General features: G+C 35.5%; 1 protein-coding gene and 1 non-coding gene across 2 annotated transcripts; one reads left to right on the forward strand and one right to left on the reverse strand.

Annotated features, from left to right (window-relative positions):
- Positions 1-32088: 32088 nt before the first annotated feature.
- On the reverse strand, positions 32089-32195 carry LOC121207314 (small nucleolar RNA R71). Its single transcript, XR_005902405.1, has one exon. It is a non-coding gene; the product is annotated as a small nucleolar RNA R71 (small nucleolar RNA).
- An 18693-nt stretch (positions 32196-50888) lies between these two features.
- LOC107952477 (ferric reduction oxidase 2) lies at positions 50889-54936 on the forward strand. Its single transcript, XM_016887728.1, has 9 exons — positions 50889-50894; positions 51245-51392; positions 51492-51594; positions 52074-52253; positions 52348-52582; positions 52647-52974; positions 53545-53791; positions 53863-54536; positions 54635-54936. The coding sequence occupies exons 1-9, from the start codon at positions 50889-50891 to the stop codon at positions 54772-54774; spliced, it is 2061 nt and encodes a 686-aa protein (XP_016743217.1). The 3' UTR covers positions 54775-54936.
- Positions 54937-72089: the final 17153 nt, after the last annotated feature.

Genomic DNA, 72089 nt, shown 5'->3' on the forward strand with positions numbered 1-72089 from the left:
GTGTGGTCAATTAAAATTAAATGAAATTTTCATAAAAAGGTGCAGACTTCACACGGCCAGAGTACACGCCCATGTGGGTAGACCGTGTCCTTCACACGGCAAAGACACACCCCCGTGTGTTTATTACTGACCATACTGACTTGCAAAATTTAGGGTGCAGGGGACACAAGACCATTCAACAGGCCCGTGTGGCAAACCGTGTGTCATACTTGGTCTAGACACATGCCTATGTGTGTACCCGTGTGGACCATTTAAAGGTTATTTTCCAAGCCAATTGTCACCCTTAATCATTCATACATTCAAACATTTTTCATAGCATGCAACATGACATATTTAGGCACTCAAATATTCAACACCATGGCACTCTCACAACATCATAATGTCATCCTATTGCATATTCATTTTGTTACGCCATTTAGAAGCATTCCACACCAATTTTATGCATTATCAATGTAACACCCCTAACCCGTATCCAACACCGGGATAGGGCTCGAGGCATTACCGGAACTTTACACTTTCAGTATACTAACTCAGGTTACAAAATTTCAATTGAATTTAAAACTTTTCAATCATGAACATCTCGTCCTTTGTATAGGCCTTCGAGACCTATAACATATCAGAAGGCAATGCGGGACAAATACGGGCACGTTCGATTAACCTTGGGCTCCTCAGAATATTTTCCTTAACATAAAGGGACACATGTCCGTGTAGGTGGGCCGTGTGGACTCACACGCCGGTGTATCTTGGGGCACGCCCATGCCCTTCAACTGTAGGCAACACAGACTTATTAACACGGCCACGGAACACGCCGTGCTGCCTGCCCGTGGACGAAACTGTCATTTTAACACGGCCATGGTGCATGCCCGATTGGCCTACCCGTGTACAACTTTGAGCTAAAATTTTAGGTGCAAGGGACACACGGCCATAGCAAACACCCATGGGAGGGAACCGTGTGTCACACACGGCCTAGACACACACCCGTGTGTCCAACCATTTGGACATTATTAGGCTATTTTCCAAGCCTTTAGTCACCCTTTTCTACAACTTGTGCCTAGTGGTTACCAAGTTTGAGAGAAAATATAATTTTACGCTTGTAAATAATCTTAATGAAAATAGTTGTATGGAAACCTCATATCATTGGTTTCATACATAAATGGTTATTTCCTCTTTAGTGCCATGGGTTCCCATGTCACATTAATCAATCCAAAATTGGCTCATTCATGTGACTCATTTCCAATTGATAGTAACCCATCATTTGTAATTAAAACCATGCATAAAATCGTAGGTCATAGCATACTTAAGTTAAGCCAATTTTCATGGCCATATACAAAGAGATAAACATATTTTTACATGCCTTTACTTGGCAAATCAAATGACACATATAACAAAATACTCAAAAATACTATACATGCCATTGAACAAAATAAACGGAGTCTTTATACCAAAGCTTGTTTAGTTGATAGTGTGTTGACTCTCCAATTGTCTTCCAATCCTTATGAGTCCTTGAGCTCTATGAGACAGGGAAAAAGAGAGGGGTAAGCATTTTCATGCTTAGTAAGCTCGAATAACCGGAGAGTAAACTTACCGAGTAATTAGCATACATCCATATCTAAATCATGAAATCATCAATTATGAAACGATTCCCTATCACATGCACTCAATCAATGAGTTAGTTACATAACAAAGCATCACGTAATTTATGTAGATGAGCTCATCATTGATCATCTTATTGACATACATCATATTAATCCCGTTGAGTTTCTAGGAAATCTCGATGGAATACCCTTTATCCATCAATTCTTACGAATGATCATTTCACATATATGCACCCCCGCAAACCTCGCACCTAATGGCAGGATTACCAGTCTAGGCTAAATCCCCGTATAATAACTTGTGAGGTGACGTCGGGATTACCAGTCCAGGCTAAATCCCTTATTGTGACAAACACCCTTTCTGAGTTCATATCTAAATTACCAGTCTAGGCTAAATTCAGACCTAAATTGGATTACCCGTCCGGGCTAAATCCATAATGCACACATATTCTTTGGGAGGCTTGATCATTCAAGGAACACCCCTAGGCTAGATCTTTTTCATAATTGAGATCACGGATTACCCGTCCGGGCTAAATCCTACTGCAACACACGCAGGATCTTAGTTCACATGTCAAAGAGGGTTTGTTCATCGAATTCCCTTTTTCAACCTCAACCGAGACATTTTTACATGTTATCATCAAATATGCATTTCTACGATATTCATGCCAAAAATAAATAAAATCATCATGCATTCATAAATTATACAATTATACATATTAGGGGTTTACTTTAACTTATTCAAACTTACCTGGTATTCGTTTTAGAGTTATGTTTCAGTTATTTCGAAACCTTGCGTTTACCTCAATCGACCTTCAAAATTTGTTCCTCGGGGTCTATATCAACAAAATTTACTCATTAATACACTAGATTATGCATTTCAAGTTTAATATCTACCCCCGGTCCAAATAACCGTTTTGCCCCCAACCTTTCACATTTTTACGATTTAGTCCCTAGGCTCGTATAATGAAACAACATGCACTCTTTATCTTACCCAAGCCTAGCCGAACAGTTTTCCTTCTTATGGTAGCCCACATTATCCATTATTTTCTCATTTCTACCCTACATTTACATCTTTTGCAAAATGGTCCCTATAAGGGTTTTTTTCATGAAAATCAACTAGGAAAAGATGTTTAATACACATTCATCTTTCATATCCCTCCATAATCCATCAAAATACAAGCAACTCATGCATGGTAAATTTGTAAACATGAACCCTAGCATGAAATATGGGTAGAAATGGAGAGAGCAAGCTACCGGGATTTCAAAAATACGAAGAGCATGAAAAACGAGGCTTGGGAGCACTTACTATTGAGCTTGGAAAGCTTGAAACCCTAGCTATGGATAACCCCAAATTTGTGGCTGGATGAAGGAGAAAATGGCTGATTTTGGCTTGATTTTTCCCATTTTAATTCATTAAAATGACAAATAACCAAAATGCCCTTATGCCCTTTCTTTAAAATTTTATCCATGCAAGCCTATTTTTGTCCAAAAAATTAGAATTTGGGAAAATTTCTCTCCAAGACCTTTTAATTCAAAATCTAAGGTAATTTCATACAAATTGCTTCTAGAATCCAAGTTTTGTAATTTTCAATTTATTCCCTAATTTCCAATTGGACACCTTATACTTAGAATTTCTTCATGAAGCTTTAACACATCCATATACTCATATTCTAGGCCTCATAATAATCATAAAATAAATATTTTGATGTCAGATTTGTGGTTCCAAAACCACTATTCCTACTAGGCCCTATTTCGGGATGTTACATTTCTCCCCCCTTAGGGACTTTTGTCCTCGAAAGTCTTACCAGAAAACAGATTTGGATATTGACTTCTTATAGTTTCTTCCGGCTCCCATGTAGCCTCTTTTATACCATGTCGATGCCATAGAACTTTTACAAGAGCCACATCTTTATTTCTCAACTGTTTAACTTCGCGAGCTAATATCTTGAGCGGTTCCTCTCCATAGGTCATGTCCGGTTGAATTTCAATCTCAGTAGGTGAAATTACATGAAAGGGGTTTGATCGGTATCTCCTTAACTTGGATACATGGAACACGTCATGAATCTTTTCCAGTTCGGGTGGCAACGCCAAACAATAGGCTAACGGTTCAACTCTTTCGGTGATCTCGTATTGTCCGATAAATCATGGACTCAATTTACCTTTCCGACCAAATCTCAATACCTTTTTCCATGGGGATACTTTCAAAAATACTCTATCTCCAACTTGAAATTCAATTTCATTTCTTTTCAGATCAGCATAAGACTTTTGCCTATCTGATCTCGCTTTTAAACAATCCCGTATCACTTTAACTTTTTCTTCAGTTTCTTTAATCAAATCAACTCCATGAATCCAATTTTCCTTGAGTTCTGTCCAGTACAATGGAGTTCGGTACTTCCTACCATATAAGGCCTCATAAGGTGCCATCTTCAAACTTGTTTGGAAACTATTGTTGTAGGCAAATTCTATCAATGGCAGGTATTTTTCCCAAGTACCCTGAAATTCAAGGATGCAACAACGCAACATGTCCTCGAGAATCAGAATCATTCGCTTAGACTGACCATCGGTCTGAGGATGAAAAGCTATACTAAAACTTAATTTCATACCTAAAGCTTCTTGTAACTTCTTCCAGAATCTCGAAGTGAACCTCGGGTCTCTGTCTGAAATAATCGATAGTGGTACTCCGTGCAATCTTATTATCTCAGAAATATACAAATCAGCCAATCTATCAAGAGAATAATCCGTCCTTACCAGAATGAAATAAGCTGACTTTTTCAATTTATCCATTATAGCCAATATGGCATCTTTCTTTTTCGGAGTCATAGGTAGTCTTGTCATGAAGTCCATGATAACTCTGTCCCACTTCCATTCGGGGACCATTACAGGCTGTAACAAACCTGAAGGCACTTGATGTTCAGCTATAACTTGCTGACATACTAGGCATTTCGATTCAAATTCAGAAACATCTATTTTCATGCCGTTCCACCAGTACATCTTCTTTAAATCGTTGTACATCTTGGTACTTCCCGGGTGAACAGAAAAAAGACTGTTATGTGCTTCTTGCAAAATCTTCCAAATAAGTTCTTTGTCTTTGGGTACACAAACCCTATCTCTAAACATTAAACATCCATCAGGACTAATTCGAAAATCTGACTCAACACTAGACTTACATTGAGCCCTTTTTTATCATCATTAAGTTGAGCATCATGAATTTCCTGTAGAAATGTCGGCCTAGCCTCCAGCTCAGCCAAAACTGAACCATCATCAAGCAATGTCAAACGAGTATCCATGGCTCTCAAAGCATACAGAGATTTTCTACTCAATGCATCGGCGACCACATTCACCTTTCCCAGCTAATAGTCGATAATCAGATCATAATCCTTAATTAATTCTAACCATCTCCGCTGTCTCAAATTTAATTCTTTCGGAGTCATCAAATATTTCAAACTCTTGTGGTCCGTGAATATACGGCAAGTCTCACCATACAAATAATGCCTCCAAATCTTTAAGGCGAAAACAATAGCAGCTAGTTCTAGGTCATTTGTTGGATAATTCTTCTCGTGGAGCTTCAATTGCCGTGAAACATAGGCTATCTGTAATATCCTGATTTTGGGCCTAGTCAGAATAGTGGTTTCGTGACCACAAAATCCGAGATAGAAATAATTATTTTATGATTATTTTAAGGTCTATGATATGATCGCATGATTGTATGAAAATTTCGTGAAGAAATTTTATGCATAAAGTGCTTAAATTGAAATTAGGGACTAAATCGAATAATTTGTAAAACTTGCATTCTAGAAGTTTCTAGTATGAAATTGTTTTGAAATATTAATTAGGAGGTCTTAAATAGAAATTTTACCAATTTCTAAGTCTATGGACAAAAATTGGACATGGATGGAATTTTTGGAAAGTTTAGTAGTAAGGGCATTTTGGTCATTTAGGGGTAAAATGAATTAAAATACAAAATTAAAAGCCAATTTTGCTCATCTTCAACCCCATGGCCGAATATAGCAAGGAGAAACCATGGCTAGGGTTTTTCAAGCTTCCAAGCTCGATTAGCAAGGAAAACTAAAATTCGGGCTAAAATAGGGAAAATACCAAGTTGTGGACGAAATGGTAAAAGTAGCCATTTTCGCATACGAGGTAAGTTCATATGTAAATGTTGGTGACATGGTTATTATTTTAAATGTTTTAATGTTATTTAAATGATATGATAATTATTATGAAATATTATACTGTGATAATTGTTTGTTAATATGTCAAATTATGTGATATACTTGGAAAATGTGAAATACTACCGAGTATCGGTAACGGCATTCTGTAGAAGATGGTTGAGACACATGATTCGGAAAAAGGTCCCGTTGAACCTTAGGAATGAATTAGGATACAAGTGACATATCACCGGGATATTTGGGCATCCGAACTCGTTGAGTTGAGTCCGAGTTCACTTATGGATGCGAATGTCTGAACTCGTTGAGTTGAGTCCGAGTTCGAGAGATGTAACTAGGCATCCGAGCTCGTTGAGTTGAGTCCGAGTTCACTTATGGATGCGAACGCCCGAGCTCGTTGAGTTGAGTCCGAGTTCGCTTATGGGCGGGTTACATGGTAGCTTGGCTACATATGTGGCACTTATGTGCAAACTTTCCATGTATCCGAATTATATTCCGATGTGTTCAACGGGTAAAGTTCTACTGAAATGGAGGAATACTCAAGATGAAAGGGACGTATTGGTAAGTGTTGTGAAATGAATACTTTGAACAGGTATGTACTTAACCCTCGGGTTGAAAACTTGATATAACAACAATATGGTAAGATGATAAATGAAAATGTGATATAAATGTCTTGGTGATGATTATGCAAATGATGTTTTATGTTTGCTTATATGGTTATGTTACTTGATATTTGCATGTGAACTTACTAAGAATTTATGCTTACTCCCTCCTTTTCATTCCTTGTAGTGTTGACAAGCCAGCTCGGAAATCGGGAATGGTCGGAAGCATGCTCACACTATATCCGTATACCATCTTGGCATAATGGCTTGCATATTTTGAGTATGGCATGTATAGCATTATAATCATTTTGTATATATGGTCTTATGATATTGTTATTGAGTGGTATGGAAATGCTTGGTAATGATTAGCCATTGGAATGGCTAATCATGATCATATTTGGTGTTATGTATGCTAAATTACTAGCTAATCCATGGAAAACATGAAATAGGTAAAATTTACCATAAAATAGATTCAGACAGCAGCAGTGACGTGAGTTTGAAAAATCATTAAAAATAATAGAGATATAATTAGATGGTGAATAAAATATGGAATTGAATAATTATGAGTCTATTTTCATATGGATGGAACAAAATAGGTATATAAGTTATATTTTATGAGATGTTTAAATTTTTGTGAAACAGGGCCAGAGCGATTTCTGGATCCCCTGTTCTGACTTTGGAAATTCACCATAAATTGTTAAAATATAATTAGAAGTCATAATTTATATATACAGATTCCTTATTGAGTCTAGTTTTATTAGAAACAAATGACATAGTCATTGAATCTCTGTACAGGGAGATATCTGATTTGTAATACACAGAGGTCAGAGCAGTCGAACCCTGAAACAGGGGAGACTTTAACTAATAAACTGTACTAATTGGCTTGACCAAAAATTCTATAAAAATATTAGTAAATAGATATATGAGTCTAGTTTCAGGGAAAATTTACGAAATTGGATGTTGAGTTGCGTAACTCAAGATATGAATTTTTAATCAACTATGACGCAGATTGTTAGCTTGACTGAAAATTTTAAAAATAAATTGTTTGAGCTGTTTAAGTAATGAATTAAGTCTGTTAACACCTCGTGTTCGACTCCGGTGACGGTCTCGGGTACGGGGCGTTACACTATCATCTTGCCATCTTGCATAAGCACACAACCTAATCCATTTAAGGATGCATCACTGTAGACCACAAATTCTTTTCCCGGTTCAGGTAGCACTAAAACAGGAGCTTCGGTCAGCAATGTCTTTAACTTTTCAAAACTTTATTGACACTTCTCTATCCATTCAAACTTAATGTCTTTCTGTAGCACCTTCGTCATCGGAGTCGCTATCATGGAAAATCCTTTTACAAACCTTCGATAATAACCGGCCAAGCCCAAAAAGCTTCTAACCTCGGTTACATTCTTAGGCGATTTCCATTCAACAATTGCAGAAATCTTACTTGGATCAACTCAGATGCCTTCACCCTAAACTATATGACCCAAAAATCCAACTTCCTGGAGCCAAAACTCACTCTTGCTAAACTTAGCATACAATTGTTTTTCCCGCAAGGTCTGCAACACAACTCTCAAGTGCTTCACATGCTCTGTCTCATCTTTAGAGTAGATCAAAATGTCATCAATAAACACAACGACAAACTTATCCAAATATGGCCGAAAGATTCTATTCATTAGATCCATAAATACAACCGGTGCATTCGTCAACCCAAACAGTACGACAAGAAATTCATAATGGCCATACCTCGTTCTGAAAGCTATCTTGGGTACATCCGAGTCTTTAATTTGCAGCTGATAATAGCCAGACCTCAAGTCTATCTTGGAGAATACAGTGGCTCCTCTCAACTGGTCAAACAAATCATCGATCCTTGGTAAAGGATACTTATTCTTGATAGTCACCTTGTTCAGTTGCCGATAATCGATACATAACCTCATCAAACCATCTTTCTTCTTTACAAACAACACAAGGGCATCCCAAGGTGAAAAACTTGGCCTAGCGAATCTTTTATCCGTCAGCTCTTGCAACAGTGCTTTTAACTCCTTCAACTCAGTAGGTGCCATTCTGTACGGGGCAATGGAAATGGGAGTCGTCCCTGGCATCAATTCAATACCAAACTCTATCTCCCTTTCAGGAGGTAATCCAGTAACTCCTTCGGAAACACATCTGGGTACTCACATACTATCGGCACGGACTCAATCTTCAGCTCTGTTTCCTTAGTGTTCAGTACAAATGCAAGTTAGGCTTCATATCCTTTCCTCATATATCTTTGGGCAACCATTGTCGTGATTACAACCGGCGACAAACCCAATTCTCCTGATTCAACCCATAGAATCTTACCATCTGGACATTTCAACTTAATATACTTACTACCACAATTCACAATTACATCATGAAGGGCTAACTAATCCATACCAAGTATTACATCAAATTCATCAAATGGTAACAACATAAGGTTAGCCGGAAAACAATGACCTTGAATCGTCAAAGGACAATTCTTACAGACTTTATCAACTAGGACTGATCTGCCTAGTGGGTTTGACACTCTAATGATGAATTCTGTAGGTTCAACGGAAATGTTCATACTAGACGCCAATCTCATACAGATATATGAATGCGTTGACCACGGGTCAATTAAAGCAACAACACTTGTATTAAAAAGAGAGAAAGTACCCGTAATAACATCAGGAGTAGAGGCTTCCTCTCGAGCACGTATCGTATATGTTCTTGCCAGGGCTCGAACCTCTAATTTTACAACATCTTTCATCACAACTCGACTGCCACTAGCACTCCCAGGGTATCTCAGAGGTCTACCTCGTGGAATGGGAGCATTCGACTTTAGAGCTAATTCTTCATCTTTTTCAGCTCATTCCGGGCAGTCTCTGAGAAAATGATGAAGAGAACCACATCTGAACATGAACCGCTTTTCATTCGGCACTCTTCGAAGTGAAATTTGTTGCAACTCTTACACTTCAGTTTTTGATCATCTACACTCCCCACACTAGTCAACATCGGGGAGAAAGACCTTTGACCTCGTCACTTAGAGCTTCTTGATCTACCCGAATATCCCACTGAAGAAGTGGAGCGTTCATGCTGGCTCCTGGATTTCTTTGTAGAGAACGAGAGTGTTTTACCGCTAGGCCTCTTACTCACAACTCGAGCCTCTCTTTTAGATTTTCTTTCATTATTAAGTTCCTAGGACTTCATGGCTCGATCGGTCAATGCGGAAAACTCCCGTATTTCTAAGATCCCAATCAACAACTTGATGTCCTCATTCAGACCTTCCTCGAAGCGTTTACACATTTTCGATTCAGTTTGGACCCATTCAGTTGCGTACTCTCTCGTATTCCGCTACAGTCTTGTTACCTTATTTGAGTTCTAGGAACTCCTTTTGCTTCGAGTCCAAAAACCATTGGCTAATGTATTTCTTCCTAAACTCTACTCGGAAGAAATCCCAAGTAATATTTTCTTTCAGCACTATCGAGGATACGGTCTTCCACCAATTGTATGCAGTGTCTTTCAAGAGGGGCACAGCACACTTCAAACATTCCTCGGGTGTGCATGACAAATCATCTAACACCCGCGTAGTGTTTTTGAGCTAAAACTCAGTCCTTTCAGCGTCATCATCAACTTTCGCTCTGAATTTCTCAACCCCATACTTTCTAAGCTTACCTACCGGGGCTTTATCGGTTCTCACCGGTGCCGTACCTCGTGGCATATCCTCATCAGTTTGGTTAGGGGGCAGGGGTGGTCTTGGTACATTAGGGCGATTTCTTAGTTAATCCCCAAACCATTCATCCATCATATCAAAGAAGGCAGCTCGAGCCTCTTCTCGGCCTTCTAACATCAACCTTTTACTACAACTAGATACAGCTCGCTGTACGGAAGCTAGACCATGGATCTCGGCTCCCTCGGACTCACCTTGTGCTCGATTGGAAGACATTTACTATATTCAAAACAATTTAAACAATTAGGAGATGTCACACTATCAACATTCAAATAATGGCATGTATAGCGAACTTCAACATCCTCTACGGTAGTCCTAGAACCGACTAACATGTAGCTCTGATACCAATAACTGTAACACCCCTAACCCATATCCAACACCGGGACAAGGCTCAAGGCATTACCAGAACTTTACACTTTCAGTACACTAACTTGGGTTACAAAATTTCATTTGAATTTAAAAATTATCAATCATGAACATCTCGTCCCTTGTATAGGCCTTCGAGACCTATAACATATCGGAAGGCAACGCGGGACAAATACGGGCACGTTCGATTAACCTTGGGCTCCTCAGAATATTTTCCTTAACATAAAGGGACAGATGTCCGTGTAGGTAGGCCGTGTGGACTCAAACACCCGTGTATCTTGGGGCACGCCCATGCCCTTCAACCGTGGGAAACACTGACTTATTAACACGGCCACGGAACACGCTGTGCTGCCTGCCCATGGACGAAATTGTCATTTTAAAACGGCCATGGCGCACGCCCGTGTGGCCTACCCGTGTACAACTTTGAGCTAAAATTTTAGGTGCAGGGGACACACGGCCATAGCACACACCCATGGGAGGGAACCGTATGTCACACACGACCTAGACACACGCCTATGTGTCCAACCATGTAGACTTTATTAGGCTATTTTCCAAGCCTTTAGTCACCCTTTTCTACTATTTGTGCCTAGTGGTTACCAAGTTTGAGAGAAAATATAGTTTTACGCTTGTAAATAATCTTAATGAAAATAGTTGTATGGAAACCTCATATCATTGGTTTCCTACATAAATGGTTATTTCCTCTTTAGTGCCATGGGTTCCCATGTCACATTAATCCATCCAAAATTGGCTCATTCATGTGACTCATTTCCAATTGATAGCAACCCATCATTTGTAATTAAAACCATGCATAAAATCGTAGGTCATAGCATACTTAAGTTAAGCCAATTTTCATGGCCATATACAAAGAGATAAACATATTTTTACATGCCTTTACTTGGCAAATCAAATGACACATATAACAAAATACTCAAAAATACTATACATGCCATTGAACAAAATAAACGGAGTCTTTATACCAAAGCTTGTTTAGTTGATAGTGTGTTGACTCTCCAATTTTCTTCCAATCCTTATGAGTCATTGAGCTCTGTGAGACAGGGAAAAAGAGAGGGGTAAGCATTTTCATGCTTAGTAAGATCGAATAACCGGAGAGTAAACTTGTCGAGTAATTAGCATACATCCATATCTAAATCATGAAATCATCAATTATGAAATGATTCCCTATCACATGCACTCAATCAATGAGTTAGTTACATAACAAAGCATCACGTAATTTATGTAGATGAGCTCATCATTGATCATCTTATTGACATACATCATATTAATCCCGTTGAGTTTCTAGGAAATCTCGATGGAATACCCATTATCTGTCAAATCTTACAAATGATCATTTCACATATATACACCCCCGCGAACCTCGTACCTCATGGCAGGATTACCAGTCCAGGCTAAATCCCCTATTTCATAACTCGTAAGGTGACGTTAGGATTACCAGTCCAGCTAAATCCCTTATTACAACAAACACCCTTTCTGAGTTTCGATCTGAATTACCAGTCCAGGCTAAATTTAGACCCAAATTGGATTACCCGTTTGGGCTAAATCCATAATGCACACATATTCTTTGGGAGGCTTGATCATTCAAGGAACACCCCCGGGCTAGATCTTTTTCATACTTGAGATCACGGATTACCCGTCTGGGCTAAATCCTACTGCAACACACGCAGGATCTTAGTTCACATGTCAAAGAGGGTTTGTCTATCGAATTCCCTTTTTCAACCTCAACCGAGACATTTTTACATGTTATCATCAAATATGCATTTCTACGATATTCATGCCAATAATAAATAAAATCATCATGCATTCATAAATTATACAATTATACATATTAGGGGTTTACTTTAAGTTATCCAAACTTACCTGGTATTCGTTTTAGAGTTATGTTTCGGTTATTTCGAAACCTTGCGTTTACCTCGATCGACCTTCAGAATTTGTTCCTCGGGGTCTATATCAACAAAATTTACTCATTAATACACTAGATTATGCATTTCAAGTTTAATATCTACCCCCATTCCAAATGACCGTTTTGCCCCTAACCTTTCACATTTTTACGATTTAGTCTCTAGGCTCGTATAATGAAACAACATGCACTCTTTATCTTACCCAAGCCTAGCCGAACAGTTTTCCTTCTTATGGTAGCCCACATTATCCATTATTTTCTCATTTCTACCCTACATTTACATCTTTTGCAAAATGGTCCCTATAAGGGTTTTTTTCATGAAAATCAACTAGGAAAAGATGTTTAATACATATTCATCTTTCATATCCCTCCATAATCCATCAAAATACAAGCAACTCATGCATGGGTAAATTTTTAAACATGAACCCTAGCATGAAATATGGGTAGAAATGGAGAGAGCAAGCTACTGGATTTCAAAAATACGAAGAGCATGAAAAACAGGGCTTAGAAGCACTTATTATTGAGCTTGGAAAGCTTGAAACCCTAGCTATGGATAACCCCAAATTTTTGGCTGGATGAAGGAGAAAATGACTAATTTTGGCTTGATTTTTCCCATTTTAATTCATTAAAATGACAAATGACCAAAATGCCCTTATGCCCTTTCTTTAAAATTTCATCAATGCAAGCCCATTTTTGTCCAAAAATTTAGAATTTGGGCAAATTGCTCTCCAAGACCTTCTAATTCATAATCTAAGGCAATTTCATACAAATTGCTTCTAGAATCCAAGTCTTGTAATTTTGAATTTAGTCCCTAATTTCCAATTAGACACCTTATACTTAGAATTTCTTCATGAAACTTTAACACATGCATATACTCATATTCTAGGCCTCATAATATTTGAGGTCCAAAACCACTATTCCGACTAGGCTATTTCAGGATGTTACAATCAAACTTGTTACCATAACTTCAAATAATGCATCATGACTATAGTCATTTTAAGCCATTAAGTCATCCCTTATCTTTTAGCATCTAATCCATACTTTATCATACATTCACCAAGCAATAACATATCACATCATCAAGGCAATAACACATGCATGCATGGGTAATTAGATTACAACCCAATGATCAAATATAAGCCATATCACATGGCCATTATAAAATGAATCATCAACATCATAGGCCTTCACAATTTAGCCAAATAGCATGACACATATCACAAAATAACCAAGTCCCCTACACATGCCATACTTAAAATAACAATTTAACTATACCCAATAATCTTTTGGTAGTTGATCGAATACTCCGATAGCTTCCAATCCCCGAGCTAGCTTGGCAGAACTACAAAGAATGGAAAGAAAAAGGGGGTAAGCATTAAAGCTTAGTAAGTCCACATGCAAATAATATGCAATGGTAATAAGCAGTCAACATGCAAAGACATAGTAACATATATATAAAGATTATTCATCACTTAAACCTTTTAACTTACTTATCATATGTACACATATACTTTCTCATCATAAATCATTCTTTACCAAGGCATTAATCATAGGTTTAGCATACATACCTGTACTCATCGTAGTATATCATATAACCATACCCCTTCAACATGCCTTCCTCGGGACTTTCATCACATCCATTGCATTACCCGTTGAACACTCGAAATACTATTAGATACGTGAAAAACTTGCACATAAGTGCCACATATACATATGTAGCCAAAGCTACCTCATAACATGTAACGCTCGCAATGGAGCTACTCACAGGCTTGCTCATAAAAGCTATCAGTCAAGGTGTAGCTACATGAGCTGCTCTGTAGCTACATGAGCTGCTCACACAAGCTGTTAGGTATCCGACCAACTCAAGGATTAATCCTAGCCACCATTAGAACACACAAAACCATTGCCCGGAACCCAATTACATGTATCACATCCAAAATGAACTCGAACCAACTCAACGAGCTTGATGCTCGCATCCATAATGAACTCGGACTAACTCAACGAACTCGGATGTCTCATACATATCACGAACCGAGACCAACTCAACGAGTTTAGATTTCTAAATTCCTAGTGACATGTCACTTGTATCCTAGACTATTCCTAAGGTTCAAACGGGATTTTCCTCACTTGCACAATGCATACTTTGTCGTACTTGCTCGTGGTGTCGTATGTAATGGCTATAATATCATTTATGCTTTCATAACAACCAATAAGTATATTACTCATAATAACAAGAAAACATTTATAACATAATATCAAAACATTAAAAACATGCTACAACACCACTTTATTTACATATGCACTTACCTTTGTACAAAATGATGGTAATCGAGCCTAATCGTCGTATACTTTATTCTTTCCTCGATCAAGACCTAGTTTACGTTTTTCTTGATCTATAACCAAATTTAACTTGTTTATTAATCACATTATTTAAATCAATCCATAATTCATACTTTGGTAAAATTACCTTTTTACCCCTAACTTTTCACTTATTTATGATTTAGTCCCTAGGCTCGTAAAATGAAATGCATGCATTTTCTTTGTTACCCAAGCCTAACCGAACCTATACCATGCTCATATCAGCCCACATTTTCCTTTATTTCACATTATTACTACCCACTTTTACACTTTTACAAACAAGTCCCTTTTTAAGTGTTTTCACTAAAAATCACCTAGTAAAAGATGTTTATCATGCATCAAACATTCATATTCCTCCATTAATCATCAAAATACATGCATGTTACACATGGGCCAAATTTCATGCATGAACCTAGCTCAAAATATAGCTAGAAATGGGTAGATCATGCTTCAAAGACTTCAAAAATACAAAGAACATTAAAAACGAGGCTAGGGAGTACTTACAATCAAGCTTGTAAATGTTGAACAGAACTCTAGCTATGGCTATTGAGAAATTCAGCTAGCAATTGGGGAAGATGGACACATTTTTCTTTGATTTTCCCTTTTTATTCTTTTAATTACCAAATGACCAAAATGCCCCTAGGGTCTTTTTTTCAAATTTTTCCTATGCATGTCCATTTTTGTCCAAAATTATGAAAATTGGTCAAATTGCTAATTAGGACCCTCTAATTCATAATCTAAAGCAATTTCATGCTTAAAGCTTCTAGAATGCAAGTTTTTCATTTTATTCAATTTGGTCCCTAAAATTTAATTAGACATTTTATGCATAGATTTTCTTCATGAAACTTTCACATAAGCATTCATTCATATTATAGGCCTCATAAAAATCATAAAATAATTATTTCTATCTCAGACTTGTTGTCTCGAAACCACTATTCTGACTATTCCCTAATTTGGGATGTCACATCCTTATTCGGGGTGTTTGTTGTCTTCTATCTTACTTGGTTGTGCACTTGTTGACTGCCTTTGGATGTACCAACGTCTAGAGTAGAAATCTTGCACAAAAAATGTGAAAAACGGTATCCACAAGTATATGGGTTAGCCTATAATATAGTTACAACGGAGTAGGTAAGTACTTCAAAGATTGTACCCAAGAGAGGCGGGCACTAAACTAATTCAAATTTAAACATAAAAATATCTAATTAATACTTTAATCAAATTATAGTACGAATGATAAAAACAAGAGTTTTAATAAACTATGTTAAAAACATAAAAATAAATTAAACAAATGAATGGCAAGAAATCAAATAAGGAAATATGTATCAAGTTTGGGCATGGGTGATTAGCTTATTTTGGTGATCATAATCAGCTGTCATCTTAGGCTTTCTTGTTCAATAAACTAATCAATACCCCAGTAGGATCTTCCGATATGTCTGTTGAAATATTGAGTCAACATGAACTACTTATCTTCTGACCTCACAGTCCAGACCAGTTTAGGGTTAAGGTGTTCATGGATAGGCCATACCAAATTTAGGTTAATTCCCACCTTGATTAGTTCGTAGGTTGTCAGGACTAAGGTTTAGGTTCTTCCTTTACTAAATAGTTGATCTATTAAGAAATCCCTATAAAACAATTAATTATTCATACCTCCACTAGTTAATCCCCCATAGGAGGATTAGTTCCTCATGGATCTAGTAATAATATAAAATTGAATAAAAGAATGAACATAAAGAACAGTTTCAAGAGTAAAGTTTAAAAGAAGCCTGATTGTATTGAATTTAAGTGCAGAATCCTCACAGAGTTTGAGAATAATTTCAAAATCTGATTTCTTCCCAATGGAAAATAACAAGAACGAAAATCTAAAACCTAAGAAAAGAGAAAATCTAAAGTCTAGATCTAAAGAGAAAATTATACAGAGTAAAAAAGTGTCCTTAACATGTGTTAGCTGAGCCTATTTATAGATTGGAATGGTCGTCATCCTCAAACCTTGGTCAACTAACCTTCTCGAGCTTAAAGTTGGGTTGTGTAGACTAAAACGCCCTTTGGTCGTATTAATTTCCCTTACAAATGCAATGTCGCAATACACCAGGTCCTGTGTCGCAACATTAAAGGCAGTCTACCCATCTTTAGGGTATCTTTATGGGTATTTCATGACATCCTCAGGCTGTGTCGTGACATCGAAGGCAGCCTTGGGCTTTTCTTATTCTGCTCCCTATGTTGCGACATCAAATGCTCCGTGTTGCAACCTAGCAATCAGTATCATGTTAGTACGCCTTCAAATGGTCTCCTGCACACTCACAACGTGTATTAGCTCACTTTTAGGCCTTATTTGGCCCCTAAGGTCAATAAAATACTCAAATTACACATTTATTACACTTAACTAAACTTTACTAAAATATAATTAAAACACAACTAAAATGCTTATATTCAAGCTCCTAAAGTGTGAAAACTAGTTTATTCTGCTACATCGAATTACAGTAGATCACCTATTTACCATGCTATACCTTTATGGCGCCTTTCTCATCTTTTCGTCCAAGAGTTCTTAGGACATACCTTCCTTGGAGGACTTCCATGGTCGGACTAGTCCTTGGCAGACTCCTTTATTTCCATACCTTAGTCCCGAAGTGTTAGAGTCTGCCCAAAGACCAATCATGAGATGATTATAATTGCATAATCATTTTATCGAGTTTATTAATATAAGACGTTGTTATTATTATTTCAGTTTCTTTTTCTATGTATATAAATAAACTGAATCGTAATAAAGTCCTAAGAAAATATGATTATTCTTAAAAAGGTCATTAGTCAAGTACTATTGTGGGCTTGGACAACAATAATGCATTGAGACTAATGTATAGTTGATTGATGGCAAATAACTATCATTGACATAGGGATGTCAAAATCAATACATGAGCATGTGTTAGAGAACAACATATTGGACCCGCTATGAGTATGTTTCTTGGATTATTGTGTAATAGTATGTTTCTTGGATTATTGTGTAATAGTCACAATAGTACTCATAGTTATAACTATGTATATGATCCTCAGACTTGAGATCATCATTGTCCCAACATCCTGAGTAGTATATTTTGATATAATAAAAACATACCATAATAGGTTGTACTAAAAAGACTAATGTTGGATATACCACAATCCATGTAGCGAGATATGGTTGATCTAGATAGGATTTTTCCCTCCTACATAATGGGAGCAATATCTTAGGTCTCTTGATGGTGTGAGACTAGAAATGCACGACCATGTTCGAATAAGTTGATATGAGATATCACATGTATTTGTTTATTGTAGTCTGCTTAAAAAAATAAAAAAAATATGAGATTGGACTATACAAGTGTGACTATTCCATGACTTGTGTCTAATCTAGATATTAAGGATAAAAGGATATAATACATGAAAAAGATTATCACAGAAAGGTTATGTCGAATCACAACTTCTTCTAACTTGGGTGGCAATGATGCATTGTTAGATGCCACTCATTGCTTGTAATGTTAGAAACGTTCTAGTATTACTACCAACATTACAATAACCTACAAGGTCACACCATATAGTTGGAACAAACATAATCCAAATACAGTTGGTATTGTATTTAGAATTTAATTAATTGTTAAATTAATTTAATTCGATAGTTAAATATTAAACACATTATATGTGCAAACTTGTTGTACACAAATAGAGAACATAGATATAATTAATATCTGAATTTAATTTATACAAAATATTAATTGTATATATTTTATTGAATTTATTAATATAAACAATTATATTAATTAATTTCAGTCAAAATATAAAAGACATGAAAATTAATATTCTTTTGGAAAGAATATAATTAATATATGAATTTGATTCATACGAAATATTAATTGTATATGTTTTACCGAATTTATTAATATAAACAGTTATTAATTTCGGTCAAAATGTAAAAGACATGGAATATATTTTACCTAATTTATTAATATAAACATTTATATTAATTAATTCAGTCAAAATATAAAAGACATGAAAATTAATATTCTTTCGGAAAAAAATATAATTAATATATGAATTTGATTCATACAAGATATTAATTGTATATATTTTAATGACTTTATTAATATGAAAAGTTATATTAATTAATTTCGATCAAAATATAAAAAGACATGGAAATTAATATTCTTTTGGAAAGAATATAATTCATTTTTCTAACTTATAATTCATTTTTCTAACTTTCCATTTGCCTTTTCTATTAGTATGAGAATAATCCTATATTCTTTTGGAAAGAATATAATTCATTTTTCTAACTTTCCGTTTACCTTCTTTATTAATAAGGGAATAATCCTGGTTTTCTTTTTTAATATGTGATATCAAAGAGGACAAAAGGATGATAATCTCTTAGAATCGACATTGTGGCTTAGAATCGACATCAAATCATACTTTCAATGTTTTCAATAAAGAAGGTATATTTTTAACCCCATTTCAACTTGATTCGTTCCTCGTACATGGATCATTGGTTGTGGATCGCTGAAATAAATTTTTCGCTGCGCCAAAGGGAAAATCGATGGTCCCAACATGAAGGACTTGTTGACATTTTTGTATTGTGCTGGCCTTCAGCAGGCCTCGCCACTCTGGTGTACCCACCTTATTGTTCGCAGTGGTGGGATTAAATCCAACAATCCAACCATAACCTAGACCTTTCTTGGGGACTTGCCTATCCCATAAATGAGGTCCAGTTTGACTCTCTGAACCAACAGGTTATTGTCCATGTGGCCATACGAGTCTACCATCTTACTTGCTTGTTTCCTCTCCACGGACTTCTCATCGTGATTATGTACCCACAATGACTTTCCTCAATGAGGAATAGTCTTAATAGACATATTTTCCTTTTGACAGAATCTTTATTTTAGGAGTGGAATTCCCATCCTTGTCGTGAGGCTTGCTTCTTACGTGCAACTTCATTGAGCTCTCTGGAAACACAAAAATTTACACACTTTTCCATACTTCTATTTAACTTAAATTCATGAGAATTAGGTTAAATTCTTGTCGAAAAATAATTAATTATTATAAAATAATTAAATTGTACTTAAATTATTAACATATTGAATTTTAGTTAATTTTATAATTAATTTTGATTAATTTTGGTTATTTTTGATAGAATTGCACAAAGAGCGAAAAATGGCTTGGCAGACACTACCAGAAGCACAAAACTGAGAAGCAATTTGAAGTACCAAGGAAAATTAATTTCCAGCCTAAGACGGTCCAAAATTCTATATATCAATCCATAATATAATTAATTTTAATTTATATCCAAGTTAATTTGGATTAATAAATTATTATTAATTAATTATGGAAAAGTTGTCCGATTGAATCGAACTGTAACACCCCGACCCCGAGACCGACACCGGAGTCGAACACGAGATGTTAACAGACTTTAAACCCTTTATAAAAATATTTCTCAGACACTGCCAATCTGCGTACTAGTCGCTTTAAAAATCATATCTTGAGTTTCACAACTCGAAAATCAGTTTCGTGATTTTTCCCTGAAACTAGACTCAAATGCCCATCGACATATTTTTTTCTAGAATTTTTGGTTGGGCCAATTAGTACAGTTTATTAGTCAAAGTCTCCCATGTTACAGGGATCGACTACACTGACCTTTACGCATTACGACCTGGATATCTCCCTGCACAGAGCTTCAATACTGATGCCGTTTGTTTCTATAGAAACTAGACTCAGAGAGGAATCTATCCATATATGGTATGACTCCTAATTGTCTCTGGTTAGTTTATAATAAATCTCCAAAGTCGGAACAGGGAATCCAGAAACCGTTCTGGTCCTGTCTCACGAGAACCTGAATATCTCTTAACATACTGTCCATATGATCTTTTTGTTACTTCTATATGAAAATAGACTCATCGAGCTTCGAATACATAATTTATTCATCAATTAATTCCACTCCTACTATTTTTAGTGATTTTTCAATCTCACGTCACTGCTGCTGCCAGCATCTGTTACGAAAGCAACTATACCCATTTCGTGATTTCTCCTTGATCTAACTAGTAATTCACCATACATATCACAAATTATGATCATGACTAGCCATGCCAAAGGCTAATCATTGTCAAACATCCCCCTACTACACTATTGCCATATCATGAATTTTAACACCAAAATAATCAACCATGACATATGGCATAAAAAGGTCGTAACTAAAATAATCAACCATGACATATTAACTAAAATTTCAAAAGCTAGTACAACTTCCTTACCTTAATAGTGACTTAAGATGACCGATTGCTCATGTTACCAACAAGATTCAAGATTTGAACATGGGCTAACTAAGGGACTTAGTAACTAGCTTAATACATTCAACAATTTCCAAAAGCTACCATGCATTACATACCTTATTCAAGACTAGAAGGAGCGGCCGAATGTTTTACTTCCCCTTCCCCCTTCTTCTTAGCATTTTCGGCCAAGGATGATAAAAGATGAACAATTTTTTTCTTTCTTCTTTAGATTCGGCTAGCAAGAACATGAATGATGATCCCTTTTTTTTTTCCCTTTCATCATTCTTTTTTTTTCCATTTCTTTATTACTAACTTTTTATTTTGTTATTCATCCCATGATGCACCAACAAAACATGTCTATGACATGTTTTGCCCATCACACCTTGTCCACCTTATTTGTCATGGCCGGCCACTATAAAAAGGGGGGGAAATTTGACATGCAAGTCCTCCCCTTTTTCCACATGCACTAATAGGTCCTTACGCATTGACCTATCACATTTTAAAATTTTCTCGCATAAGTCCTATTGACTAAATTCACATGCAATCGACTAAATCGAAGCTTGAAATTTTCACACATTCATAATTACATATTCTAGACAATAATTATCACATTCAAACATTTCGGTGACTCGGTTTAGCGGTCCCGAAACCACTTCCCGACTAGGGTCAATTTTGGGCTGTTACAACTCTCCCCCACTTAAGAAATTTTCGTCCCCGAAAATCTTACTGGTAAATAGGTTTGGGTATCGTTCTTTCATCGAGCTCTCGGTTTCCCAAGTAGCTTCCTCGATCCCATGTTTGAGCCATAACACCTTCACTAACGGAACCCTTTTGTTTCGCAACTCCTTCACTTCACGAGCTAGGATACGTATCGGTTCTTCTTCATAACTCATATCGGCTTGAATTTCAACCTCTAATGGGCTAATTATATGCGATGGATCAGATCGATAGCGTCGAAGCATCGAAACATGAAAGACGTCGTGAATCTTTTCAAGCTCAGGGGGCAAAATCAATCTATACGCGACCGGACCAACTCGTTCGGAGATTTCGTACGGCCCAATGAATCTCGCGCTCAACTTGCCCTTATGGCCAAACCTGAGTACCTTTTTCCAAGGCGAAACTTTAAGGAACACTTTATCTCCCACCTGATATTCAATGTCCTTTCGTTTCAAGTCCGTATACGATTTCTGACGATCTGTGGCTGCCTTCAGACTTTCACGGATTACCTTTACTTTCTGTTCGGCATCTTTAATCAAATCAACTCCGAAAATTTTACTTTCACCGAGCTCGGTCCAAAACAATGGTGTACGGCATTTACGACCGTACAAAGCCTCGTAAGGTGCCATCTTAATACTTGATTGAAAACTATTGTTGTAAGCGAATTCAATCAAAGGTACATACCGTTCCCATGAACCACTAAACTCAAGGATGCAGCATCTCAGCATATCCTCGAGTATCTGAATTATCCGCTCGGATTGACCATCGGTTTGGGGATGAAAAGCGGTGCTAAAATGCAGCTTGGTACCCAAAGCTTCTTGCAATTTCTTCCAAAATCGTGAGGTGAATCTCGGATCTCTATCCGACACGATAGAAATAGGTACTCCATGTAATCTCACAATCTGAGAAACATACAATTCGGCTAGTTTATCCAATGAAAAATCCGTACGCACGGGGATAAAGTGAGCCGACTTAGTCAGTCTATCAACAACAACCCAAATCGCATCCTTCTTACTTGTTGACAATGGTAGTCCGGACACAAAGTCCATTGTGACTCGATCCCATTTCCACTCGGGTATCATGATCGGCTGAAGTAATCCTGAAGGCACTTGATGTTCCGCTTTCACTTGTTGACATATTAAACATCTCGAAACAAAGTCGGAGATGTCCCGTTTCATACCATGCCACCAAAATCGTCGTTTCAAATCGTTGTACATTTTCGTACTCCCCGGGTGAATTGACATTCGGCTACAATGAGCTTCGTTCAGAATCATCGAAATGAGTTCTAAATTTCTTGGAACACACAACCGACTTCTGAACCTCAAACAATCGTCATCATCAATTTGAAATTCGGATTCCATATTCGGAATACATTCAGCCCGTTTTGCAACCAATTCATCGTCGACTTTCTGAGCTTCACGAATTTGATGAATCAATGATGGTTTGGCCTTTAATTCAGCTACTAACACATTGTCGGGTAGAACAGACAAGTGCACATTCATCGCTCGTAAAGCAAACAACGATTTCCGGCTTAAGGCGTCCTCAACCACATTAGCCTTTCCCGGGTGGTAATCAATGACAAGCTCATAATCTTTCAACAACTCAAGCCAACGTCTTTGTCGCAGATTTAAGTCTCTTTGAGTCATCAAATATTTGAGACTTTTGTGATCCGAAAATACATGGCACTTTTCGCCAAACAAGTAATGTCGCCATATTTTCAAAGCGAATACGATGGCGGCTAGTTCGAGATCATGGGTTGGATAATTTCTCTTGTGTGGCTTCAATTGTCTCGACGCATAGGCCACAACTCGGCCTTCTTGCATCAATACGCAACCCAACCCGAGTAGGGATGCGTCACTATAAATGACAAACTCTTTGCCTGATTCGGGTTGCACTAAAATTGGAGCTTCAGTCAAATAAGTTTTTAGTTGATCAAAACTTTTCTGACATTTCTCCATCCATTCGAACTTAACATCCTTTTGAAGTAGCTTTGTCATTGGTGTGGCTATCATCGAGAAACCTTTTACAAATCATCGGTAATAACCGGCGAGCCCCAGGAAGCTCCGAACTTCGGTAATATTTCTTGGAGGCTTCCAGTTAAGTATGGCTGAAATTTTGCTCGGGTCAACTCGAATACCCGATGCGGATACCACATGACCCAAGAAGCTAACCTCTCTTAACCAGAACTCACACTTACTGAACTTAGCATATAACTTCTTATCCCGCAAAACTTGCAACACTAATCTCAAGTGTTCAGCATGTTCGATCTCATCTCTTGAATAGACCAAGATGTCATCAATGAACACAACTACGAACCGATCCAAATATGGTCTGAAGATCTGATTCATCAAATCCATAAATACCGCAGGGGCATTAGTGAGCCCAAACGGCATCACTAAAAACTCGTAGTGACCGTACCTCGTTCTGAAAGCAGTTTTGGGTATGTCCGAATCTCGAATTCGCAACTGATAATAGCCCGATCTCAAATCTATTTTTGAGAACACTGAGGCTCCCTTCAGTTGGTCGAACAAAACATCGATGCGCGGCAACGGATATTTGTTCTTTATCGTCACTTTATTCAGTTGACGATAGTCAATGCACAACCTCATGGTTCTGTCCTTCTTTTTCACAAACAATACTGGTGCACCCCAAGGTGAGAAACTTGGTCGAGCAAAACCTCTATCCGTCAATTCTTGCAACTGAGATTTTAACTCTTTTAACTCGGTTGGTGCCATACGATACGGAGCTATCGAAATCGGCGTAGTCCCAGGTACAAGCTCAATACCAAACTCTACCTCCCGAACAGGTGGTAAACCCGGTAATTCTTCAGGAAAAACATCCGGGTATTCACAAACCACCGGCACAAATTCGGGTTTCTTTTCTAACTCTTTGTCATCAAGTACATATGCAAGGTATGCTTCGCACCCTTTTCTTACATATTTCTGGGCCAACATTGCTGATATTACAGCTGGCAACCCCCTTAAGTCCGTAGACTCAATTCGAATTATCTCGTTATTTGCGCACCTCAAATCAATAGTCTTGCTTTTGCAATTCACAACCGCATCATGCGCGGTCAACCAATCCAAACCAAGAATAACGTCAAATTCGTCAAACGGCAAAAGCATCAAATCGGCCGGAAGACAGGATTCTCGGATTTTTAGAGGGCATCTCTTACACACTTTATCAACAAGTACGCATTGACCCAAAGGGTTTGACACTCGAATTACGAACTCAGTAGACTCAACAGGTAGAGTCTTACTGGATGCTAAGGTTTCGCATACATATGAATGAGTAGAGCCAGGGTCAATCAATGCAATCACATTAGTATCAAAGAGAGTGAAGGTACCAGTGATGACGTCAGGGGAGGATGCCTCCTCTCGTGCGTGAATGGCATATGCTCTAGCAGGAGTACGGTTCTCGGCTCGAACAGCCGTATCAGAGGTCCCTCTCTGACTACCACCCCTACCTCCTAAAATTCTCGGTGGTCTACCTCTAGTTGTCACTCCACTAGGTCTTGCACCTTGAATCTTATTCTTCTCATCAAGCTCCGTGCAATCTCTAATGAAGTGGTCCTTCGAACCGCATCCGTAACAAGCCCTGTTAATAGACTTACCCCAACATTCACCTATGTGTCGTCTTCCACATTGGGGACATTCAGGTTTCTCTAGACGATTATTGCCCACACTAGCTACCGACTTATTAGTGTCCTCCCTGAACTTCTTTACGGCTGAGAACGGAGCTTTACCCGTCGATCTTTTACGATAGTCTCTAGCTTCAAATTCAGCCTTCTTCTTCTCCCTTCCAAGTTCTTCCGCCTTGCAGGCTCATTCGACTAGTGTTACGAATTCTTTTATTTCCAAAATACCCATTAGTAGCTTTAAATCTTCATTCAATCCTTCTTCGAATCTTTTGCACATAGCAACCTCATCAGCTACACACTCCCGGGCATACCTACTGAGTCTTACGAATTCATGTTCGTATTCAGATACTGTCATACGGCCTTGCTTGAGTTCCAAGAATTCCTTACGCTTTTGATCAATGAACCGTTGACTAATATATTTCTTTCGAAATTCCGTCTGAAAGAAGTCCCAAGTTACTCGTTCGTTTGGGACTATGGAAATCAGGGTCCTCCACCAATAGTAGGCTGAGTCCCGCAACAAGGATATAGCACACTTTAGACATTCATCGGGTGTGCATGACAGTTCATCAAACACCCGAATGGTGTTATCAAGCCAGAACTCGGCCCTTTCAGCATCATCAGTAACTATGGCCCTGAACTCCTCAGCCCCGCGCTTCCTAATCAAGTCTACAGGTGGCTTACTCAGCCTCACAGGATCAGTGACTGATGGCATTACGGGCTCTTGGGGTGGATTATTCAAATTCGGGAATTGTTGGACAGCCGGATTGGTTCGGGCATATTGCGCGACCCACTCATTCATCATGGTAAAGAAGGCTTGTTTAGCCCCCTCACCTTGATTATTCGCAGATGACTGAGGTTCAACAGGCGGTGTCCCTTGTGCAGGAGCAGCCGCTACACTTTCAACGTCATCCGCTAAGATTCTTTCTACACCGGGGTCCATTTACTAATCAAAACAAAAACATTTTAACCGTCAGAAGTCATCACACATTTAAACATTAACATTAAGGCATGTATAGCTAGACTCATACGCGCTATGGTAGTCCTAGAACCGACTAAACCATAGCTCTGATACCAATCAAATGTAACACCCTGAACCCGAGACCGACACCGGAGTCGAACACGAGATGTTAACAGACTTTAAACCCTTTATAAAAATATTTCTCAGACACTGCCAATCTGCGTACTAGTCGCTTTAAAAATCATATCTTGAGTTTCACAACTCAAAAATCAGTTTCGTGATTTTTCCCTGAAACTAGACTCATATGCCCATCTACATATTTTTTTCTAGAATTTTTGGTTGGGCCAATTAGTACAGTTTATTAGTCAAAGTCTCCCATGTTACAGGGATCGACTACAATGACCTTTGCGCATTACGACCTGGATATCTCCCTGCACAGAGCTTCAATACTGATGCCGTTTATTTCTATAGAAACTAGACTCAGAGAGGAATCTATCCATATATGGTATGACTCCTAATTGTCTCTGGTTAATTTATAATAAATCTCCAAAGTCGGAACAGGGAATCCAGAAACCGTTCTGGTCCTGTCTCACGAGAACCTGAATATCTCTTAACATACTGTCCATATGATCTTTTCGTTACTTCTATATGAAAATAGACTCATCGAGCTTCGAATACATAATTTATTCATCAATTAATTCCACTCCTACTATTTTTAGTGATTTTTCAATCTCACGTCACTGCTGCTGCCAGCATCTGTTACGAAAGCAACTATACCCATTTCGTGATTTCTCCTTGATCTAACTAGTAATTCACCATACATATCACAAATTATGATCATGACTAGCCATGCCAAAGGCTAATCATTGTCAAACATCCCCCTACTACACTATTGCCATATCATGAATTTTAACACCAAAATAATCAACCATGACATATGGCATAAAAAGGTCGAATTATCAAGATTTACGACCTAACGTTATGAAACCAAACCCAACCGAACATTTATGCCATTTTCGCATGGCTAAAAGTTTACATACCAAAGTTCAAACACAACATAATAGCCTATACATGCTGAAATGTTCTCCTAAACCGACTAAGAAGAAAGTACCAAAACTTGCTAGCCGGTGTGATGACTCCAATGACGGCCCGATCACGCAAAAAGAGACGAGTCCAAGAAACCTAGAATAGGTGACAAGGAAACACCGAGTGAGTATATAACTCAATAAGTCATAAGCAATGCACTACCATCCATTAATAACATTATCACAATAGGAAACAAAATGGAGCGAGGCTAGTTACTCCATCCATACCGAACCATGCCATAGTTCCTCAGACCCATCGGTTCAATCTCATACCAAATCATGCATTCACATTCCATATACTCATCAATAGGATATTTGAGGTATTTTCACACATCATTTTATTTTCGTTACAATCATACAACTAAACGGCCTTTCACCTATTCCACGATAAATCTTATGTACGTGACTTCAAGTATATTTGTCACATAGGTTCAAACTTACCAAGCTCAACTCCAAATATAGTCATAGCACCTATTAGCCATGAACTCAAGGTACTTACCCGATCCGCTGTCCGTGATCGACTCAATAATGTCGCACACTTAGTGTCCATAATGATTCAAAAGTATATATTAAGTCCGCACACTCAGTGCTATATAATCAACTCGCACACTTAGTGCTATATAATCAAACTCGCACACTTAGTGCTACATAATCAAACTCGCACACTTAGTGCTACATAATCAAACTCGCACACTTAGTGCTACATAATCAAACTCGCACACTTAGTGCTACATAGTCAAACTCGCACACTTAGTGCTATACAATTTAAACCCGCACACTTAGCGCCAATCTCATGATCATAAATGTTTATACCTGCACTCTTAGTGCCGAGGTCAACAACTCAATACATCTCACCTCTTTTCTCTTCATTCAACACTTTCATCACCACATACATACATGTATATAAATTTATCATTCCATTCAGCATGATTACATAGACATTATGTCTATTTAGATCAATACAAAATATATGCTTGATGACTTACTTTGTGTTGGGTAAGACGATTCCAACTCGGTTACTCGATGATCTTTTCTTTGCCCTTGCTTGCCTCTCCACCTTTAGCTTCTTGAGCTAAATCGATAAATTAACTAGTTTAACCATCTTGCTAAACATTCATACTTCAATTACACATGCATATGTATGTTTGTATATTCGGCAATGACAATGGTAATTTAGCAAACCTTAATTTAACTTATAATTGTTCATAACACATTTAAAGCATCCACTCCATTCCATCATTTTAAAGCACATACATTACTCAATATTATCCAAGTTCACATTCGGCATTTTCACAAATACACATGCCGATTTCATTCACTCATCTCTAATGTTAATTAAGAAATGCCGAATGTCGCCAACTAAATGGCATACACACACACCCACATGCATAAAAGTCATCCACACCTCCTATAGCTCATTCGACATTCACCTTTGCTAGTTTTTCCCATTTTTTGTCGGTTATATATACATAGTCCTAAGGTAATATCACGAATGGGCTTACATATATATGTATATATATATATAGCCGAATATGCAAAGCTTAAACTCAACATCACATAAGCTCCTAAGTGATGGCCGAATATGTATATCTATATATATTCATCAACTATACTATTACCTTTAATTTATCTAATCACACAATTTCATCTAAGTTTAGCATGAAACACAATCATCACCCTTATGAATCTTTTATAGCCGAAAACCATACTTACCCCCAAAATCGAAATTTCAACATGGTTTACAAAAATCACTTGATAACTCACTCAATATTAACTAAAATTTCAAAAGCTAGTACAACTTCCTTACCTTAATAGTGACTTAAGATGACCGATTGCTCATGTTACCAACAAGATTCAAGATTTGAACATGGGCTAACTAAGGGACTTAGTAACTAGCTTAATACATTCAACAATTTCCAAAAGCTACCATGCATTACATACCTTATTCAAGACTAGAAGGAGCGGCCGAATGTTTTACTTCCCCTTCCCCCTTCTTCTTAGCATTTTCGGCCAAGGATGATAAAAGATGAACAATTTTTTTCTTTCTTCTTTAGATTCGGCTAGCAAGAACATGAATGATGATCCCTTTTTTTTCCCTTTCATCATTCTTTTTTTTTCCATTTCTTTATTACTAACTTTTTATTTTGTTATTCATCCCATGATGCACCAACAAAACATGTCTATGACATGTTTTGCCCATCACACCTTATCCACCTTATTTGTCATGACCGGCCACTATAAAAAGGGGGGAAATTTGACATGCAAGTCCTCCCCTTTTTCCACATGCACTAATAGGTCCTTACGCATTGACCTATCACATTTTAAAATTTTCTCGCATAAGTCCTATTGACTAAATTCACATGCAATCGACTAAATCGAAGCTTGAAATTTTCACACATTCATAATTACATATTCTAGACAATAATTATCACATTCAAACATTTCGGTGACTCGGTTTAGCGGTCCCGAAACCACTTCCCGACTAGGGTCAATTTTGGGCTGTTACACGAACTGAGTAAACCGAAATGGCCAAGAAAAGGACAGCCCAAAACCGTCCAAGTGCTGACCCAATTCAGCTTATTAGCTGATTATTTAAGCTTGCAAAGAGGCCCTTGAAGGCTTGTTCAAATTGCAACTAAACCCCTCCACAATTGGTGGCTTTGTATATTTGCCTCAAGCCATATTTAGCAAAGTTGAAGCCATCAACTTTGCCACATGGGAGGCCGGCCAAGGGGTGGCTCTTTGGATGCTATTTTTAGCAAATTTCAGCTTCCACATTCAGCTATAGAAACCCCCTTGGCTGATCATTCAACACATCCCTCATTCACATCTCTTCTCTCACAATTCTTCTCTCCTCTTTAACTTTTTCTCTCATTTTCCCATTCAAAGTTCCTTTCTCTTTTGCAGATTTCTCCTCTTGAGAAAGGGATATTCTTCAGCCATTTTGGAATAGCAATTGAGTGTTCATAGCAGCCTTGATCAGCGAGGACAATAAAGAAGGAAGAACGGAGCAACCTAGTCAAGCCACGGAAAAACACCGGATTTGATTCTTATTCCTTATCTCTTTAATTTTTGTTGTTTATGTGATGAACATATCTATGAATATTTATGTTGTTGGAATGGTTAATTTAATCAGCTTAGCTTGAATCTAATTCATGTTGGGTTGATTGCATTTCGTCCTCTTAAATTATTAAAATTGTGTTTATGTTGTTATAGGCCTCGGTAAAAATGCTTGATTAAGTAAAATCATGCCTAAGTTATTCTTACATTATAATTGTGAGGTAACTTATGAATTAATTATTTAAACAGATTAAAATTTTAATTAATGGACACAGTACTAATCAGTGCATGTTTAATCATCTAAGGTAGCTGAGGGTTAAATTAGCAACGGTATCTGACAATACAATTGCCTTGCATAACTTGCAAGATTATTGTGATTAAACTGTTTCAAGGTAAGGATAATTTATTACCTCAAATAGTATTTTATGTGCTTATTAAATCGAGTTAATTGTTTGAATTGACATAAGGATATGTTTAAGAGATTATTTCAATTTAATAAGTATGTATGTGCTATAACATATTTGCCTATTAAGATTTGTTTAATCGTTTGATTAACATAGGGATATGTCCAAGAGATAAATGGATTTTTTTAGATGAGTATGTTCATAAGTTAGCAAATTACTGAGTTGCCGTGAATTTATTTGCAACAGTATAAACATTAGTTTAATAATTCTAAGTTAAGAAATGTAATTAATCTAACACAATTATATCATGTTGATTAAAATCGTATTTTGAAATCGTGCATTTGAGATTATTTATCTAGTTTACTTAGTTTAAAATCTTAGTTTTTAATCACCCTCTTCAAACAACATATTTTTCTTCACCAAAGTGTTTTAAAAAACATTCATAAATAATTCTTTTCATAGTCCCTGTGGGTACATTACTCGACATTTACTTGTCACTTTATTACTTGTTGCGATTGTGTACACTTGCACATTTCCGTCGTTCCAAGTTTTTGGCGTCGTTGCTGGGATAGTTTTAAAAAGTCATTATTTGTGAATTTGTTTGTTAGTTTTGCATTTTGGTTTAATTTTCTATTTAAATTGTAACTTAATTAATTTTTCTATGATTATTTCATTTTTTTATGAGTATTGACCATATCATTGATTTACTCCCTGCAGACCCTGAGATTGAACGAACTTTTCGACAGTGAAGAAGACAAGTAAGTCAGAGAAGGACCGAAGAAATGAACTTTGAAAAACCGAATGAAGGAAACAGAGCAAACCTTACTCAAAATCCTATCCTTATTGCTAATGATAGGGATAGAGCTTTAAGACAGTATGTCGTGCCAGTGTTTAATGATCTTAATCCTTGTATTAGGAGACTCGAAATTGAGGCACAATGGTTCGAGTTGAAGCCAGTCATGTTTCAAATGCTTCATACAGTGGGCCAATTCAGTGGCATGCCTACCGAAGATCCTCACCTACACTTAACATTCTTTATGGAGGTTAGCGATTCATTCAATTTAGCTGGAGTACCCGAAGATGCATTACGATTGAAGCTATTCCCATATTCACTAAGGGAAAGAGCTCGAGCCTGGTTGAACTCATTACCACCAAATTCAATTTCCACATGGCAAGAGTTAGTAGAAAGATTTATCATGAAGTATTCCCCACCTAGCAAGAATGCTAAGTTGAGGAATGAGATAACTGCTTTCCAACAAATGGATGATGAGTCCTTGTATGAGGCATGGGAAAGGTACAAAGAATTATTACGGAAGTGCCCTTATCATGGAATCCCACATTGCATCCAACTTGAGACATTTCATAATGGTTTTAATGCTCACACGAGGATGGTATTGGATGCTTCTGCTAACGGTGCTCTCCTTTCTAAGTCTTATAATGAGGCTTATGAAATCATTGAGAGGACTGCCAGCAACAATTACCAATGGCCAACCAATCTAGTAGCGTTAAGAAGACGAGTTGCTAAAATACATGAAGCAGATGCTCTTACTTCACTGGCATCTTAGGTATCCTCAATATCCTCAATGTTAAAATTTTTTACTACTAATGGGTGTAATAGTTTTGCAACACAGCCACCAAATCAATTTGAAAGTATAGCCTGTGTCTATTGTGGGGAAGGACATTTGTTTGAAGAATGTCTATCGAACCCAGAATCGATATATTACAAAAACAAAATCGAGGAAGGCAAGGTCTGCAATCCAATTTCTATAACCCATCGTGGCGAAATCACCCCAATTTTTCCTGGAGTAACCAAGGGGCTGGAACCAGTAACACTTACACCCAACCTAGACCAACCCAGCCGCTTAGTTTCCCCCAACAAGTTCAGAAACTAGCTCAAGCTGAATCATCCAATAGCTTAGAGAATTTATTGAAGGCATACATGGCGAAAATTGATGTCACTTTAAGGAATTTGGAAAATCAAGTAGGCCAGCTTGCTACTGAACTTAGGAACTAACCACAAGGTGCTTTACCTAGTGATACGGAGAATTCGAGGAATTTGGGGTTCAAGGTGTTACCTGACTTAACTCAATCAACTATACAAAATCGGGTCGTATAATTTTTATAAATTTCAAAACTTTTCTTTTTATAAGCAATTTGTTCCTTACATGGGCTTACGAAGACCAAATCATACGTTCGGGATGATTTAGACTTAACTGAGAGCTTAAGAAAAACTTGGAGAAATATCATGCCTTAGGGTTCCACACACCTGTGTGACTAGGGACACGCCCACGTCCTCAACCTGTGTGCAACACTGACTTTAGGGAACAACCATGACACACGCCCGTGTGGCCTACCCATGGGCAATACTGACTTATAGACAAGGCTATGGTACACGCCCATGTGACCTGACCGTGGACAATACTGATTTAAAAGTTTAAGTGCAGGGGGACGCACGGCCATAGCACACACCCATGGGGGTGAGCCGTGTGTCACACAAGGTCTAAACACACGCCCATGTGTCTTTCCCGTGTGGACAAATTAGGCTATCTTTCAATCCATTTGTTACCCATTTTGCACAACCTACACAAGATTATTTCAATATGCTAATTCCATCCCAAAAGACATCAATTCATCCATAGAAGGAACATCAATATACATTTACCAAAATGAATAATAGCCATTATCTAGGCTTAATACAAAATGAAGGGCTTTTATCTTAAGCCCATATACATAAACAATTTCTCAATAATACAACTCCCTAGTCTAGCCCTATACATGTCATAATCAAAAAAATAAATCCAACTATACCGAGTATTGCGGCTGATAGTGTGATCGATATCTCTGACTTTAAGGCATCCTCGAACAAAATGACAATACTGAAAGAAAAGAGAAAAGAAAGAGAGTAAGCATAAAGCTTAGTAAGTTGCATATAAATATATATACAACAAAAACTTCACCATTTATCAAATATGCTCATAGCTCAAAGGTAAGTATAAACTGGACTTACTCATTACCATCAACTCAAATCATATTTTCTAATTGAGCTCATTACTCAAGCATACCCAATAGGTACCTGTAACACTTACAACATGATCATAGTTTCCTCATTAAATCTCTTTCTTAACTCTTAAAGTTGAACCTTTTGGAATACCACCGGATATTCTATAAGCCTCAAACATGGGTATGTTGCCGCTGCCATGTCCCAGACATGGTCTTACGCTGGCTATCTCTATCGAGGTCGTTGCCATATCCCAGACATGGTCTTATACTAGCTCTCATGTATACGTGCTGATGCATGGCCCAAACATGCCTTACACTAGCACGATACTTAGCCAATACATGTCCTAGACACATCTTACACTGGCTATCATCATCGAGGCCGATGCATGTCCCAGACATGTCTAACACTGGCACTCATCTCTACGTCGATGCCATGTCCCAAACATGGTCTTACACTGGCTATCATAATGTGGCTGATGCATGTCCCAGACATGTCTTACACTAGCCCTCGTCTCAATGTCGATGCCATGTCCCAGACATGGTCTTATACTGGCTTTCACATAACCCAATGTTTTGGCATGAATATTCGGTTTGTTTCCTGGGGTTCTCATTGAATCTTTCAACTTTCTCATGCATACTCAGTTCAAATTCTATAAATTCATGCTATATCAAATCAATAACAATCGAATACATGCAATAACAATATAGTTGTATTATTTACATACAACTTACCTCGATTTAAAAAAGTACTTGACTAGCCGGCTTAATCGGATTACTTAGCTTTACCCCGGTCTAGGCTCGATTTTGGAAAACCTTGATCTATAATAAAAAAAATGCACTCATTAAGTCATTAAACAAAATTAGGCTATCTAAAATTTACATCTTTGGTAAAATGACCATTTTGCCCCTAGACTTTTGGAAAATGACCATTTTACCCCCATGCTCAAAATTTGATTTTTATCAAATTTCTTCGTATTTCAAGCCTAGCTAAACTCTTTTTACTACTAAAGAAACCCCAAATTCTCACTATTTCCAATACTTCTTACTTAATTTGCAACTTATGCAAAATAGTCCCTTTAGGTGTTTTTATGCTAACACCCTTCATAAAAGTTGTTTATAACACAAATAGGACTCATATTCCTCCACAAAAACTTAGAATATATCACAAATACATGCATGGAAAAATCCTAAACTCTTGACCATTTTGTAAGATATCACCCTCATTTGAAAGCTCATGCTTCAAGGGTCTCAAAAATGTGAACATCTTGAAGAAAACTCATTAAAATCACTTACTTGTGAGAGGAATAAGTTGCTGAAAAATTTAAGCTTTCAAACCCCCTTTCATGGCTGAAAATTTCAGTGGAAAGAGATGAGAAGAAAAGAAATTGACAACCTTTTTCTATTTTGCTTCTTTTTGGTCAAAATAGCTACCAAATTCTACCTACTCTTAAAATTTGTCCCCTCTATGTCTCATGGCCGGCCAACCCTCTTAAAAAGGGTGTAATTTCCTTTTAAAGGTCCCCACATTTATTTATCTAGCTATTTAACACATTTGGCCACTAAAACGCAACTTTTGCTTTTTACGCGATTTAGTCCTTTTTCGCAATCGGGCTTGAAAATATTAAAATTAACTCACCAAATTTTTCATGCACTAATATAATCGTATTATAACCTCATAAAAATAATAAAAAATAATTTTTATATCTTCATATTTGTGGTCCTGAGACCTCTGTTCCGACTAGGCCCTAAATTGGGTTGTTACAATCACGGCTACTCGTAGCCGGTCGAGAATCAGCTTGCACCGTCCCTTGCGCGGGAGCAGCGCATTGCTTTCAACATCGTCTGCTACAGCTCTATCGGGATCCATTTCTATATAAAAGCACATTCCAATGTCAAGATTCATCACACTATCGCAGTTCATAAATATGGCATGTATAGCTAAACTTACAAATACTATGGTAGTCCTAGAACCAACTAAACCATAGCTCTGATACAAATAAAATGTAACACCCCTAAATCGTAACCATCGCCGAAATAGGTTAAGAGGCATTACCGGACTTATAACTCAATTCATAACCACCACACATCAAATATCATCTCATTTCAAATAAAAGTCATTCATACACATTCAATATTCACCTAAAATCAAATATACAATGCTTAAACATGCATTCGGACAAAATTGATAACATACCAAAAGTTTTAGGACTTATAAAAATTTTCAACTTTTCAAATGTCACACGCCCGTGTGAACAGGCCTGTGCTTTACATGGTCTAGACACGTCCGTGTGTCAAAGCCATGGCAAAACAAGGCATAATGTAACACCCCAAACCCGGCCTAGACGTTATGACTGGATCCGACGTGCCACATCAAAAACGTTAAAAACATTTTTCCATTCTAAGTTCAAAAAATCGTACTTGATGTTCAAAGGATTAATTCATTAAGGGTTAAAGTGAATGGAAGCTGTGCACCAGGTAGGAAACCAGAAAACAGGAGGTGAGCCCATCGAACTGCTTAAGTACCAAGCTCTTTCAGATCCAATCCTAGACATGCAGACCGCCATTGCCACACTCCAACATCGTGTATTTCTTTAAGTTACCATTGTAATTATGTTCATTTTAAAATAAAACATATTTAATTTTGGGAAAACGTTATCACAATAGAAGCCTTGTTCAAGATCGTGTTACTTTGAAATCAATTTATGTTTTTGAAAACGAACCCTAGATCTAGCCCATTTTGATAGTTAATATAATTTAAGATCATCATGATAAGTTATAAATCCAAACCCAAAAAAAAAAATAATCATAAGCGACCTTATTACATAACAAAACCCAAATCATCAAAGTAAAGAAAATTGAAGTCCAAATCACCAGAAGAAATCCATATTGCAGAATGAGTGGCCATTCTGAATCCCTCGCGGCTCCAAGCCCACTATGGTTGGGGATTACCTGTATGGATGAAGATAGGGGATGAGTTTGGGGAAACTCAGTGTGTAAAATTAACCCAACCATAGCCCATATCAGCTCAAACCACAGAAACAGAATAAATTAGCCTTAGCCCAGAACAGTATACAGACTTAAGCCCATAGGCCCCTAGCAGATCAGATCAGATATTCCATGTATATGCAAAACCCAACCCATAACCAACCACATACACCCCCTTACCAACCTTTCACCATGTGGGGAGACTACTCGACCCACCCAACCGCTACACGCCACAGAATTATGCAGCATGGCTGCCAGAACAGATAATGTGACAGAGTCACCAGATACAGATAATCGTGGCAGAACCACCAGAACAGATATATGTGGCAGAGCCACCAGATCAGATAATTTGTGGCATAGCCACCAGGACGCTTCCTCCATAATATAACCCATGTCCCCATGCAACAAATATTCATTCATGGCATACATCATACAGATTTAAATCAACATGCTTTTCGGGCAAAATTAACCCTAGGGGCATATTGGTCATTTACACCTAGGGGTATCATGGTAATTTTCCATACATAAGGGTATTGTAGTAATTTAGCTACTTTTAGAGTTTTCATGCACATCCTATCCATTTACGTACTATGAGAATACTTACCGCGCATACTTACCAAATTGAGCCCGTTGGCCCATGAACCCGATTTTTGGCCCATTAAGCCCAAGTTATCAAAATGCACGAAATCGCACGTACTGCAGTTTATTACCTTCAGAATACCAAACATACAAACCCAACTATCTTACGAGCATTCGCACACTCGCAAATTCCCAAAATACCAACTTTCCGGCATTTCGGCTTTTTGGCTTTTACCGATCTAGTCTATGAGAGGGTGTCAGTTACACACCTGTTTTATGACGATTCGCTGACGAGATCCACGTACGAACTGCCTACAATTATAATACTACCACGTTAATCTTACTACCGAAATGAACTACATATAAACTTCTTACCATATTCGGCCAACAACACCTTAGGCCTTAGCGTTCCTACCTTTGCTGAAAATAGCGTCTCGATCCAGATCCGTTTGTTCCACTTGTCCAAGCCCTTGATCAACAGCCTCCTAATCACACTATTACCAAAATAATGCTATTATCACAACCCCTTAGGGCTACAAGTCCAAAAACAACAACCTCTCTAACCTTTTAGGGATTCCGGCTTTTCTTAAAATATGAAAGATAGACTAAGTTGGAAAGACTTACCACCGATTCTTTCAGTCAACGTTCCCCATTAGTTCCTACTTGATTCTGATGCAGTTTTGAGCCCTCAAACGATAACAAAAGTCGAGCCTTCAGTGATCTCGGTATTCGGCTATGTCCCTAAGATAGTGTGGGAGTTTCGGCTTTTTGCAAAAGTGTAGAGAAAGACAAAATATGAGGGTTTTTACTTGTAGTATTGTCGACAGAAACTTGGGGTTTAGAGGTTGAGAGAATCGGCCAAAGATGATGAGAAAAATAAGAGATTTGGCTAGGGAAAAATTGGTACAAAAGGAATCAAGTTTTCGAGATTTCGGGATTTGAGGCAATCAGCTATAGTCTTAAAATAATGGAAGGAAGGTGGTATAGAGTAGGGTAGCTAAAGGATTCGGCTATGAGAAAAAGAAGAATAAAAGAATAAGTGGATGAGAGAAGAGAAAAAGAAAAGAAGAGGAGAATGGTCAGGAAACGGAACCACTTACCACTAATGCCGAATTTATACTGACACTAACCCTAGCCGAAATTCCCATGCTAAAGTCCCTTGGCCGGCCACCTCTTGTTCCTTGATCAGCTCCTAGATTTCCTCCCTTATCTGCTCCTAAATCCTATCCCTTATCAACTCCTAAATCCTATCCCTTATCAACTCCTAAATCCTCTCCTGATAGACTTTCACTTCAGTTCCACTGCTTACCTTTTCTGAACATAAAAATAATAATTCCCTTAATATGTTGTCATTGTGACTTGAACCTCAACTCTCCCTAGCATCCACACGCCACTTTTATAGCCTTGCCAGTGGCGTCACATGCCTCCTCTCCATTCTACATCCTTAACATATATAACATGATTATATGTAACATTATCTATAATTTCACTATTTACATATATGTTCATTCAAAGCTGTCCACTTGAGTTATAGTAACTAAATTATTTATATCTTTAGCTACAAAATTCCAAATTAAGATCCTCTTAATGTTCTTGAAACTAGACTCAAATATATTTCTACCATAAAATTTCCAGAATTTATGCTTTATCCAATAAGTACATTAAAATCTTCAAATTTATCTCTATTCTGCTGTTTGACAGGTTCAACCTTTCTTTACTAAAAATTAATTATCTCTTAGTATGGGATTTAGATACTGTTCCTATTTGTTTCTCTTGAAAATATACTTATTAATTATTTAAAAATATAAAATTAAGCCCCTAATTATTTTTCTCCAATTTTTTATGATTTTCCAAAGTCAGAATAGGGGAACTCGAAATCATTCTGACCTTGTCTCACATAAATTGTTATATCTCACAATCTAAAATTCCGTTACTTATACCATTTCTTCTAGGTGAAACTAGACTCAATAATATTTAATTTTATATATTATTTAACCTATAATTCTAAATCTACAAATTTTGGTGAATTTTCAAAATTAGACTGCTGTTGCTGTCCAAAACTGTTTTAGTGCAAGATATTGATTACTAAGTTTATAACACCCTTATTCCCTTTCTCTATAATATTTCTCTTCACTTTCTCTTACTTCCCTTCACTAACATATCAGGAACATAAAACCTTATATAAGAAAACTCAACTATAACATCATTTCCATGCTTTTTCAATAATAACAGACTTAAAAATATATTGAAATCTTCATGTTCTTACCTTTTCCTATTGATTTCAATCTTTAACTTGATTTTTCTCTCTCCTCCAGCTTCTATTTCTTGAATCTAACTTGATATTCTAGCTCCTCAAAGTTTCCTTGTCATCTTTCTCTCTTGATGGCTATGGAAATTCTTTTGATTTCAAAGTGAAAATGGTGAATTTTTTTGTGAAAGGACCAAATTGTAAAGAAAATTTTTTTTCTTTCTTTTCTTCTCTTCTAATGTTGGTTGCATGGAAAAGATGGATGAGAATTCCTCATCTTTCTTTCTTTATATACTAATAAAATAATAATAAAATATATTTTTAAAATATTAATAAAATAATATTTATCTAATTAAATAATTATAAAATATCAAAATATCTCTAATATCATTATTGCCTTTTAGAATTCTCTCTCTTTCCAATTGATCATTTTTCCCTTTATGATCTTTTAAAATTTCATCCTTAAGTCATCATTTAAATTTGGTAAAATAACAATTTAGTCCCTCATAATTCTTCACCTATTCATTGGTCCTAATTCATCCATTTTCCTTAGTTTCTAGATCATTCCACCCTTAAAATATTTATACTATTAGTCCTTCAAATATTTCATATTTACACTTTAGCCCCTCAAATTTTGAGTATTTACTCTTGTGCAATAAAATTTTTCTCACTTTTACAATTTAGTCCTTTCTTGAATTAATATATCATAATATACTACCCAATATTGACATAACTCAAAACTTCCCTGTTTTTCACTTTATTTCCTTATTTTACTATATTAAGGATAATATCTTACTATAAAAAAATTTTAGGGTATTACATATCTCTCCCCCTTAAAATAAATTTTTTCCTCGAAATTTCCTTGTTTTCTTATGAACTTCATTTTTTTTATTCTATAGTTTCTTTCTGCACATCTTTACCTAGTTTATCATTTATATCCATTCTTTATCCTTTCATTTCACAATTTATTTTTAATTCAATATTTCACATTTGCCTTTCAGATCTTCCACCAATAGAATAGAAGATAATATCATATGAATCTTATTATCAAGTTTTCTATCACACACATATATCAGCTTGGAAAACCAAAGAAAGATAGAGTAATACCACTTGTGAATCAATCAAACTTGCCATAATTTCTGTCTATTAACATATTTATCCAACATTTCTATATAATGATTATAGCATCCAAACATGAACAGTTGCAAATACCTCTGAAAATATTAGTACACATAAGATACCCATATAAAATCCCCAAAAAATTAATTGTAATATACCCAATTATAACAGCTATATTCAAATATTTTTGCAATTTATTCACCAATCCATTGACTAGTATAGTTATCAATAATTTCATATCATTCAATTCACTCAAGAAACTAATTTGGAAGAAATTTTCAGTTAAACATTCTGTAAATACCATATCTGAATAAATCGATTTTACCATAAATAACTTCTTTCTTTAACAATGGTACTGTATATCCCAGCTAGTTTTCAGAAAAATCTAATATCTCTATTCAGAACCCATATTTACTTATTAACTCATTCTTAGTTCTGACTGCATTATCCATTGTTCAACCATTGAACTTTTCACTTTCACACTTATGAACTTAATCAATATAAATCTCATGAATTTCATTGCATATAACTGTACTGGTAAGGGGTAAAGATCGTACAGCCTCATAATTAAATTTTCATGTATTTACTCATATAACATGGCATTTATCATTCTCAAGTACTATAAAACATTTATCCATACCTTTGCGAGTTCTGTTTCATCAATATCAACTTCTTCTTCTTTTTTACCTCAGGGATAATCCTTTACCTTGCAACGAAAATTGTTTACTTTTTACTTAGTAGAGGCCTAGTAGACTAGATAAAACACTTAGGATATACGGGACTGATATAGAGGTACATTATTATGTACTATTAAACAGAGAGCACTAAAATGCTTTATAGAGAGCACAAATGTGCTCAACGGAGAGCACTAATATGCTAATAATTAGAGAGCACTAACGTGCTATGGTCCCGTAATGGCATGCCACTAATATTCCTAGTAGTTCTAATCTTGTCACTTTTACATTCGTCGACTAAGTTGACGTGTTGGGGCGCCAAGAATCGATGCCGGCAACTGCTGACGGCGAAGGAGGGTTTGGTGGCGGCATGGCTTCTAGTCCTAACCATGGTGGTGGGAAAAATTGATGGTGGGGGTGAGGGAGAAGGGGAACGGCGGTTGGAGGGTTATTTGGGTGAAAAATGGGGAAAGGTTTAGAGTTTGAAGGTGTAAAAGAAAGGGTGTTTGGCTATAGGGTGGGTGCTTGGATGCAGGTTTTAGGTAAGTATAAATGAGGATGTGTTATTCCTACTTGGAATAGGGATAGAATAAAGGATGTTTGTGAAAGCATTTCAGAAGAAGAGAAATTTATTAATATCCAAATAAAGTAATAAAAAATAAAATAAAATAAAGAAAAATAAAAAATTGGGTTGCCTCTCAATAGGCGCTTGTTTAACGTCATTAGCTTGACGCCCCAACTAGTATTGGGGTTGTTCCAACTAAATTCTTTCATTCATATGGGCTTGAAAATTCTCCTTTTTTACCACATCAACCATATTTGGGTTCAATCGTCTTTGTGCCTCTTTCTTTGGTTTCGTGTTTTCCTCCAAAAAATTCTTATGTGTGACTGTCAAGGGGTTAATCCCTTTTAAGTCGGAAATGGTCTTATCATTCTCCAAAAATGCACACTTGAGATGCTCAGGAAGTGGTTTTAATTTCAGATCTAGTGTCTGCACAACAGAAGGTAGAAGGTTAGTATCCATAAGAGCCAATAATTCATTAACATATTCAAAATCATCAAACATCATTTTAGATTTATCTCCATAAGATGACTCAAAATTTTCTTCTACTAATGAGTCAATTATGTCGACACTGTTTAAGTTCAAGATTCACTTGGGTACTAATAGCGTCGTAAATGTTAAACTTCACGATCTCCCCATCAAACTCTATCGTAAGAGTTTTGCTACGCACGTCAATCTTAGTATTTGTAGTACTAAGGAAAGGTAGCCTCAACAAGATGTCTAAAGACCGAGGAGCTATATCCTCTTCCATTTCTATCACATAAAAGTCCACAGGAAAGATAAGTCGTTGACTTTCACTAATATGTCTTCAAGGACTCCTTCGAGATGCACAATAGACTTGTTTGCTAATTGAATGATAGCACATATTTTCGTCAAAAACCCACATTAAGTGATTCATAAATAGAAAAAATCATGACATTTATGGAGGCACCTAAAGCACACATAGCTTTTTTAATTCTTAAGTGGCCTATTTTGCATGGTATTGTGAACATGCCCCTATCTTTGCATTTCGCTAGCATCTTCTGCTGTAACACCACGGATACATTTTCACCAACACTTACTCTTTCATTACCAGTTAATTTTCATTTGTTGGTGCAGAGTTCTTTGAGGAACTTGGCATAACATGGAATTTGTTTGATGGCATCCAACAGTGGTATGTTGATCTCGACATTTCTAAATGTTTCGAAGATCTCTTTATCCTCTTTACCTTTCTGACATTGATTCAATCATCCTGGTGATATGGAGGTTGAATTTTAGGCAATGAAGGTTTCATTCAGACTTTTTCATCGTTCTTGTGCTTTTCTTGGGTCGAATCTCGGCCAAGATTTCTACTAGGAATTGGTTCTAGTACTTTTCCACTTCCCAATGTCACTACATTTGCGTGTTGTCTTGGATTAGGTTCGGTTTTCTATTGAAAATCAAGCATTTTAGCTGCTAATTTATTAACCATGGTTTCTAGAGAGGTACGTGAATCTTGCGGATGTTGTGGAAACCAATTTTGGTATGGCTGGTTGTACTGCAGATTTGCCCCATAACTCAAGTTAGGATGGTCTTTCCATCCTAGGTTATATGTATTTGCATAGGGGCCATATTGCCTTTGGGGTGGCCCAGGAAAGTTCCCCATAGCATCTAAATGGGTCATAGTATCATCACACAAACTAGGGCAAGCATCAGTTGTATGTCCAAGTGTTGCACAAATTTCGCATAGTTGGGTTGGTCCTATTTTTACTGCAAAAAGAGATTTCATGATATTAGTAAGTCGATCAAATTTATCTTCTAAATTTGAAATACTTAGCAAGTGAACCCTTCTGGTGGGCTCAAGATTGGCTCAGAATTGCTGAAGAATGTTGAGTATTTGCAGCCATCATGGATATCAAGTCTCTTGCCTGTTGGGGAGTCATGTTGACCAATGCCCCTCCACTAGCGGCTTCTACCATATTCATCTCTATAGGTTTCAAGCCTTCATAAATGTATTGGAGTAGAGACTGTTCTATTATACCATGTTGTGCAAAACTTGCACACAACTTCTTAAATTGCTCCCAATAGTCGTAAAGAGACTCTACTTCTTTTTGTCTTATCCCAATTATCTCCCTTCTTAACTCAGCTGCACACGATTGTGGAAAAAACCTATTAAGAAACAAATGGGAAAGAGCAATCGAAGTTGTAATAGGTCTAGGAGGTAGATAAAACAACCATTCCCTAGAATAATCTACTAAGGAAAAAAGGAAAGCACACAATTTCATTTGATCCTCAATTACCCCCTAAGGTTTCATACTAGGACAAACCATATGAAACTCTTTTAGATGTTTATATAGATTTTCATTTTGGAATCTGCGAAAAGTTGGCAGTAACTGAATTAAACCTGACTTCAGTTTAAAATCAGTATCCATAGTAGGATACGCAATGCGCAATGGCGGTTGTTTTGTAGGAGCTTTGGCCAATTGGCCAATTGTTTGAGCCATATGTTGATGTGTTAGATCCGGGTTTTCGTTAACCCTAGTGTTAAGCACTTCTTCTAGTGGATCAACTCCTATTCTTTCACTTTTTGATGTTTGAGTAGGGTTTTCGTTAACCCTAGACTCAACTCGTCGTCTACTTCTATTTCCAGTGATGGGTTACTCTGAGTCCCTACCACCCCTGACTACTTTTTCTGTAACTTCGTTTCCTTACCATTGGCTCTCGCAGTCTTCTCTATTTTAGAATCAAATGCAAGAATACCTGGAGCAGATCTGGTCATAAGAAACAAAGAAACAAGATTAATATGTTACTAGTTCCTGATAACAATGCCAAAATTTGATGCGGTCGTTGAAAGCACCAAAAATATCCTATCCCTATAAAATAATGAAAAGAATAGTATAAGGGAAGTAGGGTCAAATCCTCAGGGACTAGGTTTGTACAAGCTCCCGTTCTTCAATATCCCAGACAGAGTCGTGCCTAAGAAAACATGCGTACCTGGGAAAAGAATTAAAAAAAACAGAATTAAAAGTTTTATTGAATTGAAATTGCGAAAATTAAAATTAAAATTGTAGAGATAAATAGAGTTGAGGAAAAAGAGTTTTTAATAGAGAGATTTCAGCCTCCGGTTGTCTCGATCGTCTTGGGTTCAATCCTAGGCTTTTAGGTGATTTTTCTCGAACAAAATAAGCCAATTATAGTGGAAGAAGACACTTACGACCACCAGCTCCAATTAGATTTTAGACTTACGATTTAAAGGAAACTGACTCTAGCCAACCATTGCTTTTGTGGGACCGTCTTACACTGGACCGCCTCACACTAGATTATCACTTCTCAATGGCGAATGTCACGCCATTTTGTCTCTTAGGCTCGACAACCACTGACGCAGTAACCTAACAAACTGACTATGTAGCCTTTCCAAAACGTACAAAGCGGTCGCCTTTGTGCAAGATGAAAAGAGCACTTTTGAAAGGATATGGACGGAAGCGTCAATCCCATAATGCGAAGAAATGATGAATACTCGTTGAAAAGGCTAAGCACGGATTCTAAGCCTCATGAACCCTTTTTGGGGAATTTCGACAACCTTTGCTAGATGAATTTAGTGGCTCATGCTTTGCAGAAAAAAAAAGAAATAAACTTAATAAAAATGGAATTTTATTGAATAAAGAAAAGAACAAAGGCTAAAGCTTTTTCGGAGAGGGAGTTTACAGAAAAAGATATGTCAAATTTGTGTCACTCCATCTCCTATTTATAATACTTAGAAAATCTAGTCTATTCCTATCTAAATTCTAAAATATAAGTAAAGATAAATAAGGATAAATAAAATAAAATAGAGATAAAAGCTAAAATTAAATCTAAATAATAATCTTAACAATTATCCTAATATAATTAAAATTTAAATAGAGTCTTGTGTTTATAAAATTTTTTCTTTGCACATTTGCCCTCATATCTTCCACACTTTGTATTTTCGGCAACACTTCTTTCCTATCTCGTATGCTGGCGCATTTTATCTTTAAATTCACACTTTTTGCCCCTAAAATTCCTTTTGCCTTCAATTTTGACCCTACCAGATAAAAAATTATAAATAGCTCAAATTAGTAGGATCATACTCAAAATAAATATGTAATTAATACATAAAAATATATCATTTCAAAGTATTATCAGTGTACATGCTTAGGCTTTGGCCAAGTTGTGGTTGGATTATGTCATGTTTAAACTTACTTATTATGTGTTGAAAGTTGTGTTTTATATTATATGAACTTACTAAGCATTTATGCTTACTCTGTGTAATTTCCCATGTTTTATAGAGAATCGAAAGCTCGTTCAGGTTGGAAGCTGGTCGGAGTTATATCATACTATCCATCGGCTATATCAGTACTTTTGGTGTTTCTAAATATTGGTTATAATGACATGTATAAATGTTTTGGTTAATGTTTGGCCTATGAGTCTTGGCTTGTATTTATTGCATTTTGGATGATGATAAGGATTTGGTTTTTGGCATGTATATATTTGACATTTAAATGGTTGATATCTTGGTTGATGATACTTGAATGATTGAAGATGAAATGGTAGCTTAAAGTGCATATTGTAAATGGTCTTGTGATATGTTTAACTGTGGTGGTTTGATACATTTGTTATGGATGACATATATAGCTAAAGGTGTTACCTGATAAATGGAACATTTGGTACCATTTGGTGTGTTATTGATAGGTAAATCAAATGATATGTTTTTTATATGTAACCTTAGTTTGAAGTTAGTGAACATTTTGGCAAAATTGAATATATTATTATATATGTGTAGTTATTGAGATTGAGCTGCCCTTTTGGCATATTGGTTGTATGCAAATGTACCATATTTGTATAGCTTGTTTATGCATGGTCTTGACACATTTGGAAGGCTTGCTATTATATGCAAAAGTGATTGTAGGTATATGTTTGAATGGGTGAGAAAAATGGCTTGGAAATGGCCTATTTTTTGTCTACACGGGCGTGTGTCTCAGCCATGTGTCCCCTATAGCTTCAAATGGGTTGCAAGTCAGGCTGTTACACGGCCTAGCACACGGCCTGGCACACAGGCATGTGAGATCATTTCGACGGGTACACGGCCTGGCGCACGGGCGTGGCTTGGTCGTGTGACCCAAGTTAGTGAGTTACACGGGCACGGACACGGGCTAGGACACGGCCATGTGTCCTTACTTCGAATATCCACACGGCTTGAGACACGGGCATGTCTCTCGGCCATGTGACCCTTGCAGTTTTGAAATTTTTCTTTGTTTTCTAAAAAATTCTATATGTTTTCGATTTAGTCCCGACTTGTCTCTAATGTGTTTTTAGAGCCTCGAGGACTTGCATAAAAGACAATATGCATGTTATGGATTAGTTTTGATATGATTAATGATATGAATTGAAATGTTTATAATTTTTGTTCATTTTGAAATGAAAACTCTAGTAATGCTCTGTAACCTTATTCCGGCCATTGATACGAACTAGGGGCATTACATTACTTTCCTATCCACAACCTATGAAATAAGGCACATATCATGAAATGGATTTCAATATACAAACAATTCATCACATATTCAATTAGTTCCCTTTTCAATCCAATTAAGCATATACCACATTTTTCCATTTCATAAGCTCATTAACATAAACCAATGCATACATATACCTTTCCATTTTATACCTTAATTACCCGTTGAACCAAATAGAATAACATCGGATACTCAGGAAATGCTCACACAAAGTGTGTTTTTACATGTAACTATAACCATATCCATAATGCTTGCACGAGTTGTGGGTCGGGATGTTAGCTACACGATGCTGCTCACATAAGCTATGGAGAATTTTCAAAAAATGTAAGACCTTAGTCATTCATAGGACATCCAAGACCAGCACCTGAAACCGTATAATCCCTAATGACATGTCATTTGTATCCTAAGTATTCACAAGTTTCAAACAGTACTATTAAAACATCCAATATCCAAAACATCATATTATTATCAATTTAAATTATATCTAACATAACATTAATTAACATACAATCAAAACAACAATTAATAAGTTTAATACTCATAAGAACTTACCTCGATAAAAACGGTTGTAAAAACGAAGCCGACGATTAATTTGACACTTTAGCTTTTCCTAAGTTTAAGTCCGGCTGATTCGTATATTGATTTAAATAGTAATTTAACTCAATTAAACAATTTAAATAGTTTAAAACAACTAATTCCAACCTATAACTCATTTTAATGTGAATTTACAAAATTACCCCTAATATTTTAACTTTTTTTACAATTTAGTCCCTAAATTAAAACTTGCAAAATCATCATTTTTAAAGAAAAATCCTATTAGACGAATTTCCTAGGGGTTTATAACATCCCATAATTCCCACCATTTCACATTTTTATCATTAAATTTTACCATTTTACTCATATAGGCCCTTAAACTTTAAAATCATCAAAAATCACATAGTAAAATATGTCTATGTAGCAACCAAGCTTAATAATCTATCAACTAAATTCACAAACACTACAAACTCATTCATGGAAAGTCCCTATATTTTTAACAATTTTACAAATTGACCCTCGGGCTAGCTAGATTAAGCTAATACTACATCAAAAATATAAAAATCACTAAAAACAGGTATCAAACACATAACATGCACGAGAATTTATCTTGGTCAAAAGTTTCCCCCTTCACCAATGGTGATTCGATTTTGAAAAAAAAAATGGGGAAGATGATATTAGTTTTACCTTTTGTTTTGTTTAACCTTTTATTTAATTATTAAATTACAAAATTAACCTTAAAACTATTAAAATTACACCAAAACCTACCAATATCATGCACTAACTATAGGTATGGTATAATTACCATCCAAGTCCATTAATTTACCTTGTCAAAGCTATTTGACCCTTTTAACTAATGGAAATCAACTTTTATAACTTTTACGATTTAATCATTTTTACTAAATTAACTAATTAAACGTTAAAATTTATTAAACAAATTTTAATATGACCCTAATAATTACTCATAAGAATTAAATAAATATTAAAATACTAACTCGTTTGTCGGAATCATAGTCCCGAAACCACTATTTTCGGCACAACTGAAAATGAGTTGTTACACATGAATACATTTAGTGTCGAATTGCTTCCATTTGTATGCCTAGGTTTATATATAGTTCACCCATGTCATTTTGTAAAGACTGATTGACAATTTTATAAAACTTATTTCAAAGTTTCTCTCTTGGTTCTTCATTGAACCTTTCAAACTTATCAAAACTTCAATTTTGTAGCATTCAACTGTCTTATCAGTCCCTTTCTCATCCCTTTCCAAAGTGTGGCAACACCAACTTTCTTACACCAAGGTTTGGGTATTTGTTTTAAGCTTAATCGAGTCAAGTTCATTTATAACTTTGGTTCTTTAAACTTATCAAGCACCTCAGGTCAAGGTATTTTTTATCTATTGTTCATGTTCAAGATGGTCCGACACAAAAGTAAATTGTAACTTTGAGTACGAGTCTCGTTAACATATTATCGAGGTTCTATTTGGGTTCTAGAAATCACATCAAGAAAGTTATGAGGTGTAAGGTGATTTGGTTTCCACTTCATATACCAAACCATTCCTTTTTAACTTGGATGGATATTCTTAATAAGCTTCCCACAAAGGATAGACTTATTGGAAGGTCTTTGTTTGCTATGTCAATAAAACCAAGAAACAAGGGATCATCTTTTTGCTAGAATTGTATGAGGGAATGTTTTATTACTTTGTAATATATTCAATGAAAAGTTGGGGGATGGAATCAGGAGATCCAATGGCTTTGCACGAGATTTAAAAGGCAAAGCTCTTATTGTTTATATTCTCAAGTTAGCATGGAATTATTTCATTTACTTAATCTTGTAAGAAAGAAATTGAAGACCATTTAAAGGTTTGAGCAAGATATGTTCAGAAGTCTTAAAAGATTTTGTAGGTTTAGGGCTTACAAGTAAAAAGATCAATAAATATTCAACTTTGTACAACATGGAATATACTAGGGAGTTAATAGTATAATGCTAAGAACAAGTTTCATTTTCTCTGTAAAGTTGTATTGAGTTTTTTTAACAGTTTTACTGCTTTTTGGGATAAATAAAAACTTGTAAAAAAGCTTATTATAAAGGGTATATGAAATAACAATCCTGAATAAAAATTGTAATTTACTAAAAGATTCAAATTTAATATATTCAAATGTCTAAATCTCACTTGCAATGAAAATTCATTAAATATTCTCATGTTTTTTTCAATTTTTTTTTAAGTTTTTATAAATGTTTTCTAGTTCAAATTATTTTTTAATTGGTTAAAAAAATTTCGGATTAGATGTATATTTCAGACCAATTGGAGCACCCATTCTCTTTTTTAACCATTTATCAAATATTAATTTTTTTATTTTACAATGATTTTTAATTTATAAGAGTCGATTAAATTTTAATTCGGTTGATATGATATTATTGTTAATGTAAAAGATTATAAATATAAATACATTTTAAACACGTTTTATCATTTTATTTAAGAATTAGAAAAGATAAATTCTGACGTAAACTCCAATATAAGCTCAATTCTTAACGCAATGCCAAGATTTATCCAAAAGGACAAGAGGAGCAGTCAAAGAAATTTAAAAGCAAAAGAGACGCAGCTGCAGTCCATCAAGGCTCAATTAATTGGACAGAAGTTCGGACTAAGGAATAGGAATCAACAACAATAATATACAACAAATCCAGCTTCCTACATTCAAATTTTAATCATTCTGTAATACTAAGAATCTGGAATGATTGAATATATAATTTAAGAAAAAGAATAAACTGCTAAAATGTTATGGCCAAATTTGTATAAAAATTATTAAGAAAAAGAAAAAAAATGTTAAAGTGCTTCATGGAGGTTTGATAAAGGCTCAAATGATTGTTGACACTAAAATTATTTTAAAACGTTAATATATTCTGCATTGAGACAAACAGCACTGACATGAACGCTGAATTCGTGGCATTTCTAATGTCCAAAATTAGAAGTCAGCGGTTTGAAAATAGATCTATTCTTTTTTGTACGATAATGGACATATAATTTGGCTTGCATATTCTTGATTAAACGTGGCCTAAACGCCTAGCTCAATTTATTATAATTTTCTTTTTACATTAACATTCCTTTTGTACTTTCAAACAGAAACATTCTTGTATAAATAAGTAGGGATTGCTTCAATTGGATTATAGACCAAAAATTAAAGCGAATTGAAGATGGTTAGATCAGCCATAAAACTGTTCCTACTGCTGCTCTCTCTTGGGTACATGATGCTTTGGTTCATGATGCCCACGAAGTTATATTTTGAACATTGGTTGCCTAAAATCCGTGCCAAGACCAAATCCATATACTTTGGACAACAAGGTATAAAAGCACTCCATATTGCAGTTTCATTTGAAGTTCTTTTTCTGTTTGGAAGTATTTTTCTGTCTTAAATGATTATATATATATATATATATGCAGGTTCAACTATGCTGATATGTACATTTCCCATCCTCTTCATTGCTACACTGGGATGTATTTACCTTCACTTAGGAAAGAAACATGGAGATCACAACGTTGAAGGGTACATCTTTAGATATGATCGCTATTTTTTTTCCACTTATTTCATGTTTCATGACATAGTGGTAAAAGTTCTATGCAGGCCCTTATATTAAAAGTCGGATTACATTTTATTTTTTCTATTAAAAAATTAAGTAAATTAATCTTTATACGTTAGATTAAAGAGTGAATTAGTCCTTTTGTTAAAAATTTTATTCATTTCTATTGCTAAAAATCGATTTCTGTACATTAACATGAGATACATGTGGCGCACCACTTGTCACTGTTTGTTTATTCTATCCACCATGCCAATTTTTAATAATAGAATTGAATGAAATTTTCAACAAAAAAAACTGGTTTGCTCTTTGATTTAATATACATATATTAATTCGTCTATTTTTTTAAATAGATGGCACAAAATACAATATTACACCTAGTATAAGGGCTTCCATGCTTATCATGGTATAGTATAACAAACTGTTGCTGATTTCTTGGGAACAAAAGGGTGCAGACATCTAAGTTGAAGCAACCAGTGATGGTGAAAGGTCCTTTGGGTATTGTTTCATGGATGGAGCTCTCATTTTTAACCATGTTTGTTGTGCTGTTAGCTTGGTCAACCACTTCTTACTTGAATGGTATGTTTACACATATCGACCAAATGGCTTCAAGGAGTGGATTGCTAGTGTAAGTATCTCATGAATTCCTTGGTTAAGACTTTATTAAAAAAAAGTTCCAAATGGGGGGCCAAATGCAATAGTTTGATGACATCTCCTTGCAGGTGGGAGGCTAAGTTGGAAATGTCAGGTCTAACACTAGGTCTCGTAGGCAACATTTGCCTAGCTTTCCTCTTCTTCCCCGTGACAAGAGGATCTTCAGTTTTACGGTTGTTTGGGCTTAGCTCAGAAGCAAGTATTAAGTATCATATTTGGGTTCGGCATATTGCTATGACCATTTTCACTGCTCATGGTTTATGTTACTTTGTTTTCTGGGCCAAGACTGAGCAGTTATCACAGGTAAGTAAATAACCACATATTCTTGCATACTGGTATTTCAATGATTCATTGTGTTGAACTGCAGGTACTTAAATGGGGTAAGATTGAAGTTTCAAACATGGCAGGAGAAATAGGTTTTGTTTGTGGGTTAGGGATGTGGGCAACAAGCCTTCCTCAAATAAGGCGGAAAATGTTTGAGCTCTTCTATTACACTCATCATCTCTACATTCTCTTTATTGTCTTCTTCGTCTTTCACGTGGGTTTCTCCTATGCTTGCATCGTGCTTCCTGGTTTCTACCTCTTCTTAATAGATCGATGTCTAAGATTCTTACAATCCCAACAAAGGGTTAGCTTGGTTGCTGCACGTATTTTACCTTGTCAAACTGTTGAGTTGAACTTCTGCAAGAGCCCAGGTAATTACCAAAATGTAGAAGTAACGTAGAAGCCCATATATTAGGAGTTAGATTGTACTTTATCTCTTTACTAAAAAATGAGTAAATTAATTTATATACATTATATTAAAGAGCAAACTGGTCATTCTGTTAAAAATTACATCCATTTCTATTGTTAAAAACTAGTTCTTTTATGTTTACATGAAATACACATGGCACCCCATGTATCATTGTTTAGTTATTCGATTACCATATTAGCTTTTAGCGGTAAAAATGAATGAAATTTTTAGCAAAAAATACCAATTTATTTTTTGAACTAACATAGACCGACTAATTTACCTATTTTGAGTGGAGAACAATCTGGTTCTTAATACATGAAACTCTATTATACTTTTACCTGCCAAAACTTATTACTTCAATATTGATGTATGCTTGTTGATTGAGCCAATCATATATTTGAGGGTTAAAAAATGTGGCTAATCACAAGTAGAATTAAGCAAAATTTGATGAAGTTTATATTTGGATGATATGTATACTGTTGACAAGATAAGCAATAATTTTGGAGATAATCTTGTTTGTTTAATGTGGCAGAAGTGAATCACAGTCCAACAAGCATTATATTTGTGAATGTACCAGCCATTTCTAAGCTTCAATGGCATCCCTTTACAATTACCTCCAATAGCAATATGGATACTGACAAGCTGAGCATCGTGGTCAAAAGTGAAGGAAGGTGGTCTTCTGACTTGTATCAGAAGCTTTCATCCCCTTTACCCATGGATGGTTTCCAGGTCTCCATAGAAGGGCCTTACGGACCACCTGCTTCAACACATTTACTAAGGTACTTGACCGCCAAAACAACATCCCTTCTCCTGTTTTTGTAATGATAAGTAATAGAACTTCTTCCCGCAGGCACGACACATTGGTGTTGCTGAGCGGAGGAAGCGGCATTACGCCTTTCATCTCAATCATCCGAGAGCTCCTCTTTAAGGCCAGTTCTGGAGGTAGCACCAGGATTCCACACGTTCTTCTCATATGCGCGTTCAAGAAATCTATTGACCTCGCAATGTTGGAATTAATATTACCAGTTTCAGGCACCACAGTAGATATTTCTTGCCTGCAGTTACAGATTGAAGCCTATGTAACAAGAGAAAAGGGGGCAGATGAAAACAACCACAAGACACTACAAACTGTATGCTTCAAGCCTAATGCGATAGATGCACCAGTTTCTGCAATTTTAGGCCCTAATAGCTGGCTCTGCCTTGGACTTATCATTTCATCTTCCTTTCTCATGTTTCTTCTTCTCATTGCCATTCTATCACGATACCATAATTCTAATATGGTATACGCTAGCTCTGCAACTGCTGGTTTTAACATGCTATTCATGTGTATCGCCATAGCCATGACAGCTAATGCTACTTTTCTTTGGAATAAGAAACAAAATAGAAAGAGGTTGAGACAAATTCGAAACATGGATACACCACCAGTGTGGTTTAACAATGGTGACAGAGAACTAGAAAGCCTGCCGTACCAGTCTTTACTTCAAGCCACCAATGTCCATTATGGTGAAAGACCTGACTTGAAAAGTAAGTTACTGTTTGCAGAGCTCTACATTACATGTATGTAACAAATATATATATGACTTTTGACATCTGATTGTCTTGTTTGGTTTGATTTATGGTAGAGATATTGTTTGAACGCAAGGAAAGCAGCGTAGGAGTTATTGCCAGTGGACCGAGGGAAATGCGGCAAGAAGTGGCAGCCATCTGTAGTTCTGGTTTGGCAGATAATCTGCAATTCAAGTCCATTAGCTTCACCTGGTGATCACAGCAGAGCTGAAACAGAGGAAGAATAGTCCTCCCCCCTTCTTTCACCTGCTTATTTGTTAAACCCCATGGGGATGAATCAATCATTCTTCTTTATCTGTAACGATTAGGATGGTCCTGCTCTATTTTGTAATATATATATATATATAGAGAGAGAGAGAGAGGGAACTCTGCAAATCAAAATATACAACCAAGATTAAGTTCAGATTTGCTTTAAGATGTCTAAATTTTGTTTTTCCTTTGTTTATCATCCACTCTAGCAACACACGACGACCTTGACTTGTGATTGCCATTTTCCAGGGGTTTACCGGCTAAGCTGTTCATAAAATGAAGGAATAATTGTTTTTTTTTGTTTTTTTTTTCACCTTCCAATTTTAGGAAAAAAAAAATCATTTCATTTAAATTTTCGTCTTTTAGTCCTTTTTAACTTACATTATTTGTAAAGAAATCATTTTAAAATGGATAGAAAAACTTTCCTCATGTGTTATTCACATTGTGTTATATTATATCAGTCATTAAATTTTTAAGAACTAAAAATTATTGAAGAAAAATTAATTATTTGTTAACGTGACAATTGTCAACAAAGTCCATTCATTTTGGAGTAGTTTGACTAGGGGTGTGCAACTTTCGGGTAAAACCGAATTAATTCGGTTAACCGACTGATTAACCAAATTAATTCAGTTGGGGATCGGTTAATAATTTTTTGAAAGTTTGGTTAACGATTAATTTGGTTCGAAATCGGTTGGTTAACCGAATTAACCGAATTTAATAAATAATATTATAATATATAAGTATTCGGTTGGTTCGGTTAATTTTTTGGAAATATAAATTAATTAGTCGGCTAAGTCGGTTTGTTTTTTTATATGTTTTATACTTGTTTTAACAAAAAAAACATATAAATTTCAGTTAATTCAGTTAACCGATCGAATTAACCGAAAAAGTTCGGTTCAATTAATTTTTTTTTCAAAATTTCGGTTCGGTTAACGGTTAATAGTTTAAAATGGCCGGTTAATTCAGTTAATGGTAATTCGGGTCGGTTAATTCGATTAATAGTAGTTCTGGTCAGAAATTTAAAAATTAAAATAGAGAAATTAAATGAAAAATTAAAATATTTTTTTTTCTTTTATAAAGTTAAATGGTTAAATAAGTTATTATACCTAAAATGAACAACTCTCACACATATATACCCGATGTCTTTGTTTCTTGTTGTTTTTCAATAAAGTTTTTGGGACCATAATTTTTAAAGTCAAAAATATTTTTGAATTCAAAAGTAATTTTTTAGCTTTTGCATTAAAAAAACTTTTTAGGTTAAATAATATTTTTAACTCTTATTTATAATCCAATATTTTATGTTATATTTATATTGAGTATATAATTATTTTTTATTAAATTTATTTTAAATATATAACATTATATATTTAAATTTATAATGAACATTTTAATAATATCTAAAATATATATTATATATTCAAATTAAATTTTAGAAATAATTAATATTAATTACCTACTAATATTTAAAATTTATATTTTATATATTATAATATTAATGATAAGTTACAATAAATTATTTTTTATATTATTACTAAAATATTATAATATTAAATTTGAATATTATTTAAATACATATTTTTACTTCGTCTAAAATAAAATTTTATTTCCTAAAATTATAATACTATATACTTAAACTTTAAATCAAATTTTGTTATTTTCACATCACTTTTGAAAACAGTGTTGATAAAACTGGATGAGAGTATTTGAGGAATGAAGCGTGAAGTGAGCATGTACTGCATTCTAGTTAAGAGATTGAACCTAACGCAAAATTACTTGTCTTTTATAAAAGATGAAGTGAGGAAAAGGACAAATCAAATTGAAACTAAAAGGAATCCCTCATAGATACAGCTATGACAATTACAGTGCCAACGCGAATGGTGTCATCATCTATTGAGGATACCATTGCCATATAAGCATAATTATTTTACATGATTACTTCACTTCGTTATCACAGGACATATGAATGAGACCATCTTAATACAATTTTCAACACTTCCCAACATTTATTTATTTTTTTCCTCAAATCCAATATCACTTCTCTTTATTTCTTTTACTTCCAACTCAATTCTTATTATTCTTATAATAAATAAATAAATTTTGGCTCAAAGATTTACAGAAGATAAAAATAATTTATATTCTTTTAATTTAAAATGAGGGATCAAATGATAGAAAATATTATCTATTTAAAATAAATAAATTTGTTGTTGAGTTACTTTGTTTTTATGAAATTTAAAGGAATTTGTACCTCCGATTTGAACCAAAGTAGCAAATGAAGTTGTATCAGAATGAGTTCTACAAAACTTAAGCCAGCAACACAAGTTATTAAAGAAATAGTCACGTTAGAAAAGTTACAAAATGTTAAATATTAGTAATTTTTTTGTCATTAAACTATAAAAAGTTACAAAATGTTCACATAACAATTCAATTTTGTCTTCTTCTTCTTCTTCTTCTTTTTTTATCATCAATGAACTATTGTCAAAATGGAAACATCCAAAAATCCGAGATAGTTGAGTGACAAAAAAGACAAAATTAAATAATTGGGTGACCAAAGAAAATTTACTAATACTTAGGTGACTACTAGTGTGGCACCCCAAACCCAACTAGATGATGGATTCGAATGCGAGATGTCAAATTTGTTACCGAAGCAATTTAGACTACCATCACTCGTTTCATCAAAGCTAAATAAGTGAGCATAGCAAAAATCATAATTATCCATGTTGTATGTAACATCCCTTGTCCAGTCTAGTTGCCAGACTTGAGGTACAAGAAGTTACCACGCGAAACTCAAAACATACATATACTTAAGCATACGTGGTGGATAATGCCGTGAACTAATAAATGGTGGATTGCTCTGATAGATCATTCAATTAAGTATAGAAATTTAAATGACGAAATTGCAAATACACAAAAATGGCGCACTATTTCTATGAAATTTAAGACGTGAAACATAACAGAATTGAACTTCACTTTATTAACATACATCATGGACTTGACATAATCCATTTCAAGGTTTAACAAGATTATTTACAATTAACCTAACTTTTATATGCATGCCACTTAGACCGACTAAATTAAATCAGGAGTCTACCACAACGCTTGGTGGATAGTGTAAACTTCTTGTTGATCCAATCCACAAGCTCTAAACGTTCCAAAATCTACAAGACAAAAGCAATCTAAATGTAATTCTTTAGAATACTTAGTAAGCTCATACATATTCGATAGTTATTTACCTAGCGTAACAATATTATGATAATTTAATATGTAAATCCAGTTTACCTATCTACCAACACTATTTTCCAACAAGGTGAGTACATATATTTCATTTCACATGATATCCTAAGTAAGCATCTGAATACAATACTAATCTTCACATCAAATCCAATTTTATACCTATTGTTGATGTGGACTTCCATTATATTAATTAGTTCTTTCATGTTCTCTCATTTCTTAACTGGTCAATTTCACATTTCACATGATTTGTATTACCTGATGAACACTGTAAAAGAACTCAAACCACATGTACGCGTCACATCAGAGGCTCATTCGAGCTAATCACATACAAAGGTGTCAAGTTACTCATCCGGGATAAACCTTATCAACACGATAAAAGTCTGGCAGGGCTATATATATATGTAAAGTTATCAATCCAAGCTAGACTTTTAAAACAACATCAGATTATCAATCCAGGCTAAATCTGTGTCACATGTATCTTCAAGTCCGCAACAAATGTTGGATCTCAGAATCATCAAGAAATAACATGTAACATTGCATATGAGTCTTTTATTAAATTCATTGGATGTTATCATTCTATAATTTCATTCACATTCTTTCATATGTAATTCGACATTTCTTCTGTATATATATTTTGCAACCAAACTACTTACCAAATTATTTTATTGTACAATATTCAAGAACAACTTTTCCTCTAGTCTAAACATTTAACACCATAAATTTCAAGCATTCAACAATGGTAATCTCACGAAATCTTTAGTGGTTTTGGAAACAAACAACATTATGAGCTAGATTAAAGCACGACAAATTTAAAAACATCAAATTCAAGCAAAACAGACTTGAATTAACTTACCGTGCAAGAACACAAAACTTGGCCATGTTTTTCCTAGCTTAAAAAGGAAGAAAAATGATGATGAAGACAATGAAGAATAGAATAATGAACTGCCTCTTTCCATCCACTATGTTACGGTATATATGTGTGTGTCTAATCTAATTATTAATTAAGATTAACATCATTACAGGTAAGGTAAAACCAACACTTGTCTGGATATTAACCATGAAAATGGTTGAATTATCAATTTAGTCCCTAATTAATTATATATTACCACATGCAAAAGAAATTCATAATGGTTAACTTTTACCACCTTTACAATTTCATCCTTCTGCTAAAATAAATTATCTAATTACTCAAATCAACAAACTAAGATTTCATATGACACTATAATAAACTAATAGATATTAAATATTAAAACTTACTAACTCCACCATCGGTAAACGAGGATTCGAAACCACCGTTTTTGGTATCGCAGAAAATGACCTATTACAACTCTCGCCCCTCCCCTTTAGAAATTTTTGTCCTCGAAAATTTTACCTGAAAAGGGATTCAGGTATTGTGATTTCATGGTTTCTTCTGGTTCCCAAGTAGCCTTATCGTTACCATAGTGATGCTACAAAACTTTTACTAAAGCTATTTGCTTGTTTCTTAGCTCTTTCACTTCTCATGCTAAAATCATTGCTGGCTCTTTTGAATATGATAAATCAGGTTGCAATTTAGCCTCACTGAGAGTAATCACATGCGAAGAATCTGACCCATACTGTCGTACCATTGAAACATGGAACATATTATGAATCTTTTCAAGCTCTGAAGGTAAAGCTAATTCATATTCCACTGGACCAATTTGTTCAATTATCACATATGGTCTTATAAATCTCAGAATAAATGTTCCTTTTTTACCAAACAGTGGAACTTTTTTCCAATGTGAAACCTTTAAAAATACCTTTTTGAAAATCGATTTCTTTCCTTTTTTAAATCTGCATATGACTTTTTTTTATCAAAAGTAACTTTTAAACAAGTCTTGATAATTCTAACTTTTTCTTTTGTTTCGCGAACTAAATCAGTTCCTGTCAACTTCTTTTCACTTGATTCAAACCAATACAATGGGGTTTTGCATTTTCTTCCATACAAAGCTTCATATGGTGCCATTCTGATACTTAACTAATAGTTATTGTTGTATACGAACTATACTAGTGGCAAGGATTTCTCCTAGCTGCCCTCAAATTGCAAGACACAACAACGAAACATGTCTTCAAGTATCTATATTACTCGCTTAGACTCTCCATCTGTTTACGGATGAAATGTCGTACTGAAATTTAATTTGGTACCCAAAGCTTCATGTAACTTACCCTAAAATCTAGAAGTAAACCACGAATCCCTATCTAAAATAATAGATAGCGGTACGCTGTATAATATAACAACTTTCACCACATACAATTTCATTAACTTATCAAATGAGAAATTAGTTCGGACTAGAATGAAATGGGAGGACTTGGTTAATCTATCTAGAATTACCCAAATCACATCTTTTTTTTCGGTAAAACTGGTAAGCTTAATATAAAGTCCATGGTAACATGTTCCTATTTCCATTCAGGAATCATTACTGGTTGAAGCAAGCCAGATGGAACTTGGTGTTTAGCTTTTACTTGCTAACACGCTAAACACTTAGCCGCGAAGTTAGAGATTTCACGCTTCATTCCTTGCCACAAATACATTTATTTCAGATCACATTACATCTTGGTACTACTCGGATGAACCAAATGAATACTTCTATGAGCTTCTTGTAGAATATTTATTTTCACTTCAGAGTCATTTGACACACATATTTGATTTCTTTAATACACATTATTATCTCAACCAATGCTAAAATTTGTGGTCTGACCATTCTAAATTTGTTCCCATTTAGTCATCAAATTGGGATCATCCCTTTATAACTCTTGAATTTTCTAAAAGAATGGCAATTTAACCTTAATTCGGCGATAATGGAACCATCCCATTCCAAACTCATCTGAGCATTCAACATCCTTAAAGCAAAGAAAGACTTCTGACTCAAGGCATTAGCTACAACATTTTCTTTTCCCAAGTGATAATGAATAACCAGATCATATTAAAACATTAGTCACTAAGATGGCTTAATGAGCTATCGAAGTTCTTAAAACGGACATACTAAAACATGCATTTAATTTGGAGGAAAACTTAGTACAATTATAGAAAAACTTACGAGGAAAAATGATTTAAACTTAATAATCCCATGTACAATGTTTACTTTGGAAAAATCTTGTTCATTACCAATTTATTTAATGTTCATGTTCTAATTATAATTTAGCAGCAAAAAAGTGACATATGTTTACATTTTTAATAAAAACTAGGGTTCATGCATAACTAATTAATATTCATAATTTCATGTCCTAAAATCAAATTAAATGCCATGCTATATAAAATAAAACCCAAACCCTATGTCTCATGCCACAATTCAAATAAAATAATACAATTTTTGAATAATTAAAAGACTGAATAATGATTCTAAAATATATTATTAACTAAAATTGAGCCAAGACCCTCCGGATGTTGCATTTGTGTCCTAGCCTAGTGGGTTATATGTAGAGTTAAAAATAATAGGAGAGTGAGCTACGAAGCTTAGTATGAGTTACATCACAAGAAAATCAATGCAAAGTAAACTAAGATATAATAACGATTTCTAGTATAGTAATCAATCATATAATATAACAAAAATTTACAGTTCATTCGAGCATACTTATGAGTGCAAAAGTAATGCAATTTCAGTTTTAACAGTAAAGAAAGGTCTTACCCCGCCGCTATACTCCACTGTAAAGTTTCCCAGAACTCTTATATCTCGGACACTCTAGTTTGTGGATGAACCACAAGTGTTGTAGGTTAATACAGTGTCAGTAGTTGTGAATACACAACGGGGTTGCAGATAAAAGTGTGCTAGTAAAATTTGTGGATAAACCACCAATACTTGCAGGTTCATACGTTGTCAGTAGGTTATGAATGTACAACGGGTTTGCAGATAAATGTTGTCAATAATGTTGTAGATAAACCACCAGTGTTTGTAGATAAACTTCCACAACATTATTCATAATATCAGGGCCTCAATTGAAAGAGATAAAATTCTAAAAACACTTTGAGGATCATGCAATGACTAAATTGAACAGTTTACAAAAATCTAAGCAAAACTGTAAAATAAGGGTACATAGCCGTGTGGCGATGAAAAGTGCTAAAAGTAGCATTTTTTAACCTCATTCTTAATTTTTTTTGGGTGATTATCCAATGTTATTTGTGAATTTTATGCTCCTCATCCTTTAAATTGATATTTTAATGCTTAATAGAGTACTTGGGAGCAAAAGAAGTAAAAACTGAACGAAAACTAGAGTGTCAGGGTAAGCTGCAAGAGTCACATGGGCTAGAGCATTCCACACGACCAAACCATATGGCTGTGTGATCCATACGAACCTATGGTAGGCCGTGCTGATTTCACAAGATTTCACACTGAACTTCAAAAAATCGCAATTTTTATGTTTCTCAAGCCTTGTAAGACGTATATATGATAAAAATAAGAAAATAGGAGAGAATCGTCATAGAATATTCAAGAAAACAACTCTAAAAACACCATTGAAGAAAATTTCTATCATGATTGAATATTCTTATTTGACTTCTTAGGAAGTTATGTAACACCTCAATACCCGGCCTAGGAGTTTAGACTGAATTTCGGAGGTTACATTGATCACCAAAATGATCGAGGGAAAATTTAGTTTAACAAACCGAAAAAAAATTACAATATTTAAGTTCCGTAAAAACTCTCAGATTTAAAAATTGGGTGTTACAAAAAACCTCAGTCCAAATAACGCTTACATGTATTTAATAAAAAAGTTCATACCATAATTTTCAAAATAGTACTTTAACTAATTATTTAAAACGCGTAACTCCGAGACCTCCTGTGTGCTGAGTCTAGCATCAGAATTTGGAAATGTACCTGAAAGGGAAACATTAAGGGGGTGAGCTACACGAGCTCAGTGTGAGTTCGAAACATCACTAACAACAGAATTATATGCCAAAATTCCATATAGCAATACAAAAATGAAACGTACTTACAGAGATATACAGAACCAAAAGGAATACATGAAGCTAATGTCCTAAACGAATGTACTCAAGCAAAACACTTATCATCACACACAGTATTACAAAACGTCATTACATGTAAGAACAATCACAAATGATAAGTCAAACAGACAAAATGCAGACAAACAAACTTACATCCAATCACTTAATCAGACGGTTATGAATGCAGTTAAACAGTGAAGACCCACCCATCCAACCAAAAAACCTCTCTATCCCCCAATCACACCCAAATAGAGCTATTTAAGCGAATCCAAACAGACACACCACATAGGACCTCGAAAGGCCCATCCAACCCTACACACCATGTATGTGGACTAAGCCACTCAAATTATAGTACGCAGAAAAGTTGACATATATTCAATACAATGCATTGTGGTAAACCGCTTTACAGATATGTTGCAGTTAAACTATCAGATCAGATCAAAATCAAACTTCCTTCTCTTTACAATCATACCCTAAATCATGATGCAAATGCAACAATACACATCAAACACGAATAGTCACACAGACACAAAATTTTGTAAACAGTCAATTAAATACAGAATTTCGTACGATTACACAAAAATACACACTCTTTGGAATTAGACATGTAACACCCCGAACCCGAGACCGACACCGGAGTCAGACACGAGATGTTAATAAACTTTGAAAATTTTTCCAGACACTGCCCAGTCTGAGTACTAGTCGCTTCAAAAATCCTATCTTGAGTTTCACAACTCGAAAATCAGTTTTGTGATTTTTCCCTGGCACTAGACTCATGTCCCCACCTATGTATTTTTTTCTAGAATTTTTGGTCGGGCCAATTAGTACAGTTTATTAGTCAAAGTCTCCCATGTTACAGGGGTCGACTACACTGACCTTTTCCCATTACGACTGGGATATCTCTCTGCACAGAGCTTCAATACTGATGCCGTTTATTTCTATGGAAACTAGACTCAGAGAGGAATCCATACATATATGGTATGACCCCTAATTATCTCTGGTCAATTTATAGTGAATTTCCAAAGGCGGAACAGGGAATCCAGAAACTGTTCTGGCCCTGTTCCACAAGAACCCGAATATCTCTTACTGTACTGTTCCTATGATTGTTTCGTTACTTCCATAAGAAAGTAGATTCATCAAGGTTCGATTACATAATTTATTCACTATTTAGTTCCAATCATACTATTTTTAGTGATTTTCCAAATCTACATCACTGCTGCTGCCAACATCTGCCTTTAAGGTAGACTTTACCTATTTAATAGTTTCCATGGTTCAACTAGCCCCTTTAGCATGAATAGTGCAAATTATGATAGTGATTAACCATTCCATACCAAATGATTATAACATTATGCTCAAACATATGTAAGCCATTTTCGCATGGCTATATACATTAACCAAAATATTCTTCCGCCACTAGTCTATTTTATACATGCCATAAGACAATCCAAAACATTGCAGTACCAAACCGTGGATAGTGATAGTGTGACTAGTTGCTGACGATCCCCGAGCCTGTAGCTTCGCAATGAGATCTATAAAACAGAGGAGACAAAGTAAACGGAGTAAGCATTACAATGCTTAGTAAGTTTTAAGCAGTGGCAATAGATAACAATCAAATTATAACATAGTTGTTCGTATTTTTATTTCACTCTTCCTTCGGGCATACCATCCCTTTTCCGAATACGCACGTCTCATCATATACAATAGGCAGATAAACTTTCACGTAAAAGTGAGCTCATGTGACATAGATATATCGTATGATTTCCCATCACCTCTCACACTGATCCGATATCACATAATCATAAGAGTAGTCTCATAGATTGCTCTCACATGCATCACATAACTACCTTATGATTTAGTGCAATCAAGCTCACATATAGACTTGGAGTACATACCTGTTTAACCTTTCGCATTGAATACATTTATAAGCAACTCTTATTACGAAGTCTTACCCGGACATAATCTCCACACGAAGTTATCGAGTCTTACCCGGACAAAATTCCCACACGCAGTCATCGGGTCTTTATAGCCCGGATATAGTACGAGCACGAAACTTACGGACATTAATCAGTGATAATATTCTCGCATAAAGCCTGCGGGGTTTTAACCCGGATATAGTACTGACACAAATGCCCTTCGGGACTTATCACATTTATACACTTTCACATTCATCACATCGGCCATTAGGCCTTATCTCACATACACATGCTCACATTCATCACATTGGCCACTCGGCCTTATCACACATACACATGTTCACTTTCATCACATTGGCCATTCGACTTTATCACACATATACATGTTCACTTTCATCACATTGGCCATTCGGCCTTATCACACATACACATGTTCACATTCATCACATTGGCCATTCGGCCTTATCTCATATATGCATGTTCACATTCATCACATTGGCCATTCGGCCCTATCACACATACACATGTTCACTTTCATCACATTGGCCATTCGGCCTTATCACACATATACGTGTTCACTTTCATCACATTGGCCATTCGGCCTTATCACACATACACATGTTCACATTCATCACATTGGCCATTCGGCCTTATCTCATATATGCATGTTCACATTCATCACATTGGCCATTCGGCCCTATCACACATACACATGTTCACTTTCATCACATTGGCCATTCGGCCTTATCACACATATACGTGTTCACTTTCATCACATTGGCCATTCGGCCTTATCACACATACACATGTTCACATTCATCACATTGGCCATTCGGCCTTATCTCATATATGCATGTTCACATTCATCACATTGGCCATTCGGCCCTATTCACACATATACACTTTCACATTTATTCAATTAGACTTCACATACCACATATACTATCATGTACAGACTTGGGCTTGACCGAATCTACATCCATCACTTTCCAATGAATAATTCAATTTTACGCCATACTATCATTTCATATTCGAATTATCATAAGCTTACAATATCACGATTTAGAATTCAAGTATGGGTTTAATCAATAGCTTATGAGTAACTAAAACAAGTTTTATCCATGTTTACAACAACATCACATATTCACTACGAGCTGTTTTCCTGAGCAATGGTCACTAAATTGTTTATAAATGGAGCTACAAAACTCCAAATCACTTGCCGTTAATTTTTCCTGAATATAGACTCGTATATCTTCCATCCATGAAATTTCCAGAATTTTAGGTTGGGCCAATCAACACCAGATTTTTCTTAAGTTTTCCCCTGTTTCACTGTTTGACTAATCTGACCACTCTTCACTACGAATCAAATTTCTCATTATCAGAAATTCCTTTGTTTACACGGTTTCTTTTATAAGAAACTAGACTCATTAAGCTTTAATTTCATGTCTCATTCAGCCTCTAATTCAAATCCATGAATTTATGGTGATTTTCTGAATTCATGTTACTGCTGCTGTCCTGAGCAGGTTTATCACAATTTTACTCTTCTGACATATCCTTTCAGCACTTCATAATATCATATCCATTTGGCAACATATCATATCAATAACTTACCTATACTTCATAATAACCATTAGGCTATATGCATAAAGATTTACAATAGAGTTATGATTCTTTTAATATGTGCTTAACATATCATACTCAATCACATTATAGGCATTAATACTTAAAACTTACCTCGATTGCTAATGTACGTCAATTCCGACTATTCGACCAATTTCCCTTTTTCCGCGATCCGACTTTGTTTCCTTGAGTTCTTGAGCTAATGAACCAAATTTAAACTTATCACATCACTATTGTGTAAAACCACATTCGATTATATTATAATTCGGTTAGCAAGAAATACACTTATTCCTTATAACATTTAGCTTCGAGATCACCACCTCAATCATCTCAAGTACCAAACATGCATTAATACTCTCTTTAGTACAATATAAAATAATCGTACACATCTTTAATCACCTTAAACAAATTACTAAGTATTATAGAAAATCAAAGCATACTCATCGTTAGTCTTATTCGGCCATCTCAATACGTTCTAAGTGACCATATGTATATACGTCTATACTAAAGTGCTTTACATTAATAACACCATATCAACAATGTATAATGCCGACCCCTTTAAACCAATTATCCATACAAATATTATTTGTACACATTTCCTTACCTAAATTTCACATTCGGCAACCACTTAACCAACTTAACAAATTTTCTATACTTCAAAACCACAAGTAAATATCATAATTTATATCATTACATCGATTAAACTAAATCATGCATTAGCTTTTAGCACATTCGGCCATTAAAGAGACAACCCAATTAACATTCAAACCTTTATAAGCTTAGATTTCCCAAGGCTGAATATCACATAAAAACCTTTAATACACATGCAAAGTTTACACTTTAACTAATTATGCATATACTAATAAACCGAATATTATTTAAACAACCATTTGAATAATTCTTTATCACATGTTCACAATCGGCATAACCATGTTACAAATTCAATACATAAAAATCTTCTTATCCAAGGCTATATTTGACCTATATGTATTTTCTTTACAACCATTCATCAACAATTAAGCACATGTTTAATGGCCGAATGCACCTACCTCTTACTCATCCTTAACAGATTTTTTTATTATCAAGCTTCCATTTCCACTTAACTACGAACCATTTAAAACAATCAATATTTTACACATTGTCGAATGCATATATATTTTCATCCAAACTCATAATTTCACAAGCTTAGCCTCATTTAATGACTACTTGTTCATCAAGACATTAAACACATCATGCATAACATACAAAGCATCCTTAGCCAAAAAAAATACTATCACAAAACTTCCTTGGCCGAATGTCATCTTTTTCCATTAACTAGATTTTGCCATGGGCTTGCTTCAATACTTGAGACCACTCAAATAATATTCAAACTTAATCCTTCATTTCATTTCTCATTTTAGCACATATTTGGCTAATATATAAATATATGCTATCAATTTAATTACAATTATAAATTTTCAACTCAAACTCATTCTTTACCTCGTCTTTCACCTTAATTCAAATTCGGCAAGTATATAAACATATATTAGCAATTTAATTATAGCATTCCACAATTAAGCACAAGTTTCATACTTCACTTTAATAACCGAATGATATTTTACTCAAACTTGCCCCTCATAGCAAATTTAATTAGTCTATCCTCATCCATAAACACTTATCATCAAAACATCCACAATCTAATCCTTGAAGCCATGACCAAATGCTTTATGAAATAAATTCACAAAAATTAACATATGGGTCATGTTGTGAGCTTCAAAACTAACAACATTTCACAAAAAAAAAATTAAAAATAAAATACATGAAATCTCACCTTAATTCCCAACACCAAATGACCGAGTGCCTTTGGTGTTCTTTCCTTTATACCCTAGCCGAATGCTCCAATCATCCATCAAAATTACAATTTTTAGCATGGGCTAAGTAAGAGTCATGATTATTTACCTAAAACAAGATCAAATTTCACAATTTGACATGATATACTAACCTTTTTAATGACTCAAGTGACCAAAAATTCTTCCCCTCCTTTGTTTCTTCTATTCGGCCATGTTGAACAACAAAGAAAGGATTTTGTTTTTCCTCCCCTTTCACAAGTCACGGCAATGGGGAGTAAGGGGGAGACAACTTTGGTTTCTCCTCCCACTCACCTCATGTTTTATCATTCTTAATTCATTCTTTTATTTTCTAAACTCATAGTGCTAATAAAAGAATTCATATTATCCTCAATGACCCATCCATGGCCGGCCACTACTCATTCATAAGGGATATTTGACATGCAAACCCTTTATTCATATGACATGCACTAATTGAGCCTTATAGATTAACTATCACATTTTAAAAGTGTCACACATAAGTCCCATCGACTAAATTCACATGCAATTTACTAAATCAAAGCTTAAAACTTTCACACATTCATATTCACATATAATAGTCATAAAATATGACGGCTAATTATTTTTATGACTTGATTTTGTGGTCCCGAAACCACTTTTCGACTAGGGTCAAATTAGGGGTGTCACAAGACACACCATATCAAAGTACAGTATCAGAATGCTCTTACACATACAAACTCAATGTCAAATTTCTTCACAATTATTAGACATGATTTCATTTCACTAAGCACATTACAAACACGAACTATCACTCGAAGGTTTAACACCACGCTTATAGTTAATCACACAACCTTAAGTCGTATCAGAATCCTTAATACTTATACAAATACCACAACAACCGTTGGACGACACAAGAAACAGAAAGGATAATTATGCTATAGAACAAAAATTTACGAAACAGGGCCACATAGTTGTGTGCTCTGGCCGTGTAAAAGTACCTAGGCCGTGTGGGGGTCAACATGCTCATATGGAGCGGCACACGCCCATATGACTTAGGGACATGGCCATGTGATCCGCTCGTATAACTCTTTGTCTGTTTGTGCTAAAATAGGGTGCAAGGCAAACACGACCGTGTGAGGGTTTCACACACACATGTGTCCACCAGACACAGTCATGTGTCCAAAACACATGTCCGTGTGGGATCCCTAAATCTCCAAATTGGCTACACGGTCGTGTAGGATCAAATCACATAACCTTAATTCTCAAATACACACGCCCGTGTGAGGAAGGGACACGGTCGAAGTTGATTAAAATCCCCAAATCAACTACACGACTGTGTGGCCAGACCGTGTGGCACCCAAATTTTCCTAGAAACCCTAAATCCCAATTACACACGGTCGTCTGAATCGTCCATATGGGGGCACACGCCCGTCTGGCCAACTATGTGGTCACGAAACCACACCTAAAACTAGCCGAAATATCGACTTTGTGACATCAAAACGAACCTTAATCGTTAACCACTCTTTAAACAACAGAATCTTACAGAAATCCTCTAGATTCAACAACAATTTCATATTGAATATAAGTAGTTCAGAACTGATGCGAACCTAGCCGCGTCATGTTACAAATCAACTCGGAAACATCGAGCATGGCCTAAGTTCGAGGGGCCCAAGTGCAAGATGAAGTTTGATTGCAGTTCAACGAGCTCAAATCAGCTCATTTCCAGCTCAATGAGCATCGTTTGTTCTTTCCATGAGATTAATTCGGCCCAAACTTAGCTCAAAGAGCTCAAGCCTAACTCGGGCTAATTTAAGCATTTTATTAGTTGCTGGAATAAAATTAATTGAGTCTAGTTAAATTAAATTAAATCAACTCAATAATTTGGTTGTGTTATTTTTAATAAATTAAAATCTGGACATTTTAATTATGTTTAAATGTGTTAGTTAAATTAGTTAATTTGCTTAGCTAATAATTATGTTTAGCTTAATAATTGGTTTTAATATGTTCCAGCCGAAATTAATATGTCTGAATTGGAACATGTTTTAATCTATTTTAGTACAGACATTTAACTTGTCTTAGTTTAGGGCACATTTATTTCTTGTCCAGCCGAATGTGGTTTAAATAATTTGCTACCAATTTAATATGTTTAAAGCTGATTAATTTTGGTTTAAATGTGCAGCTATTTTCAACATTAAAGAAGCAAGCATGTCGAATTTAATGTGCTTCTTGCTACAGCCAAATTAATTATTGAACAAGGCATGGATGGCACAATAATTGATTGTTGGTGCATAGAACAACATTAAAGAGCTGTTGATGCAAAGAACAGCATTAAAGGAGTTGTCTAGCATGAATGGCCGAATTTAACGCAAGGTGCAATTCCCATGGACGGCCTAGGATCATGAAACGTGATTAATGCTTGAAGGCTGCTAGTTGGTGTTCCCAAATGGCCATTCGGCCAAAAAGTGGCTGAATATTCAATGTTCCAAGTTGAATTAAAAGGCCAGCTACTGTTTAAGTTTCTCTAGGTGCTTTTTCGGGAATAATAAGGGACATGGCTGATTATAATTAATCTCATTAGGCTGCTCACATTCAGCTTCTATATCTATTGACCATTGGTGTCCTCAAGGAGCATTTAAGCTGTCCAAGCCTATCTAGCTGGTCAAAGCAATATATTTAATATCATGCACCCTCTTTGGTCGAATGTTACAAGATTTTTCAGCTCATTAATTTTTCAGCTGATGAGGAAACTTCTAAGAAATTTTCAACTCTTCTAGTTGAATTACAAGCTGACCATTCGGGTTTCTAGGTGGCTGATTAGCTCACATTTATTTTAAATGATTCCAGCTACATGAAGACACCTTGGAAGCTGTCCAAATACGTTCTCAAGGCTAGAGGAAACATCCTAGAATTTTCCTGAATTTTTCTAGAAATTTCAGCTCATTTAAATGTTGAATTAAGTGACCATCTAGCTAGCTTTTAAGGCCATTCGATTGACCATGTTTTAGGCTATAAATATTTGTTAAATTTCATTTGTAAAGTTTAGACATTTTTAGACTTTGCTACTTATATGAACTTAATTGTTCTAGTGAGAATTCAATTCTCTTTATTCACTTTAGGACTGATTTGACTTATCGGGATTTCGTCTCGTGGCGTCTATCTTTCCTTTGTTTTATTCCGAACTTATCACCTCTGGTGTGGCATTCAAAATATATCTTTGGTTCCTAACTCTCTATAGTTAGCAGGTCAAGATTCTCTTGTCGACCTAAGTGCCTATTTTAAGATTCGGGTCAACTTTTCCTATAAAGTTGGTTCAATCTTGGCCTTAGCTGATTTTCATCCACCTATCACCAAGTTTCCTTTAACCTTTTTTGATCCCTTTGATAGCCATTTATCCATTTCTCTTTCAGCCTTCTTGAAATCAAACCATCCACTCACTTCCACATCCATTACGAAACTAACCATTCAAACCTATCTTCCTTGTTTTCATCCTCAATTTTGCAAACCGTTCAAACTTACCTAATTTATCGATCTGGCAACTATTACGACTCAAATCATCCCGAGGGGAGCTCGTATCAAGAACACACACAAAAAATTGCTGAATTTCACAGCAAATTGGTACCAATTACACAATTCAGTACACACTTAGAATTACCGAATACAACAGAATAGAATTGACAAATCAAAAATAGAATAAAAGAGGTTTGAAACCCATACC

Source organism: Gossypium hirsutum, chromosome A09, assembly GCF_007990345.1.
Source record: "Gossypium hirsutum isolate 1008001.06 chromosome A09, Gossypium_hirsutum_v2.1, whole genome shotgun sequence".
In the NCBI taxonomy this organism is placed as follows: Eukaryota; Viridiplantae; Streptophyta; class Magnoliopsida; order Malvales; family Malvaceae; genus Gossypium; species Gossypium hirsutum.

Excerpts from the sequence above, each read along its gene's own strand:
- LOC107952477 (XM_016887728.1), top strand. Across the intron at positions 51,595-52,073 it reads GGAGATCACAACGTTGAAGG|GGTGCAGACATCTAAGTTGA; the intron begins GTACATCTTTAG and ends TGGGAACAAAAG. Across the intron at positions 52,975-53,544 it reads GAACTTCTGCAAGAGCCCAG|AAGTGAATCACAGTCCAACA; the intron begins GTAATTACCAAA and ends TTAATGTGGCAG.